General features: G+C 36.2%; 2 protein-coding genes across 4 annotated transcripts; one reads left to right on the forward strand and one right to left on the reverse strand.

The window, feature by feature from the left end:
- The first annotated feature begins 4,594 nt into the window (after positions 1–4,594).
- On the forward strand, positions 4,595–14,007 carry LOC131157598 (protein LAZ1 homolog 2). Of its 2 annotated transcripts, none has more exons than XM_058111882.1 (9): positions 4,595–4,816; positions 7,888–8,120; positions 8,282–8,338; positions 9,277–9,385; positions 9,963–10,147; positions 10,224–10,312; positions 12,347–12,596; positions 12,954–13,184; positions 13,583–14,007. In XM_058111882.1, exons 2-9 carry the CDS (start codon positions 7,971–7,973, stop codon positions 13,739–13,741), a joined length of 1,230 nt encoding a protein of 409 aa, XP_057967865.1. In that variant the 5' UTR covers positions 4,595–4,816; positions 7,888–7,970; the 3' UTR covers positions 13,742–14,007. The 2 variants fall into 2 exon arrangements, with proteins under 2 accessions (XP_057967865.1, XP_057967866.1); XM_058111883.1 differs by having other exon boundaries at positions 4,697–4,816; positions 12,380–12,596.
- Positions 13,919–49,956, reverse strand: LOC131157597 (uncharacterized). Of its 2 annotated transcripts, none has more exons than XM_058111880.1 (13): positions 49,401–49,956; positions 43,964–44,116; positions 43,657–43,869; positions 43,484–43,573; positions 43,195–43,311; positions 27,728–27,997; positions 26,919–27,075; positions 23,775–23,852; positions 23,120–23,220; positions 22,221–22,391; positions 15,530–15,604; positions 14,968–15,075; positions 13,919–14,395 (listed from the first exon to the last, which is right to left on the reverse strand). In XM_058111880.1, exons 1-13 carry the CDS (start codon positions 49,785–49,787, stop codon positions 14,057–14,059), a joined length of 2,259 nt encoding a protein of 752 aa, XP_057967863.1. In that variant the 5' UTR covers positions 49,788–49,956; the 3' UTR covers positions 13,919–14,056. The 2 variants fall into 2 exon arrangements, with proteins under 2 accessions (XP_057967863.1, XP_057967864.1); XM_058111881.1 differs by having other exon boundaries at positions 43,964–44,103; positions 49,369–49,956.
- Between the last annotated feature and the right edge of the window lie 22,133 nt (positions 49,957–72,089).

Consider the following 72,089-nt stretch of genomic DNA (forward strand, 5'->3'; position numbering starts at 1 on the left):
GAACAGTTTACTAAGCTTTGCAAAAGAATTCAAAATGAAAAAAGTTATAAGATAACTCATATAAGAAGTGATAGAGGCACTGAATTTAAAAATGATGGGATAGAAAATTATTGCAACCAAGAGGGCATATCACATAACTTTTCTGCACCTAAGAGCCCTCAACAAAATAGTGTGGTAGAAAGAAAGAATATGTCATTACAAGAAATGGGTAGGACTATGTTAAATGAGCATAAGCTACCTAAATATTTTTGGGCTAAGGCCATAAATGCTGCATGTTATGTCATGAATAGGGTGTTGATTAGATCGTCACTTAATAAAATCCCTTATGAATTAGGGAACAACCATAGACCTAATATTTCCTATTTTCATGTTTTTGGTTGTAAATGCTTCGTGCTTAGGGATAATGAACATTTAGGGAAATGTGATTCTAAATCTAATGAAGGCATTTTCCTAGGCTATGCTCTTAATAGTAAAGCATATAAAGTTTTCAATAAAAGAACATTAACTGTCATTGAATCTATCCATATAGTATTTGATGAATCTAATCCATTTTCTAAGAAAGATTATCAAAACGATATTGACATTAAAAAATACTTAGACAAGTTATTTATTGAAAACAATGCTAGTGAAAATTCAGAAATAAATTATAAATCATCTGAATATAATGAAAATGAAAATGAAGTTTAGAAGTTTCTTAGAGATTGGAAACTTATTAGAAGTCATCCTACAGATCAAATCATAGGTGAACCATCTCGTGGTGTAGCCACAAGATCTTCCTTGAAGAACCTAGTAAGTCATTCTTCTTTCTTGTCCCAAGAAGAACCTAAAAATATTAAAGAAGTAATAGAGGATGAGTCTTGGGTAATGTCTATGCAAGAAGAACTTAATCAATTTGAAAGAAGTAAAGTGTGGATCCTAGTTCCTAGGCCTAGTGATCATACAATTATAGGAACCAAATGGGTATATAGAAATAAGAAAGATGAGAATGGGGTAGTAACTAGGCATAAGGTTAGATTAGTTGCCTATGGTTATAATCAGGAAGAGGGAATTGATTTTGATGAAACATATGCTCCAGTTGCTAGAATGGAAACCATACGTATGCTGCTTGCTTATGCCACGTTTAAAAACTTTAAATTTTTCAAATGGATGTTAAAAGCATTTTTCTAAATGACTATATTAATGAAGAAGTGTATGTAGAACAGCCACCTAGTTTTGAAAATCATAAATATACAAATCATGTATATCGGTTGTCCAAAGCCTTGTATGGATTGAAGCAAGCTCCTAAAGCTTGGTATGAGAGGCGTAGTGGGTTTCTACTAGAAAATGAGTTTACCCGTGGCAAAATTGACACTAAACTTTTCATCAAATCCAAAAATGACAATATGCTTATCGCTCAAATTTATGTTGATGATATCATTTTTGGAGCCACTAATGATGAGTTGTGTAATGAGTTTGCCAAATGCATGCAAAGTGAATTTAAAATGAGCATGATGAGTGAACTTAGTTTCTTTTCAGGGCTGCAAATTAAACAAGTTGAATATGGAACTTTTATATGTCAATCTAAATATGTCAGGGACTTGCTAAAGAAATTTAATATGGAAGATAGTGAAATTCTTGGTACTCCTATGAGTTCTTCCATCAAACTTGACAAAGATGAGCAATAAATCCATGTTGATGTGAAATTATATCGTGGCATGATTGGAAGTCTTCTATATCTCACTGCTAGTCAGCCTAATATTATGTTTAGTGTGTGCATGTGTGCTAGGCCGCTCCTAAGGAATCTCATCTACTAGCCGTTAAACGAATCTTTAGGTATCTAGTTGGAACCATAGAGTTAGGCTTATGGTATCCTAAGCATACTACCTTTGAAACTGTGAGTTATACTGATGGTGACTTTGCTGGTAGTAAGGTTGATAGGAAAAGTACTAGCGGTACTTGTCACCATTTAGGACAATCTCTTGTTTATTGGTTCTCCAAGAAACAAAACTCAATTGTCTTATCTACAACCGAAGCAGAACATATCGCGACTAGAAGTTGTTGTGCTCAAACTCTTTATATGAAACAACTTATGAATTTTGGGTTGCACTACGATACAGTACCAATTAAATGTGATAATACTAGTGCAATTAATATTTCAAATAATCCTATCTTACATTCATGAACTAAATACATTGAGATTAGACATCATTTCCTTCGTGATCATGTACATAAAGGGGATGTGGCACTTGAGTTTGTATACACAAATGAACAATGGGTTGACATTTTCACTAAATCACTTTCAGAAGATAAGTTCATACAAATTAGACGTGAATTAGGTCTCATGCATAGTAAAGATGCTTCCTAGATATCTCATAGTTTGTATAAACTTAGGGGGAGCTTTCTAATAATTTTAAGGTCTAACAATTAATATAACAATTGATTGGTATCTTTCATTAGCTTAGACTTTATGGAATTGGTTATGTTTTATCTACTACATGATGATGATTGTATTTATGTTTTATCTATTGATCATACTGGAACTGTTTGAGTTGAGTAGTTGTAGATAAACTGTTAGATCTTAAAAACTCAAATCAGGTCATTTTTATATAGCTTTTTTTGGGAAATGTCCTATTTTCAAATGGCTTGCTACCAAAATTTTTAAAAATTCTCAAACTTAACTTGTATACTAATGATTTATACCCATTGCCTAAGGCTATTAATTTCTTAACCCTTTTTACTATTGCCAAAAGGGGAAGATGAATAAGGAGGGGGAAATTTGGGTTTAGCAAAGACTGGGTTGACTTGAAAATTGAGTTGAATTGAACTTAAATTGAAAATTATTTAAAATTTTTACATTATGCATATTGTTAGGAGAAGCCTTCCAAGGCTATACCCATTTTTTGCACAATATATTTGTCATCATCAAAAAGGGGAAGAATGTTGACCTTATTGGTCACACTCGGTTTTGATAATGACAAATACTCTAGTATTTGATGACTTTTAAGTGTATGTGCAGGTTCATCTTAACAGATCAAGTAATGACACATGAAAGCATGAAGATGAAATTTATAGGCTTTTTAATCTCGCCTATATTTTGGGGAGGAAGGAGGGTTATAACTGGTTTACTATTTCCTTTAGATGCTTCTAATTTCATTCAATTGATAATATCAAGTCCTAATTACACCTACTAAATTTGGGTTGGTTTTATATCTTATCAAAATCTAAGGTTACGTTTGGTTTGCGAAATGTCTTTTCTCAAGAATATATTAGTTTTAGGAAGTTAGTTACAATTAGTTATATGAAAAAATTATGTTACTGTTATAAAATAAATTACAATGTAAAACATTTTATAAGTCCATAATAAGGAATAGAAATTCTCAAATGTCATCATGGAGATATTTCTTTAGTACATGTTGAATGAAATAATTTAAAATATGCAAGGAATAACTATTCTCCTTTTTACATAATTTAAACTATTCCATTAAATCGAACAAGTTGTAAGGAAGTTTTTAAAAGTTCTCAAAATCTTAGGGCAGAATGTCATATTGTGAAAGTTCAGGACATGTTGTATAGTTTTACCCATGACTCTTCCTAAGGTCCTCAATAATATTAAATTATTTTAAAAATATTTTAGTAAAATTTCATCATTATACTTGCATTTTAATTCATTATGAAAATAGAATGTATGTTTTGTAAATTAAATGAAGGGTAAAAATATCACTTTAGTAACGGTGTGAACCATTTAACTAATGAATGATTATGCTATACATAAAATATAGTCTTATAAGTTTTTGATTATCTTCAAAACCTGAAATTGTAGTGTTATGTTTAGAAAATTGAAACTATGTCTTTAAATTTTATCCTCAGAAAATATTTCGTGAATGATAAATTTAGAGATATAAGAGAAATTAATTAATAAATTAGTTTCTTAAAATATAATATATTAAACTTTTTATTCTATAATAATATAGAATATTTTGATATAAATAATACCTTCGTATTTCACTCAAATACTCAAAAAAAAAAAGTATAGATTACTTTATTATTTTATTAAGAAATTTTTTTGTTTGGTGTTATTTTTTAAAAATGTCAAATTTATCCCTATAATTGCAAATAATTATTCCAAAATACTTCTTTAACTGCCCACAACTTTTCTAAAATATCCTTATAATTATGTCAAATTTATCCCTATTACTACTCATAATCACTTCAAAAAGATCTCTATAACTATTTACAGCTATCCCAAAATGCCCTTTTATTATTTAATTTTATTATTATTCTTTATAAATTTTTAAAAGCTTTACATAATGGATTCCCATGACTAGTTATTATAAAGGGGATTCCTCTATTTGGTGTCATCTTTCAAAAATATCAAATTTATCCCTATAACTACTAATAATTATTCTAAAATACTCATTTAACTATCCACAAACTTTTCTAAAATTTTTTTATAATTACATCAAATTTATTCCTATAACTATTCATAATTATTTTAAAAGATGTCTATAACTATTTAATAATTTATTATCTTTTTAAAAAAAATTTAAATATTTTAAAAATTAAAAAACCGTAGAGCACACATATAATGCGTGCCCTAGTATATTATTATTTATTTATTATTTGTGATATTATCGACGCGCCGTCCTTCCCGCCACCCTACGTGTCCCACTCATAACTGCCAAGTTCCAATACACGAAACGTGTAAGCCTCACAAGCAAACACGTGTACATAGTTCGTATGCAGTTACCTCCCAATGTCTCTACCAGAACAGATTATCAGCGACTCAGTTAGGGTTCACCTCAACCTCAGCAGCTCTAATGGCCAGCCCACTTCCGAGGTCAGCACACCATCTTCTATTTTTTTTTTTCTTTTCTGTTTTTATTTTTTCGAAATCTTTCTTCTGTGTTTGCAAAGAAACTTTATGGTGTTGTTTGATTTTCTTTTTCATTTCTCTTTGCCTCTAAATTTAAGAATTGGATCATTCCTTGTGGACCTAAATTGTCTCAAATATTAGTTCATCCCAAGTCCCAAATGTAAAGACATGGGCATGTGAGCATTGCATGATGGGTACCGTTGAAGAAGATTGATGTGTTCAAAAGAAATTATACCTTTACAGATGAATTTATTGTGTGAAACTTGCAATGAATTTAGATTTTTTTCCCTGTGTTTTTACTTTTGTGTGTGTGGGGGGTGTTTAGGTTGCTGATGGGTATGATGGGAGACATAAATCCAACTACAGCTGTGTTTTTGTGCCGACTTACTGGCTACTGCACTGATCAATGGCATCAATCACTCAGTTTTGGACTAAATCATCACTGAACCAATGTGCAGACTCAGAACGACTGGCATTCCCAACTAGGAACAAGAACTCCACAAAGATGTTAAGATTCCTAAATCAATTGGGATTTCTAATTAATGTGTCATGATTCCCAAATCAATTGGGATTCTATTTAATGTTAGGATTATTTAATGTTAAGATTCCCAAATCAATTAGGATTCAAGGAGATATTTTACATTCCTACTAGGAGTAAGTTTCTCTACCCTATATGTATGTGTAACCCCTACGGGGCTTTGGAAGGAAGGAGATCAAGCAATAACATAATTCATAGCCTTTGGCTAATTTGGAGGCAAATCCCCTCAAAGTGATCAAACCCTATTTTCTCTAACTGTTTTCTAAATTTCCCCAATTTCTCCACGATAAAACCCTAGGATCTTATCAAAAGATCATAAAAACCAAATATAAACACAAGGGAAACTGCCAAGCACTTATATAATGAGAAACCCAATCTCCATGTTCTCTAGATGCATGGAACTGGATGATGCATGTCAAGTGAAAACATAGTCAATCTCACATTTAAAATTGAATCAAGATATAGACTATCAATGCAGAAAAAGTTGCATCTTGGATGGTTCTCAAGCACTCAGGGGGTGGGTGGGTGGATGAGAAGTTAGAGTCAGCCTTACGCCCTCAACTATTCTTATCCTAACCTCGAAGGCTTCCATCTGCTTCTCAAACTGTCTTTTCTGTTATCCTTTCCAAGACTTATGTAGAACATTTAACGGTTCATTTGTTTTGCAGAATAGAATCACTATTGGAATGGACTGAATCTAAGAATGGAGTCGCTACATCAATGGAATTGCATGTGTGATTCCATTCCATTATTTAGTTTTAACGTCGAATCAAGACCACAATGGAATACCAATTCCAAGAATGTAATTTAAACTTGTTAAGTCAAACAATTTAAAAATAATATGCAGTGTCCATATAGTTTAAAAAAAAAATGCAATAAACAAACATAAAACCCCTAATGAATTATTCTTAAATCATCTATGCCAGTCTTCAACCATTCAATCATATTAAAGAAGAGAGGAGTAGATAGGTGGAGAAATTTCATCCAAACCAAATAAATAAGGCCGATGCACAAGCACAAATTCTGTTGAAAATAAAGCACAATTTCGAGGAAAAAAAGAACTAGTAGAATTTCTTTTCTTTCTTTTCCCCCCCTTTGGGTTCCTTGGCAACCAAGCAGAAAAAATAATACATGCAGCACCAAAGTTCCCCTATTCACAGCCTCCAATCCTTCTTCTTCTCAATCAATTCCTACCTCCTAAACAACCCACCCCACCACACCCCCCCCCCCCCCCCCAAGGGGGGCACCTAAACTCTTCAATCTCCCTCTTCACTTCTCCTATTGTCCATAGTCATGTCCATGGATCTCCAATGGCACCTTGAACTCCCCACTCTCCTGATGCCAGTGATTCAAGTCTGCACACCAATGCCACCAGTTACAGCAGCCCATGATTGATATCAATGGCCACTCTGCAGATTCCGATGCCACCGGCAACAACGGTGGCATGATTGATAAAAATCATCAATCTGTATATGGTTGTGACAGGCCGAACACCAGCGTGCAAGGAACACAAGATTCCAGCGATCCTCAGCTTCTTGGCAGAACTGCAAAAGTGCAGAGTGGTGCTCTTGTGCAAGAGGTGATTGTTGCGGACCTGGAAATCAAGAAAGTAACAGAGGATTATTTCTTTTGAAAACATCAAATGAAGTAAGTCTGTAGAAAGATAATCAAGTGAAAGAGAGAGATTGAGCCTAAAGGAAATGCACACCTGACAAGGGAGCTGTGAAGATTCAAAAACACAACTATGGAGTTCTGAGGAGAGAGTGGATCATATGATTTCATCTCTCTTTGGGCAAGAAGGGACCGATCCCTGGAATAAAATGTTTTCTGGAGAGGCTTTTTGGAATGTTCATTCCTTAATAAAAAGAATGTCCATTCCAAAGGAATCACCATGCCCATTCCAAAGGAATCACGATTCCCATAATCTAACCAGTAATCAAACTATGGAAAGGAATCAGGGCTGGAATAACAATTCCATTCCAGCATTGATTTATTCCAACCAGATAAGCCCTTAATGTAGATGGAACTAAAGAATCTGATGGTAAAATTATTCCTAATTGCCCTCTTGGATGTGGAAGTCTTGGGATATTAAGATGGCCTGTTCACCTAGCTGAAAAGGGAAGGGGGGGGGGGGGGGGGAGGACCACCGCACAAGGCCAAAGAAAATAAAAAATGAGTATAAAAAATAAAAATATAAAAAGTTTGTCCCAAAAAAAACACTATAATAGTATGATGCTCTGATGGAATTTGGAATTGCAGACACTGCACAATTAGTTATGCAGGGTGGTAAATATTGCTTTACGAAAGCTTTTGTACTTGAATAAGCTAGTGATTGGGGGAAAAATGCCATTTGTAAAACACTCTAAAAAGAGTTTATTTTTTTATTTGAATTTTCACCATCTAACTGGGTGGTATGCTCTTTGTTTTTGTTGTATTGATCCAGTTGAGTTGCGAATTGTGCTTTAATGTGAGGGGTGTTTGTGGCCATATATTTCAGGTTTAATCAACAGTCACGGTAAATAACATCATTAAGCTTCTTTACAAATAGTTGAGTATTGGCTGTTTGAAGATGCTGGGCGAATGGCATCAGTTTACATCTCATTCTATCAAGACCCATATCTGGATCTCCATCTACCAGCTCTTATCATTGCTGGATGCTGCATAAGCATAGCATTGGTCCTCTCCCTTCTTCTCATTCTCCAACATCTCAAATCATACACCAATCCTGCAGTGAGTTCTTATTCCATAAGTAAATGTTAACTATCCAGTTGCACATGCTGTTGTCTCAGATTTTTCTTTTCAAAAAAAAAAAAAATTCAGCATGTTATACAGATCTTTTTTGTTCAATTACCACAGCAGTGTGATATTGAAGTCTCTGGTGTTTGATCCAGGAACAAAAATGGATTATTGCGGTTCTATTCATGGTTCCCGTCTATGCTAGCGATTCAGTAAGTTTTCCTAGCTTGCATGACATTTTGAGCATTATCGAGAAAGTTGGTGCCAAGCAGTATATTTTTACGACCAACCATGCTTGTTTAAAAAAACAGAAAAAGATAATTTTTTAGATCATTTTCCTTTTCTTAAGAGCCAAATGTTATTTCTTTATAGAAACTTCATTTACATTCGACATTGTTCTTACCAATATGATTGATTTGTTGTACATAAAATGTATTTTCACTTAAGATATCAATATGGAGAGAGTGAGTTTGGTGAAAATTCTATTGTACTAAACTCCTTGCTTCAAAATTTTAGATTATTGCATTCTGCTGTTTGACTGTTCATTGCTATTTAGTGCTGCATTCCTGCAGCTAAGGAATTAGCAGATCCAGTCCCTTCCTTCCCTTAGCATGTAAAAGCTTAAAAGATGTTGGATAACTACTAAACCTAAAAGCTCAAGCTTTTATGTTGTGGACCAACCATGTACCAAGCCTTTAAAAAACTCCTCTCATTAAAATCCTCATGTAACCCATTCCCACTTATATGAGCTCCACGTAAGATGAACGTTAATCAGGGCCTTCCTCTTGTTGTCTTTAAATTCTTTGAGCTCATCTTTTCCTGCTACCTTGAACCTATTTCGGCCTTCCTTTTTTGGTGCCTTCAACTTGAATTTTTAGTATGCAACCACATACCATCTCTCATGCATGCTCACACACATGTATGTAATTATGTATGTATGTGTGTGATTTACGCACACATATAAGCCCTATTTCTTTTAGTTGTCCAAGTGGCAGCCGATCCTGCCTCAAAAAGGTGATGTTCTTGCATGCTGCTTGTCCCTCAGCAGCTTCATGTGGGGCAAGCACTAGTAAATCCAGCACAGCATATGTTTGAAATCTAGTATAATTTTGATTTCAAATGGGTTTAATGATTTTGTTATCTTTTGCAGTTCATAGCCCTGTACAGCTCAAAATTATCGCTAGCATGTGATATTTTGAGGGACTGCTATGAGGCATTTGCATTATATTCCTTTGGGAGCTTCTTGGTTGCATGTCTAGGTAAGCTGTTTTGAGGAATGCACCAATGTGATTGTGCAACTGATCCCTGTTTCTATAATGGTTCCTTTGTAGCTAGCTATGGTTTCAAGCCCCATAAATTATGCTGCTCTTGTGATGGTCTTTGGATTTGTGATAACTGTGGAAAGTACTCTCCCATTTGGCACATACACCTGATTTTACTTTTTATTTTAGTATATTATATTTTTGTCTTAAGAAGTGGAGCTTAGGCGTAATGGTAAGGTTGTCGCCGTTTGACCTAGAGGTCACGGGTTTGAGGCGTGGAAACAGTCTCTTGCAAAAATGCAAGGTAAGGCTGCGTACTATAGATCCATTGTGGTCCGCCCCTTCTCCAGACCCTGCATACACAGGAGCTTTGTGGCTGCCCTTTTTTTTATATATATATATATTTTTGTCTTCAGCCATCTATGTTAAACATTCCATTCAAAATTTATTTTGTAATTTGGTTCATTTCTCTCTGATTTCTTATTGAGATTAGTGCTGCAGTTCTAGGAAATTGTGTTTCTCAAAATTGTATTAGTAAAATACATTTCTTAGAACTGCTATGTTACTTTGTTAGGCGGTGAAAGACGAGTCATAGAACTACTTGAAGATGAATCCAAAAAACTGCTCAGCCAACCATTACTAGAAGGTGAAGAGAAGAAACAGGGGTCACAACAAAAATCACGTTGCAACTTCTTCACGCAACCATGTTTGCTTGGAAAAGACTTGCTCGATATAGAAAAATTCGGTCTTGTACAATATGTAAGTGGCAAAAAAATTTATTTATATCATCTGCTTTGATTTTGTTCCAACTCTAATATTTTGTGGATAAACCCAGATGATTCTGAAGACACTCTGTGCATTTTTAGCATTTTTGCTGGAGCTTTTTGGTGTCTATGGTGATGGAGAATTCAAGTGGTACTATGGGTATGTAGTATTCGCAAGAGCAAAAATATATTCTTCAAAGACAGCTTCCCATTTTAAAATGACAAATTGGTTTTTTTTCCACAATAATGATTAAATCCTATATTCTTCATGGTTGCTCTTAGAGGCTTCTGTAAATCAAATTGAATGGAGGTATGTATCTATATTTACACTATATACATAAGTAAGAATGGTGTAAACCATATTTAGACCCAAATATCCTTAATTTTATCCCAAATGACTTTGTCTTCTTTTAATAAGTACACTTAATGGCCTTTAATTTTTCTCTAAATCACATTCAACCTAGAGAAAATGAAAGTAACTTGATTGCAAACAAAATTTTACCACATTCTAAAGCTTGCTAATTTGACTCTTAAACTAAAAAAAAATTCTTATCAACAAATTTTCACATAAATTAATATAAAATCTTTTTTCCAGATAGAATATCGACTTCTCCTAAATGATGTAACACATTTATCATATACATGGGCTTGATGACCGTAAAGACTATCTAATCTGCAAAGTTAGTTAATTCAAAATAGACTCATAATATTCCTAATTTTCAATTAATTTGATTATATATACTAAAGAAACACATGCATTATATTTTTCTTTTAGATTAAAATTAAGAAATTTGAATTGTATAAAAAAAAATGATTGAATCTTATCTATATTAATATTAAATGTTAAATTTTCATTTGTTCCACTTCCAACATATAGGCATAATAAAAATAATTGAATCCCAAACACTCTTATAATCATGTACCAAAATATCTTTTGAGTTTAATTATTCCTAATTTAATCAATTCATTTTCTATTGAAGTGTTAATTTATTTCCTCACGTAGAAAGGATTTTTGTATATCGATGTCCTTATTTTATTTTTGTTTTCAGTCGGGTACCTTCACAAGGATCTCTAGCAGCATCCATCCAAAATTCTTCAAGCCCCTTCTTCTCAAAAAGATTTGAACTCCCATATCTCATGTACAGAGTGAGGACAGTAGAACCAATAACCCATTAAATCAAATGCTTAGTCTTTTTCTAAGCCCTACCAAACACATTCAACATATTGCCTGATTTTCTTATGCACCAAAACTTGCACATATGTGCATGTTGGCCAACACCCACTGCACAAGGCTAAAAATGATATCCCAAACTTTAAACCCTAGGGTATGCTTCACAAATCTGCTCACTTTAAGTACATATACGTGTGTGCTTGTGCAACACCAGTGCACAGCTCCCTAATATGTTTAGAAAATGACTCCCCAAACTCCGTAACAAGCATAGCTCTTGGCATAACTCGTGCTTGGTTGATGGATTTTCTTTTTCTTGCCTTTTTTTAGCCATGAATATTCACCTAATGGAACCTCATGCGTCTTGGGATAGATTGGAAATGCGGCAGTCCAAGATTGGCATTTGGCGCTACTGGGAAAGCCAAAATAACAATTTAAGGAAAATGCTGCTATTTGTGTTCTTTTTGATGCATTCATTTTGTATATTTGAATAATTTTTAAGTTCATAGTCATCACAGTTGCACCCTTATTGTTTTTATTCTTATGGTAAAAAATAAGGCTTTATTGAGTCCACTCAAGTCATTCCAGTTGACCTTTTTGGACCATTTAATGAGTTTTAAATGAACTTATCTTCTTTAATTTTGCTATTGAGTTTGGTATCAGTCTTTTGTTAATTACAATTATTATTACCATTAGTTTGTTCCTAAGCTGTGCAACAGTACAAGTCTAATTCGCTCAAACCACATAGGATATGGTTTTGGAAGTGTAAATTGGCACGGTGCAGTATCTTACATTCCAATGAAGATTTGGCAGCCCTCCAACTGAGACAAATGAAAATAACATGGGCAGAGAGCTGCAGTGGCTGAACAAAAATCTGCAAGACCCAATTTTAGAAGAAAATTCCACCCCCCACCCCTCAAGACTGTTTCTTCTTTTTTGCTCATTTCCTTGTGGATTCAAGATCACCGTAATTAGGGACGAGAATGTTACTTTGTCTTTGCCTGACTATGCCTCTATCTCTTACAGATACCCTTACATGGCTGTGGTGTTTAACTTCAGCCAGATGTGGGCACTGTTTTGTCTAGTGCAGTTTTACAATGTAACTCATCAAAGGCTTAAACCAATTAAACCACTGGGGAAGTTCATCAGTTTTAAAGCTATTGTGTTTGCAACTTGGTGGCAAGGAGTCGGAATCGCAATCTTGTGTGCACTCAGAGTTTTACCCAAGGAGGGAAAATTCAAAAATGGATTGCAGAACTTCCTCATTTGTATAGAAGTAAGTTTCTTTTTTTATTAGGGAAACATTTCTCTTTCTTTTTGGATGCCTTAGCTCTTCTTGATGAATATTTGGGCCCTACTTATTCCAGAGGCAATGTTTTGTACTACGAAAACTATAAGTTCTAAGGAAATAGAAATTGACAATAATTCAGACAAATGATGCTCATAAATGCTCATTGCTGGTTTGATCACCTAAATTTTTTGAACTAGAGAAGCAAGACTTTCAGCAAGCTTCATTAGGGTCCAACCAGATATATTTGCACATATTTGGTTGCCCATCTAGCAATGACATTGATACTGCATTTCTTCATAATTCTCACCACAATATTACTCCATGTTTATTATTGTTTGACAGATGGCCATTGCAGCTGTTGCTCACATTTTTGTCTTCTCGGCAAAACCTTATCAGTTCCTCCCAGCTTCACACTATGGGAAGGTGACCGCTGAAACAACCAAGGCTGTGCTGAACTTGGAGGGTGATAAGGAGAAACCAGCTGTGCTTGAGAAGACAGAAACCCAGATTGAAGCTCCTGGAACAAGCGTCACTGAAAGTGTCCGAGACATTGTTCTTGAGGGTGGTCAACATGTAAGCATATTTTACGAACCAGATTTTGCTTTACAAAGGTATTTGGTTCAGGAAGTCCTATGCATTGAATTCTATGTGAAGGGGATGCCATTTCATGGGAATATGGATTATTAAAAAAAAAAAATAGAATGTTTTGTGATTATGATTCTTAAGAATCCAAATACCCACTGCATTAGATTATCTAGACAATGAATCATGCACATCAAGGATTCTCAACTCACATTCATGAGAATCCTTCTTAGTTGCAAGCATGGCTTTGGATTTGAATTTATGTAATTTGGACCAAAAGAAATAACTTGTACTGGATTCTAATGTTTTATTGAATTTCACAAAATTTCAAATTCAAGGCTTAAACTCCCTACTGACAAACATAGGTTGATGTTTTTTGCCCGTAATAGGTTGTCAGGGATGTTGCATTGACCATAAGCCAAGCAATAGAACCTGTGGAGAAGGGTGTGACAAAGATCCAGGAGACTTTCCACCACGTCACAGTGAGCCCAGATGACAAGGAAGAAAAATCAACTTTGGAAGTTGAGGAAAAATTTGAAGAAAATTAATTCCCTTTGGGCAGAAGAGACCGCCTGTGCAAGCTGAGGAAAGTCTGAAGCCCAACTACTCTGCAAAGGGCAAGCCATTGGGTTTTATGGGTTTATCGAGAGGGTGGTGTGGGGTAGTGATTTTAATAGGTAAATTGCACTATATTTAAAGAAGAAATAAGTGCACAACAACCAAGAGAAAGCAAATGAAATTCTTTTATTAGAAGCTTTTTCATTTATATTGTAAACAATATATATGAACAGATAATGCTATTGAAATTTTAACATCTGTATTGTAGAACAACATACAACAGAAAAACCTAATTATAACCCTTATCATCGATCATGGCCACAGCAGCACAGATCTGAACAACACTCAAAGCAGCCAAAACATGCAAGAGCAGTGCAGAGCTGAGTTAGTGCAATTGCACATTGATTATTTATCTTTGAACAAGCCTCGATGCAACACATGCAGCAGCAGTAACTACACATCTTCCCACAGAAATTGGAGGTTGCCTTAACAAAAATCTCTGCAGCCTCGGGCAATTTTTCTTTTTGGCTCCCTGGACGAATGTTTTCGGCAGTTGCAATCAAATTGCCAAAGCCGATGCCGAGACTTGGAAGCAGTATCAGTTTCTGGCCTTTGGAGTCGACCAACTTTTTATTTTTGGGTACCTGATTGTGTTTATATTAATTAAAATATCAATCAAAACATTGATTTGGAGTAATGTTTTAAGGGGATGGCCATTAAGAGGTATAACTTAAAAGTTTTAGACCACCAAATAATTATGGATCCAGCCTATTATTCGTAGAACGCATGGTACACAAGGCTCTGGAATTCATGGCATGCTAGAACCTTAGTTTGGGTGTAAAACCATGCAAATGCTTTAAAGTAATTACAAAGTTAACACACGAAAAAAAAAAAATTAAAGCTAACATATGCATCATTTTTATTCTAAATTGTCTATTATAAGCAATCCCATGACTAAACATATTTCATAAAATTTTTATAGATTGTGCTCTTCATGAGCAATACGTTATTTTACTATGACAGATGGCCTTTTTGGCCCAATGATTACCGAGAAATCGTCATATTGGCCATTCGGTTTTAGAAGTTTGAAAATGGCAATGGGAATGGCAGTATAAAATATGGCATATTAAGCTTAGTAAGTGAGGGAGAAGGTTTTAGGTGTAGGTGCTCTTTTGGGGGATTCCAAAAAAAAAAAACACATTACGTAAATGCGTACCTCCCGCACTCCAGCTACTTCTGTGGCTTTCTTCCCTCTTTCAGCTTGGAGCAAGATCATGCGGGTATACTCGGATACAATACCAGTCTCTATGCTAATTTTTGCAACCTGCCAATAAAAGGAATTAACAGAATTGACAACCATATGGTTTTTTTCCCCTCTATTGTTGGGGGAAAAACTTCGCTGTAATTCTAACCACTAAACCACCTGAAAAGATCGTTTAGATAAACAAAGAGAGAATATAGCAGTAAATCATAAAAAGCATATTTAGATGGAACGGCTGCAATCATCTCTCAAAGGATGATTATGGGCTGGTCCATCAAATCAGATGCTCTTCCAATGAAACAAAAGGAGAACAATGCTCTCCCTTTTGTTGACATACTGATTCATGTGGTTGATAATTCTCTGACAATATCTGAATTCCCAAAATAAGTACTGCCTTTTTTTTTCTTATTACAAGTAAAGCGCTTTTAGAACCAAGGGAAAAACTTTCATGGATTTGTTTCTACGATTCCTTGAGACATGAAACAGGTGATGGTTGTAAAAACACAAGGTAACAAACCTTCTCCTCCAGCTGTCTATTTTCTGAAAACCACGCCTGAGTAGTGAGTAGATTAATCTGTTGCTTGGCAAACACCTGTTATAGGATATAAAAATTAGCACCAAATGCAGATACCTATATGTGAAAATTATCAAACAGGCTTTGCTTGAGGAATAAAAGAAAAGGCAAGCAAGAGAGTCCAGTTTAAAGAAGCGAAACTTAATTCTATGAGGAAAGAAAAAAAAAAAAAATTTTGAGATGAGGCACACAACCCTGACAAGCCCTGGCAGAGAAAAATTAAACGTCAATAAACGTTATAGCTGAAGAACATCACTGGCGGTAATTACTAATTTCTGGAGCACCAACTAATAAAGCAGCACAACTTGTGTCCAAAGGAATCGTATCAGCTCCATAGAGGAAACTGAGAGGAGTATACCCAAAGAAGAGCCAAATAAGATTCATTTAAAAATCCACGACTTATTATAACCATGACTGTCAATGTTTATGTTAGTTATTTAGCACGATTAGTGTGTTAATATTATGTTAATAAGTGTGATTTAGTAAGAGGATTATGGTCACTGGTATGTACTTGACATATATTATAAATTAAGGGAGAGATGAATTATTGCAATTAGGTCATCCCGTTTTACCAAAAATCTTAGTAAGATCCAACCTAAACCCTACCACCAAACCAAACCCTAATCTTAATCATCATCCTATGCAAATCAGCTAGTATAGGAGGGTCAACCACACCCCTACAACCTAGAAACCAGTCCAGAGATTGCCAGAAAACTCAGCAGTCCCCGGAAAACACCTTGGCCACGCTGCCCTTCTCAAAACCATTAGAATCCTTCCATATTTCACAAAAACAACCACATAGTTAGTCACAGAACCCTCCAATCAATAACCCTATGAAATACCATCGCTGGAACCTTCCCAGGCACCCCTACACAGTGGCCAATTGCTACCAGTTCCAATGCCATGCACCAGAGCATGAGACATCTTCCTGGACTGTTTTTGCTACAATTGCTTCCAAAATGCTTTGATTTACACACCAACTTGTTCAAAATTCAACCTTTCCAAATCGTGCACTCGTGGCAATCCATTAGTTGCTGTTCAGTGTAAGTAAAGGTAGTCCGTAAGTCTAATGGAACAATGGCAGTGTTCAAATGTTGGTTTTGTGAGAGACTGGCAGTGTTATATCAGTTTGTTGGTGACTTGTTTGTGGTTGTTTCAATGGTCCACCTTGTTCACGGTTGTTCTGGTTAGTCCAATCATTCATCTTGTTTGTCAGTCTAGTTTGTGAGTGTTGTGATAGAGTCCATGAATCCAAAAAGTATTTTTCCTTCATCATTGCCACAGATAATGACCAAAAAGTTGGATGGAAAGAATTATGTTCAGTGGTCTAAGGCTGTTAAGGTCTATTTAACAAGATTAGGTAAATCTAACCACTTGCTCCAATACAAGAACTCTAATGAGATGACAAAATAAGTGTGGATTCAAGAAGATGCATTGATTGTTTCTCTCTTGCGGAACTCGATGGAATCCTGGATTGCACGGATGAGCATGTATTTGGAAGCATGCAAGGAGATTTGGGATTATGGCAAGCCTTTATATTTTAGTAGCATAACATGTAGATACGATCTATCCCTAGAGTACTTTCAGTTACAATAGAGAGATAAGAGTGTTATAAAGTACTTTGTAGAAATGAAGCATATTCATGAGAAGCTTAACATGAGTAATCTATAATCATCGATGTTTACGAGATGCAAAATCAGAGGGAACAACTGACAGTTCTTCGGGTTCTAGCAGGTTTAAAACTCGAGCTTGACGCAGTCTGGTCCCAGATACTTGGTATTGCAGAGTTCCATCCTTTGCCGATGTTTATTCTCGCGTCATTCATGCTTCCTCTAGTGCAAATTTCCCTGCCCTTGCATCTACTGTTTCAAGTCCTAGCTCTAAGAGGATTGCTTGTCACACAAAGTGAATCCTGTTTTCAACCAAACAACCACAAAAGTTCTCAAGGGGGTTCAAGTGGTCTTGGTGGAAGAAATGGACAAGGTAGAGGCCCTCCTCGCAAGTGCACTGATTGTGGACAAATAAGTCATACTATTGAGCAATGTTGGGATCTCCATGCTAAACCTCCTCGTGTCTCCAATGCAGCAACCAAAAATTCTATACTTTCAAGGAAGTGGGGAGCATCACGCTATATCCATCTCAGAGGAAGAGTATTCCAAATTCTAGTAGTATCAAGCATCCTAGCAAGCTTCCCCTCACATTGCATCTCTTGCTCAAAAAGGTAACCCCATAGCTTGTCTATCATTTAGTACTTCTCATCCTAGTCCTTTGGTCAAATATACCTAATTTCTTATCTACTCTCCAATATCCTAAAAACTTACCTCATGTTATTCTTGATGACGGATCCCATAGTAGTCAAATTGAGATTCAAATCATGAATCAAACTTCTTATTTTGGGAATCAAGAATTGAGAATCGAATTGAAATGTAAGATTCGGTACAAATTTCCAAAATCAATTCTAAATGAAATGCATATATTGATATAATAAATCATATTTCATGTGTATGCTTTCCCTGAACAAATGAGAAGTAACAGAATAAGTCAGGAAACAGTAATAAAATATGAACTTTATGTCGTTTAAAAGAAGGAATCAAGTAAAAACAATAAAAAAAATGAACTTTTGGTATTTATCAACAATTAAAAAAAATGATAACATTTTAGGAATATTCTTTCTTGGATTAAAAATTTTTTTTAAAAAAAAAACGTAAAAAAATAATTGATCAAACTGCCAAAAAAATCAACTTCTGAACCTCAACAACTCAACAAAACAAGAGTACTACCTTAGCTGGTGAGTGTTTTGTTGCGTCTTCTAAATGGCAAGACACAATACTCCTTGAGTGAAGAGGATTTTGTGAAGACAACATAAAACCTAAAGTTCTATTTTCTCTCTTTTTTTTTAGCACAAAATTGACATAGACAAGGAATGGAAGGCAATCGTGTAAAAAAAAAATGTTGTTTTAGGGGTTTCAAACTAGTCAAGTTTGTCAGGATATGATAGGTCTAGAATGTGTGAATCAGTAGATTTGGATCGAATCATTACATTCACGATGGTGAATCGATAGATGCGCAATGATTCAATTGTTTTCAAATTCGCTAGTAAGATTCGAATCCATTTGGTGCAAAAGTGATACTAACCATCTGAATCAAATCATGAATTGTAAGATTCTAACAACTATGACAGGGCCATCACTCTTGTTAAAGGAACTGTGAACTATAAATCCCACTTCCCCTATTTCTCTTCCTTTAGTTTCATATATTCTCAACTTCCCTTTCAATCTTATATCAGTTAGCAAGATTACCAAATCCATGAATTTTTCAATTACATTCTTCCTTGACTTTGTGGTCATTTAGGATTTAAAGACGAAGAAGACAATTGTGGAGAGCATGAGGCTGGTAGTTTTTACCACTTTGAGCCTCTATCTCCTTCTACCTCCTGCACTATTGCTACACCACTCCAAATCCACTGTCACCTCAATCATCCTTTGTCGGAAAAGTTAAAACTACTATTTCCTACTTTAAGTGAAGTGTCTAGTCTTGAGTGCGAGTCTTGTATGATGGGAAAGCATCATTGTGTCTCTTTTGCTTCCCAAGTCAATAAACAAGCAACAAGTCCTTTCATCTTAGTCCATTATGATGTTTGGGGTCCTAGTTGAGTTGCATCCAAGTTGGGTTTCTAATACTTTGTAACCTTTGTTGATGATTATTCAAGGATAACTTAGCTCTATTTAATAAAAGATCATTTTGAGTTATTTCATATATTTTGTGCCTTTTGTTTTTAAATAAAAACTCAATTTAGTATGCATGTTCAGACACTTTGGAGCAATTCTAAAAAGCACTTCAGTTTCAATATTCATTTTGGTATTATTCATCAATTAACTTGTGCCCACACTCCTCAACAAAATGGGGTTGCAAGGAAAAATAGAAATGTCTTAAAGTATTTCACACCTTACTTTGTCGAATGCATGTTTTTAAAATATTTGATGTTGTACTCATTGCTAGCTACCTTATGCTATACTTTGTTCTTGGTGGTAAAATTCCTTACTATGTTACCTTTCCTAATTCTCCTCTATTCTCTTTACTTCCTCGTGTATTCGACAGTGTCCTTTGTTCATCAACTAATCCCCGAGTAAATAAGTTGGATCCTCGTTCTATAAAATGTCTCTTTTTGAACTACTTGTGAACTCAAAAGAGATATTGTTGTTATAGTCCTACTCTAAATCATTTTTTTTTTTTTTTTTTTTTTGCCAATGTTACCTTCTTTGAGTTTACACCATACTACTCTTAGTTTTTGAGTGCTTCTAATCTCAATGAGTCTCTTTCTCTGCATAATCTTCCAAATTCTAGTTTGTTGTCCTTCCTTGTGTCTCCATGTAGTTTGAGTCCTTTCCATCTTCTCGATTGTTCTAATTTGAAAGTGTATTCACTACGACAGTTCCAAGGAAGAGAGTTCCCTCCAACATCTACTGCTACACCTTCAGTTTATTAGTTTGATGATTATACTTCCCACAACGTTGATCCTTCCATTGCTGTCCAGAAAGGTAAATGCATGTGTACTGATGCACACAATATCCCATCCCTAACTTTGTTTGCTATGGCTTCTTGTCACCCTCCTATTATTGTTTGTTGCCTTAGCCTTCTCCAGGTGGAGGAATGTAATGGTTGAAGAGATGAGTGCATTACAGAAAAAGGATACAAGGGAATTGGTATCTCCTCCTGATAAATTTGTGGTTGGTTATCATTGGGTATATACTATGAAAGTCAACACTAATAGTTTTGTGGCTTGTCTAAGGCACATCTTGTTGCTAAGGGATATACTCAAGTGTATGATTTGAATTATTCAAACACATTCTCCTCAATTGCCAAACTTATTTTAGCATCTTTGACTCCTTGGCCACCACTTGTCACTAGTCTTTGCATCAATTAAATGTGAAGAATGCCTTCTTGCATGGTGATCTTGAGAAGGAGGTTTACGCAAAGCAACCACCTAGGAGGGGGACTTAGGCTTAGTGTAGCAAATCAACAAGTCACTATATGGTTTTAAAAAATCTCCCAAAGGAGGTTTGGTCAATTCAACGTTGTAGCACTTGAGTTTGGTCTTCAACAGTGTGTAGTGGATCACTTTGTGTTTAACTGTCATACTCCACCAAGTAGGATTACGCTTATTGTATATGTGGATGATATATTGATTACAGGTGATGATGATTGAGGTATTTAGGGCCTAAAACATTTTTTTACAAACTAAGATTCAGACCATAGATTTGGGACCATTAAAGTACTTATTAGGTATAGTATCTAGATCTAGTATAGGAAGTGTTTTGTCACAAAGGAAGTATGTTCTTGACCTTTTGGATGAGACTGAATGTTGGGATCCAAACCTATTGATACAGCCATGGATCCTAATAGGAGGTTCGTGTTGGATATGGATGATTTGTTGTCTAACCTTAGGACGACACAGGAGATTTGTTAGAAAGTTGAAATATCTCAGTCACTCAAATTGCCAACAAGTGTTGTGAGTCAGATCTGGATTCTCCAAGGACAAGCTATTGGGAAGTGGTAATTCCCATCTTAAGATGCCTCAAAGGTGCACATAAGGTCTCTTATATAGAGATCAAGGTCATGCTTATATTTTAGGATATGCATAGCCAATCGGACCAAATCACCTTCAAACAAACCACAACCAAATAATGTATCTTTGTTGGTGGTAATTTGGTTTCCTAGAAAAATAAGAAACAAACTACAGTGGTCAAGTCAAGTGTTGAGTCAAAGTATAGGGTCATGACTTATCCTATAGTGAGCATATTTAGCTGAAAAACACTTTGGAAGAACTGGGGTTTTCACATTCTTAGTCTATGAAGTTGATGTGTGATAATCAAGTTGCTATTCATATTGCCTCCAACCTAGTCTTCCATGAGTGGACAAAACACATTGAAGTTGATTTCCACTTTACTCAAGAGAAACTTGCACAGAAGCTCATAACAAACACTTATGTAAAGTTTGATAAACAGCTTGCTGACTAGTTACTAAAGCTTTGGGGGGGGTGCACATGCTAAATTCATTTGTAACAACCTAAGCGCATATGATATCTATGCTCCAGCCTGAGGGGGAGTGTTAATGGTTAGCCATTTAGCATTATCAGTGTGCTAGTGGTTATTTTAATACATGTGAGTTAGTAAGAGTGTTATGATCATTGGCGTGTACTTGACATATATCAGAAATAGACAGGGAGAGAGAGAGAGAGAGAGAGAGACCTATCATTGCGAATAAGGTCTACTGTTTTACCTAAAATCTTAACAGTGATGTCGAATAAAATAAAGGTAAAACTAGAATCCATTAGATGGGGGCTTTTGCAGTGACTATCATTCAGCTAGACAATAATACAAAGCAAGTGAAGGTTCAGGTTAGGGAACATCAAATATAAACAACATGAAATGCATGTTACTATCTATAATAAGACAAGATTTGATAGTTAACCATTCTGAAATTTAACTGCATCAAGGAGCAATCAGGGTTCTTAACCAGAGCAGTAAATTTCATATATTCATGGTATGTTCTAGATAAGCACATCAAAATAACATAATTTCAATCCTATGTGAACAGCAAGTCTCCCTACAAAATATAGCTTTTGGAAACTGACCCTGTCAAGAGGTACATCCTTCGCCTTGTCTACCTTCAAGTCTATGACCAAACTGTTCAAATCTGCAGTGATACCTCTAGCTTTAAGGCTGGAAGGAAAATTTCCACGATATCTGCCTAACAGTGTCAATGGGCTTTCAGATAAAAGGTCTGGAATACAGGAAGGATACACCTATCATCAGATTGCAAAGTACTTTGGTGAGGCAATGAAAGAGAGCAGGAGAATCCAGTAAAATAAATAAATAATTTTAATGCCACATTGGTACACATGAAACAATTATCAGAAAAGATGGGTATTTTTTGGTTAGTTCAACACCAAAATGCCTAAAAACAGATGAACATGACAGAAAAATTATAGCTGTAATTCCAGGTGCAATATATAAAATACCAGTGCAAAAGGCCGTACCCAGTGCACAAGGCTCCCACTTTGAGTGGGGTCTGGGAGAGGTGGATGTCGGCAAGCCTTACCCCCATTTTTGGAGAGGCCGCTCCCAAGTCTCAAACCCGAGATCACCCGTACCAAGGCAAAGCATAACATAAATAATGGATCTCAGAACAGAAAATAAGGATACATGATTGACTCCTTTCAAACAATCCAGGGGGGATGATGGACTACTCAAAGGTCCAACATATGGAACAATTAGAACAAATAATACACATAAACATTGTCATCCCACAAAATATTTGGTCAATGCATTGAAGGATGGGAGAGCAAGAAAACTAATATTCAAAATGTCAGCATGCAATGCAATGACATCATTACAATGTCTAATAAAGCAGTAATTATAACAAAGCAGTAGTCAGGACGCTTTTCTAATAGAAACAGAGGAAACTATTTACTCTTTTAACAATGTTAATCAAAACTTAAAGGAAGCGAAAAGTAAGAATACTATGCTGTACCTCAAGTTCATCAAGATCATCTAGATTATCAATCGTTATATTTGCAAGAATGGAAGATGAAGCCTTGGTGATTAGACTTCTCATCCGAACCTCGACTGAATCTGGCCATATACAGGAAAGAAATTTAGTTCTCATGCCCATTCTTTGTTATCTAGGAATATTTCTGGGGGAAATTGATGACAGCCTTTTTCCCACATTAGAAGTCATAATTGTCAGCAGCCATAGAAGACCCAAGCAATAGGCATGGCAGCTAAACTAGGTACAGGGATAAATCTTTGTCCTCACAAGCAGTTTGTATGATAGAAGGATTTACTGTACATGCTACATACACAATATATCATGTCATAGTGTTATACTATGGATCAGCATCTTTATAACATTTTTCGAACCTGTTATAAGTTATTTTGTACAGATGGGTTAAAGCCTGTTTCAGGTCAGTGTCTGAATCAGCAGATTGGAGAAGTTCATCCAAAAACATACACTGATCTAAGGTTCAAGGAGGGGTTGGGGGTACCTTTTATAGGTAAACAAAATAAGTATGCATTCATTAAATCAGTTTAATTAACAAAGCACACCGCTCAAGTTCTGATTCACAACAAACACCAATTTGGAAAAGGCATAACTATTTTCACTGGTTTAAAAATAGAAAACTGACCTTCGTCATAAGCAGCATCAAATTGGCCTTTGCCCATTGTGGCAAGCATTCGCAGGAAATAATGATTACAAAATGAACCTAGAATGTGATATACATCAACTGGCTAATTGAAAAATGAAACAACAATTCAGAGATAAGAAATAAATAGCATGCATTTACGTCATCAAATTATTAGATATCACTTGAAGAAATTATAAACATAAAAAACAGCAGTCATATATGCTTCAACAACTATAGAATTATTCATCCAAAAAAAAATCCACAACATTACAATGCTAATCCCTTATGCTACTTAGGTTAAATAATGGGGTAGCAATCATGTTCAGTGCAATGCAAGGGAGTTGAGTTGGGCTATGGGTTAACTCAGGCTTGTTCAAAGGCTATCAAAATCTGTCCATAGGTCAACCCAACCTGGCCTATCTAAAGCTCAAACCATTTTCTGAGGTGAAGTTTAGCTTATAGGTTGTCCAACCCAATAAACCCACCCAGGCTATACACCATAAGTGTTCAGAAAGATCAAGGGCTTCTCAGACCTCTAAAAATATATGATGGTATATCATATTCTAGAACAAGTCTGGTAGGTCAAGTCAAGTTCAATCGCTTCATGTTACTTCACCAAACACCCAAGCCTAAGCTCAACCTCAAAATAGCCCAAGCCTTGGTAAAGCTTGCCCAACCATGCCCAAATTTGGTGACTTGAGCTTAGCATGACACAATTGGCCAGAGTTGTAGCCCAACTGCACAAGCCATCCCCATAATAATAGCACCTCCCTCCCACCAAACCCCCAAAAAAAAATAATGACATGACTCCATCCCAAGTCTTAAATAAGGCACATCATTAAGCGTGAACAATGAGCAATTTGAACATAAGAAAGAAATGTATCAGCAATGAATGCCCCAAGTTACAATATGCACAACATTATAAGGCCAGAATTTCATATTTCACATTAAAGTTTGATCACTTGGGAAGTGCAATCAGTAGCGTAGGTTAGAACCAATAACAGTTCAACTTAAATCATAGTTTTGAAATTTTAACTTCAAATGAATTTCGTGCATCTAAAAAAGTAAAACAGCCTTGGAAATGTCCATATGTTTGCAAAACTTCAAAACCATAGGCATTACACACACTAAAAACAATGCATCACCCTGAAACCTCAATTCCTACAAGATTTTGTCACAACAGTTTAATGGTAGAACAAGTTTCTCCAAAATCCTGATGGGAGGCTACATAGGTCACACCCTTATCAAAACCCCAGCATGGCATGGGAGCCTTGTGCACGAAGAAAGATGTTTGGTGGGCTAGCATTGGGCTGGTGGTGAGGACATCACACCTGGACCTCTTTCACAGAAATAGCAGCAAGGTTAATGTCACATTGTACCTCCTCCAGACCCATTGATGTAAGGTGGAAGCTTTCTCTACATTCAATTGGGAAAATGGCAAAGCTCCTAAGAAAAAATTAAAATTTGATGTGTCGCCAAATCCTTATACTGCAACAAAATACCACACAAGCTACATTGAGGAGGGTGAAGATTAATAAGGATATTAGACAGGAGCCATTAAGTTTTGCCATCATAATCTTCTCCAAATAGTTCTGCGTGCATCCAACTACCATTAAAAATGAACACTACCAGGTGACAAATTGAAAAAGGGCATTCTGCAGCAAGTTAATTTCTATATGGCAAGAGGAAATTTGGAGCTTGTATATCGTAAGTGCATAAAATTATTATCTTTTCCTAGATTATAAAATTGGCCATTCTGAACCTGCATGCACACAAATATATAATGAAATAATTGTTAACTCTTAGTGCGAGATCAGACTGCAGTGCGCGTGCCTTGGAGCCAAAATTGGTTGTCGAGACACATGGCAGGATATCCATTCTCAGATCTTCCGGAGAGCCTAGACTCAGTACTCTTGAATTAGGTTCATTAAGGGTCCCTTAGACTTCTCTTAGGCTGCTCTAACAACTGCCACATGTCATGTGTGACATGTGTCCCTCTTTCTTCTCTCTCATCCAGACAACACATTGCCATCCCATTCAACCAACAATTTCTCTCTCATTAGTTGAGACATGAAATGGTTGTCTCCATCGAGGGATGAAAACCCATGCATAATTGCCTATCCCCTAGTTATACCCCAACCATGCTTTAAAAAGGGGGGGGGGTTGTTTCTTTTGGCACTTGAGCAATAGAGCACTCTTTCTCTCTCACTCTGTTTCTCAGAAATACTCTAGATTTCAGCATCCCTCCAGTTCAGGCACTCCCTCCAACCATTGGAATCATTTCACCTGCCAGCTCTTATGTTTTAGCTTCCGGAGATTGCTCAGTTCTCCTCTCTTGAAAGTACTAAGTACAACACAGGCTCTCCTCCCCTTTTTCAAAAACCCCATCAAAATCAAGCATCCAAGGAAATCCCTCGGAAGCACACTTAAAAAGTGGAATATAAAGTGTATAAACAAGTATTGTATACATGTGTTTAAAAAAAAATTAATAATTAATATAATATACTTGTTCAGACAAAAGTGTTTACCATACAACAATAAAATCTATGTTAGATGAGAAATATCTAGGTAGCATTGGCATGTACTACCAACAGGGTAAATCAAAAGGCTTACATAAGACATGAAAGTGGGGAAACAAACATTTATATATGAACCAGTCACAACGCGCATGTGCCTAGAAAGCTATAGAAAATATGAAAGAGAAATTTAGGCTCCAGTTTTCTCAAACAAAATTATCTACTGGAGAACATCTTGACAGTTTCCATTATTTGGAATTTTGGACCTTCCAAAACACACTGATCAACGAACATGAATTCTTTGGTCAACAAATAAAGCCCTTGTACAGTGGAAAGGCCATAAGCATATTTCCACTGGAAAAAACAAAAATAGAAAGGAATCTCCAATGCTTTTTGTAAACACTGGAAAACTGAGCCCTTTCCAGGAAATTTTTGTCAAAAGAGTGCTTTCTTCTGCACGGAACCTTAGATAGCAAAATTAATTTTCTCAAGCATTTGTCTTATATACATAAGTCAATGGATTCTAAAACTAGTTCAATGATCCCAAAAGCAGTTAATCATATCAAATAGACCAGCAGCGTAGAATCATCAAGCAAAGACAAGAAATTCAACAATACAAAATCATTACCTATGCCAAAAGTGTATATACGTGGAGAGATTGATCCTTGATCTTTTAGACAACTTCTGATCACATGACAAATCTGTCTCTCATTTTCAACAGACCCATCAGTAACAAGGAAAACGATAGGAATTGAACCAGGGGTATTAGATAACATCTCCATTGCCTGAGAGAGAGAGAGACGGAGAGTGGATAGGAAAAACAGCAGCAGGAGCAGAAGCAGCAGCAGCAGAAGGAGAAGAAGAAGAAGAAGAAGAAGAAGAAGACAAATAAAATGAGTACATTTAGCAATAGTTGATATCAAGAGATTACAGAAAACAGGGAAATACAAAGATAAAAACAGGTATAACATGATAAAATTATTAAAGAAGCTGTAGATTATGGGAAAAGGTGCTCCTCAGAAAAATAATTTGATGGCCTTTCTGGATAAGCTCCAAAAAGTTTTTTTTTTTTTCATTTTTTAAAATGTCTTTCAACTGACCTTCAAAAAAAAAACATTTGAAAGCTAGTGAATAGAGAGTTACTGCTCACTGTAATAGTGCTCCACATGTTTTTGTCTTTCTCTTCAGCAACATGAGCTTGTAGCAGTTTGCCATAATAGTAATCTTTTTCACTTCTTTTTTTAACAAACCACTGACTTATTTATCCTCTTAAGTGAAGCACATGCATTTTTCATTGGATTTTTTATTGTCTTAAGCACTAAGTAAAATAATTATAAAAAAGGTAAATAAAGGTAATATGAACAATAAGGTAAAAAAAATACAGTGAACTCCAGATGATTATTGATAAGTTGATAAGTAATGGAGAATGAAATGGACCTTGTTTAGAGGAAGTAAAATGTCAGTACCACCCCCTGCAACAAAATTTACGTTAATCCAATTTGTGGCATTTTCAATCACTTCATCGTTTGCCAACTCCATTGATGATGAAAATAGATAAGCCTCTTCATTAAAAGCAATTATGCTGAATGAATCTTTTGGATCAAGTTTAGAGAGGGCTGTAGAAAGTGCACTCTTTGCATCCTCAAGGGGCCTGCCCCGCATGCTTTCACTAATATCAACAATAAATACTACTTCCTTCCTGAAAACCTATAATTATAATTGAATTAGAAGAAAGAAAAACACAATTCCAAGGAAGAATGCAGGAAATTAAATTAAATTTTGCAAGCAAAGAACCTACAATCATCATGGACCAGAAGAAGCCTACAGTTTTGGCAGGCATGACAGTGGATAGTACTAGAAGATCTCTCTCTCTCTCTCTCTCTCATGCATACACACACAATGTGGTTCATACATCCACCTATACAAAGATATTGTGTAAATGAATCGTATGCATCAGTTTCTCACCCATAAGCATCAGTAAACCAACCCATCTTCAAATGTTTCGCCAAATTCTTCATTTTCCTTGGGATACATGTCTCATAAACCGAAGTCCTTACATTTGTGGCACCACTTAGCACTTGGTTTGGTTGTTAAATAAGAACATAATCTCAATAACCCAGTTTCAGGAAGCCATAAACAGCTTATTAAAGATAAACAGACAAAAGATAAACAAATAAATGAAGAAGTAATAAATAAACACACATACTACACACATACATATAATCCAATGCACATGGCACCAATGCCATGTTGGAGGCTTGGGGAGAGCATGATTCTTACAATGCTCAGATTTATGCCTGGTAACAGCAGGAACCAAAACCCTTTCATGCTCAACTGGAATTCTAGCTTTAATCCCTTTATTTTTCATCAATAGAACCTATTTTTCTCAGACAAAAAAAAAAAAGTGCATCAAAAACTAAACCAAAGTACAGTAAATGAAGATAATACGTCCTCCATGAATCAGCTTATTACAATAACACTGCCAGCCAATCCCTTTGAAGATCAGACAGAAACACCCCCCCAAGGAAAATCCAAATGAATGTGAGCAAAAGGAAGCAAGGAAGTTAACTTGATCCCAAAGCAGAAAATAAGTCAATTGAGCCTTGAATATCCTCACATTTATCTCAAGCCACGGCATCCAAAAGATTGCAAACACAGCACAGATCAATAAAGCCACTCCTCTTCTACTCTTTCCAAAACCCTGATATCTCATTGGTTAGAACTTACACAAACCAGACCCACCCATGTTTCACCAAACTAGGAGAAAAGAGTATTCCAAATCCATCTTGCCATCCCCTCCTAAACATGATGTTCTGTCTGCCAAACCTTGACATTATCTCCAAAGTACAGGTGCATCAACCACATATTCTCAAAACTAAACAGTGTAGGACCCCACTGAACAGAGTTTAAGAGCACACATAATGTGATCAGACTTCAGAGATAGGCCTGACCAGAACCTCTAGCATAACATTCAAAAAATATCTTCCCATACCTTCGTAAATAGAAATCAAACTACCTCCTGGTCACCCTTGATCCCCTAACTTATCCTTAGAGCTCCTAACAACATTGAAATCACCACCTACCACCCAGAAAGAACTACAAAAGACTAAAAAAGCCAGCTAACTCATTGAAGAAAGCATTGCTGGTATTACCATAATAATGTTGGATGTTTCAAATTTAAAAAAAAAAAAATCTGTTTAATAGTCGTCGATTATATTTTAATTAAATATACATTAAATTTAATATATTAGTTTTAATGTTTTTAGAATATTAATTACTATTTTAACGGTTACATATTTATGATGCTAGAATTTATACTTAATTTTACCTATATAACTGTGATCCAACTTCATATCAAGATACAATTTTTCTTCTTCGAAACAACTTTATCTTCTACTCTTTCTTAAGATTTATATTTTGTAAGGTAACTAAAAGACGCTACATCTTCTATCGCCTTGGTGTTTGTGAGTGCACACAAAATCGAGCCAGCTGAGTAATTCTAGAGATCGTGCGCGCAGTGACTATATGCACCGAGAAATGTCCTCCGCGGGCGTGAAATCAACTTTAAGGACAATGGTCCTTCCACACCCCAGCTTCTCACAAGTATTTTTATTTTTATTTAATATTTATTTTATTAGTAAATATTTTTCCTTCTATTATATTTCCAACAATCTTAAATTGAACACTATTATCTATTTTTAAAAAAATAAAAATAAAAAAAATAAATTGATTCCATTAAGGTTGATTTGAATTGTTGGTATTACTTTATATTTTGCAATAGGCACGAGCATGTTTCCATTTATTTATTCAATTGTTTAAAGATTTGAATTTTGAATACTTCAATTTGAGGCTATTATATTATCTTATTTGTAGATCATGAATCGAATGAAAAATGATTTTCTAAATGTAATTTTCACATTAAATTATTTTTTTTAAGAAAAAAAAAACCAAATTCAATGGCATCATTTTTTTTGTGAAATAAAAATCTTAGTTTTTGTTTTAAAAAAATATTGATTATGTCTATTTTCTAATTTTTTTGAGCTATACAAATTTTGACGTTCTTCTTACTTTCTTGCATGATGAGTGCATGCTTGAGTATTGTGTATTTTAGATTACTTTATTTATTTCTCAAATTTCTTGTTACGCTATAACCGTGTTATAGATAAGTTATTTGCATAGAAATATTTTATTGAACTTATTTAAATATTGCCAGATATGAAAATATATTGAAGTGTGGGATTTACAATGTTATAATAATTATAATATTGTTTGAGATTTATTATATTTGAGACAAGTATAAAAAAAAATTGTGGCTTGAACAATTGAATTAGATCGAATTTTTTTTTTCTTTTTTTTTATTTGCTTCCTATTGTTGGTCTTAACTTGCTGTATATGTGCATAAATGAGACAATACTATTATTTTCTATAGTTTTCCAGTACATAACATTTTAATATTTTATTCTATTTTCGCTGTGTATGGAAAAAAAATTTATTATCCTTTTTCCCTCAATTGTACGATTACGTGATTTTTGTAAGGCACATATATTTATTATCTTTAATTATGGGAATTAAAGTGTTTTGATATTCTATTTATATGTGAGATAGACGGTGGTGCATAAATATGCAACTAAATTAATATGTTCAATAATAATTATTAATATTTTTGAAAAGCAAGATATGTGCAAATGAGGCAATATTTGCATGGGAGCAATAGTGTGGTGATGGAATCACCTAATTGGAACGTGTCATAAATGGCATATGGAAATAAATTGGAACATGGTAATCAATACACATATATGTGTAATTTTGTGGTGCATTATCCAAGTAGCTAATAGACATATAGTTATAGTATTGGCATTGATTAGTGTATTTGTGGACTAGCCTGAACTAATTGAATAGTCAAATTGGGCTATTATTAGTGTGATCACAAAAATGTGTTGGGGCGAGGGGGGGGGGGGACCTAGTACCAATATGTTCAAAATATGAGAATTGAGAAACAATTATTGACCAATAAATTCCTTAATTAAAGGATTAGTAAAAAAACTAATAGAAAATTAACATCGAGGGGGATGTTCCTTGAGCCCTTAATAAAACTACTAATGATGGCAACCCCACCTATGTGATTGGAGATTTCATGAATTAGGTTCAATGAGTAAAAACAAGTCATTGAGTAGTTTGGTGAGCACTATTATTTGTTTTGATCATCCTTATGGTGTTTGAATGGTGCAACTGTAACGATTGTGAGATTGATTTTCTCTTAATAAATCCATATCCTTTGTTAGGTGGTGTGTTAAGTTACAGTTACACACTTGATGGATTTACCTATGTGAGTGTGGATAGAAGTTTACTAGGCTAAAACTTTCTAGAGCATTCATGAATATCCAGGTATGGCGCATGACCTCTTCGCACCAACCCGCAAGAGTTTTGTGTCTAGAGATATTATGTGAGTGATATGTTTGTAGTGTTATGCTAAAAGAATTTGGTTCAAAAATTTTAATATTCACCAAGTTTTGTAACTCATAACATATTTTCTCAAAGTGCAATTCAAACTGAAAGGTATAGTCACCCAATGAATTACATCTCGTGGTTACCCAACACTGGTTTTCTTTTTATCTTTCTTCAATTTTTTTAATTTGAACCATGTGGAGGATTGTTGGCATTACCGTAATAATGCTTAATGTTCCAAATTAAATAAATAAATGTTTACTAGTCGTCGGTTATATTTTAACTAAATATACGTTAAATTTAATATATTAGTTTTAACGTTTTTAGAATGTTAACTATTATTTTAAAGGTTGCGTATTTATGATGCTGGAAGTTATCCTTAATTTTACCTATATAATTGTGATCCAACTTCATTTCAAGATATGGTTTTTCTTCTTCGAAATAACTTTATTTTCTCTGCTTTCTTGAGATTTATATTTTGTAGAGTAACTAAATGACACTACAACTCCCATCACTCTAGTGTTCTTGAGTGTGCACAAAACCGAGCCAGCTGAGTAATCCTGGAGGTGATGCGCGTAATGACTATATGCATCAAGAAATATTCTCCATAGGTGCGAAATCTGTTTTAAGGACAATGGTGCTTCCACGTCTCAACTTCTGATAAATATTTATGTTTTTATTTAATATTAATTTTATTAATAAATATTTTTCCTTCTATTATATTTGCAACTAGCATTACACAGAAAAAACTGCATGGGACCACAAACTGAGGTAAGCCACCACTCCCCAAAACCCTTAATCTTCTAACTAGATCAACACAAGCTACTAGCTGACCCTAAGACACGTCAACAGAAGGAAGAGATCCCACTCTTTAAATCTAGAATCCCAGATGCTCCTCTTTAAACCTATATTACTTTAAAATCCTGCAAGAATAAGATATCTAAACTAAATTAACAACCTGCTTAACCATTCTCCTCTTATCACCACTTCCTAACCCCTAGCACATTCCAGGAAATAAGCCTCATTTTATCCCATTATTAATACCCAATGACCTACTTCCTTTGCCATAGTTAACTGAAAAATCAAGCTGAACCAACCACCTAAACTTATTCATCTTTTTCCTTTCCTTGAGACCCTCCAATTAACCTTAGCTTTTTCCCTATTAGGAATCACCAAGTAAGACCCAAGTCATCGAGAAGGTTGTCCCTCTCATCTCCAAATAGGTCAATCATTTTGAAATTATCCTTGGCTTTCAACTCCCTATGGCACTTTGGTGACTCAAAGTTTGTATGAGATAACAGGGAAATAGGAAGAGTACCATTAGAATTTCCAATTTTTACCTGTTGAGTCTCTGGCTGGTAATTTCCAATGTCCTTGCTCTCCAAGTTTGATAGGGAAATAAGAATTGTGGCATATTTAGGGTCCAGGACAACAACTAGACCCCAACGGTTCAGGACAAACCAATTAGACCCCAACACTGATTTACTGATTCCTTTCAAATTCTAAATCTCACCTGTGCCCGTGCCTTTCTCTTCATGACTAACCCGCTTGTTAGACATCAGAGCCCTTGAGCTAAGACTGCAGCTGCTACACCATTGCCAACATCCCTCAACATACCAGAACCTCCATTTCAATGCATTGTTTCTGCTTGACCTTATCATCATCCATCTTCTGCCAATGTTCAATGAGAAGCTCGCCATCCTCAAAGGTGTAAGAGGATATTGAATCATCCTCTTCACCATCAAAATCTGAAGGTAGCTTCTCAAAGCCATCCAAAGCCATCACCTCCTTTCCCTTTATTTTTATTTTTGTTTTCCAATCTCCCAGCAGTCATCTTATTTCCACTCACTCGTAGGCTCCTGATAACCTTCATAGGTTCAATTTCTAAATCCCTAAACCCGATGCGTCCTTGTCATGTTGCCGTTGCTTTGGTGAAATTCCTGGTTTTTCAAGGCCTATTGAATCGCCAGGAACTCTCACTCCAGCTGCCAGGTTTGCCATTACTGCCTGCTCTTTGCCATCATGTACATCTGTGCTAAGCATGAATGCCTCCAAGCCGCCCCCAGCCCCTTTCAGGCCCAAATGAAGTGCTCTCTCAAGAAAGAGGGCTTATTCATTGTATTCTTTGGCCCACCACTTGAACTGCTTTTTGGGCCCTACAGCCACTTACTAAAACAAGCCTCACTCTGGGTTCTTTCAAACAGTCCACTTATTAAAGCTTGGCTACACAAATCCCACTAGCCTAAAACCCCAAGTCTTCCCATATTGGGCCCAAAAAATGCGCTGTTGGGCATTGAAGAAGAGACTAAAGGAGAGGAGAACAAGATGTCCCCCCAAGAAACAAAACAAAAGTTATAAACACTTAACAAAAACCTGCCATTAAATCTCTTTGCAGGTTGGGCAGCAACATTCCCCAGAAAACCAGAAAGAATGAGCCCAAGAGGAGGGAACAAGCACAACTCTATCCCATAACGAATGAAGGCAGGTTGTATGGTCCTTGAAGGTTCTCAAACTCCTCTCAACCCAAAGGGTTCGCAAGGCAGCAAAAACTGCACTTCTCCACAGAGCTCTTTCCCTTTCTAGTTTTACCAAAACCCCAATAGCTCACTTGCACGAAATCCCCCACAACCCATAGAGCCATCCGAGCTTCACCAAAACACGAGAATAGAGCACTCCAAAGATAGTTAGCCAGCCAGCAATAAAGGAAGAGGTGTGCATTTGTTTCATTGGATTTGTGGCACATCGAGCACACATCAAGAGGGCCTCATAGGGTTTTCTAGACCATAGTAGGCTTGTCTATTAATCCTATTGAGGATACAGTCCAAATGAACATCAGAATATTAAAAGGAACCTTAGCCTTCCAAAGGATGTGGCTCCAAGGAAAATGGCAAGCACAAGACAAAATAAAAATAAGCACGCAGAGAGGAATAATTATAATGGTTTGATTCCAATTTGAAACCCATGTCCAGTCCTCATGGAGATCTCTCGAGGCTCCATTATGCCAATATTCTTCATGCGACATCAAGCCTCTTAAAGAACTCTGCCGAGGGGTCTCCATCAACCAGGTCCTTGACTTACACAAGACGAGGACTACCCATCCTCAACCATTCTCTCACCTGAGAACAATACTAATACTTGTCACAATAATATCAAGCAAATACAAAGATTATGGTCTTCGCCCATTTTCTCACAGAGAACAAAAAATCTCACCCAATATATCTTTGCAAATTTCAGTACAGTACTTCAGCAGAAAAGCCTCAAAACTTATAAACTAAAAAAAAAAAAAAATGGAAAATCTCAAAAGGTGGATTGTTCACTCTTGTAGTAAAATTTTCACTAAAGTGAATTTGGTTAAGTTAAAAAATGAGCATAGATTGTGTCTTTTTCCTTTCCCCACTAACTCGGCTGCCTCATGCTTGATATATATAGCTTGAGCCCCCAGATACTTTGTCTCAAGAGGAATTTAAGTTTCAAAATATTTCAATTTAATTTCAAACATGAAAATTTTGAAATATGAGTAGTAATTAAAATGACTTGTAATCAGCTACTACTAAATAGTTTGAATTAATTTAAATAAATTTGAATCCTTTCACTTCATTTCAATGGTAACAATTAGCAAGAGAAAGTAAGATATTCAGACAAAATCAAATAATGATGGATTCAACCATTTTCCATAGCACCTAGTTGTGTATTAGCTTTGAACTCAATCATAAAACAATGAATTCAATCAACTCCATAACACTTTTAAGATTATGAGTAATGTCATACCAAACTACAAAATAATGAATTCAACAAATTTTCAAATCTAAAGAATTAATTCGACAACAATAGGCCGACTTGAATTTTTAGATTTATTCAGACAAAGGAAATTCAAATTTGATCATAATCACTTCTTCATGAATTAAGCTAATTTTCCTAGTCTTCAAATTTGAGCAATTTAACTATCGGTCAAATAATTAGATTTACAAGGAAGATAATCACATGTTATACAATATATAATGCAGTAATTTCAAACTCAACTCAAATCAAGAAATTCAAAGATATTAACTTTAAAATATTATGGTAGGATATTAAAATATTACATCTAGAATTCAACTATATCACATGTTTGAGTTCCAATTTAAATTCCAAGAGCACACAAACCACATTTAAATTCCAACTTAGGCATAAATATATGTGACATACAAAGCTTTAATAATTCAAAGTTACATCTATTTTTCATGCCCATGGCAAATTCAAAATTATTAAGAAATTTTTGTAGTCATCAAAAATTTAATCCAAACTACAAGAAACACATCATTTATGTAAAACATTTCAAATATATAATTAATCAACTTAGTATTACCGAGTCCATCACAAGTTAAAGAAGAAATACTATAACATTGTTATGATACCTTGGGGCTAAACTTTCTTTTGTTCTAAAATAATTGTGTCATTCAGAATGTTTCTCAAGGAATCATGGAATCTCCAATCAAAACCCTAATTTCTGCCTTGATCAAAATTACCTAATACGATTTCTTTCCTTCCTTGGCCTTCCTCACCAAAATTCCACATCAACAACATAGAGGATTACAAGTCGCAAGAAGACATTCAGTCAATGACCAATGGACGAATGTTCCAACTTCCTAGCCCCTAGACCCACATTTAGGGAACCTCAATCCAGACATTGCAGCATTGGTGCATGTGTACGTGCATCTCAAATAGGGTAACCTCTCTCCCCTCCACCACCCCCCCCCCCAAAAAATATATATATATAAATAATAAAATAAACAATTCTTCCAACCCCTTGCATATTTGCCATCCGAAACGCATCTTTAATATTGCTTTCTTATATGGGATCTTCTCCGAAGAGAAGAAACACCCATAGCCATTCACCCTCTATTGCATCATGATGAAGCGATTAGATGCCTTCAAAATTCTTGCCTTTGAATTCACTGTTTTTTAAAAAATAGAATAGAATAAAATAAATGATTGTAATTCTGCCCTTAACCATTGTCATTCCTAGGTTGATAGCATGACACAAAAAAACAATGATCATTTTTATCTACTACCACAAAAAACTTTGCCTCCATTGTCAAGTAAAAATTGATTTTTTTTATTGATGGTAATGCAAGTCCCCCCACCCCACCCCCGCGCGCGGAGAATCCAAAGGAAGAGGGTCATGCGAGAAATCATGAATACTTTGTCAGCCCAACATTGTTCGCCCTTTAATATCAAGGTTGATGGAATCTCACTCAAGCACCAAAGCAATTCATTTACAATTTTCTTGTTAACAAGCCAACTCTTTCTCTTGCTCAATTGAAACCTGAAACACTTCGTAGTCCAACTGGACTTGTTTGACTAGCCTATTGATGTTGCTCATCGCCACTCACCAAGATTAAGAAGGTTATTAAAATGGAGTCAAGGATGCATAGTCAAGAGAAAGCATGAGCAACAATGGGGGTTGGGCAAGCACTACATTTGGTTCATAGAACCTCTTTCAGGAACTCCAAATTCAGCATAACTTCAATGCACGCCCTTCGGTGGGTTCTCCTAACCAAGCCACTCTCTCACTACTCAATAGATTGCAAATTTCACTTTCATGTTATATCTCACTCCGCCATGGCAACGAAGCTCTCGTCAACCTTCACAATACCACGTCTAGGAGTAATTAGCCTTACAAGGTGGTCTTCGTTAATTAGGATTCCATGCACCTCAGGCTCATGCCATGATGAAGCAGAAACAGCTATAGTCAAGAATAGTCCTTGCTGGAAAGAAGATGTCTCTTTTACTAGTTTGGGAGAAGATTCAACATTTGGCTTCTTTTTGGTGTGTGGGTAATGGGAACTTCAGGGGGATGCATTTTCAGATGTTCAGCGTAATTGGCTTTCCTTGCTGAATTGATAGGGCCTGCTGATTTTTTTGGGTTGTTTCTAATGTTCCTCTTGTTTTGTCTTTCTTTTCTTTTTTCTTTTTGCTGGGGTTAACCAGAATTTTGAGAGGAGATGCTTTACTCTCTCCTTCTTGCACATGCCTATTCTATCAACGAAATTCATTTGTTATCAAAAAAAAAAAAAAAAAAGAATAGTCCTTTCCCTCGTACATTTAATGTGCAAGGCTGTCATGTATATATGTCAGTCCAGATCATGAGGAAACAGTACAGAACTTGCCCTTTGCATTTTGGTTATTAATTCTGATCTGCTCATAATTTCCCTGAGAACTTGGAAGTGTAAGTTGAGGATTAATCCCATAGCCTCCACGCATTTCTGCACGAGAGGATCACTCTTTGCTGCTGTATCTCCCAGCACTTATCCCTAATCTGTCGGATTTTTTAATCTAACAGATCCTACAGTCTATTTCCAGCTGCATGCTGCATCTAGGGCTTCAAACGAACCAAGCCGCTCGTGAAAGCTCGGCTCGGAAAGGGCTTGTTTGGGCTCATTTATTATCTAAATGAGTGAGTTCCACGCCCAATTTTTAGGCTCAATTTGTAAACGAGTCGAGTGTGAGCACAGCTGGGCTCATTTTGGCTCGTGAGCGACTCGATAAATAGCTCAAATGGGCTCATTTATTAGACTAGTTAAGGACTTCAGTAACGAACTCGTTAATAGGCTTGTTAAGTTGGCCCAATCCCAAGAGTTCAATACTAGCCCAATTGCCCAAGGAGAAAGACACAAATTTTGGTCCAAACAAAATAGGTGGATGGAACTATTATTATCAAGTTATTTATAAATTTCAGCCCGAGCCCGAGCTCAAGCCCCAGCTGAGATTTTTAGTCTCGAGCCAAGCTCGAACTTTCTAAGCTCAAGTCAAGCCAAGCCCGAGCCCGAGCAAACTCTGACTCTACCAAGCCGAGCCTGAGCATACTGAAGCTTGGCTTGGCTCATTTGCAGCCCCAGCTGCATCATCTGCTAAACTTAACACCATATTATCCAAATGTTCCTATTTTTCAATCTCATTGACTAACTTCAAATTCTGGACATAAGGGGGTTGGCAAAATACCATCTCCTTTAAACTCCGCCACCTATTCCTCATCCCGACTGTTCTATGCTTCTTTATATAATGCTCTATCCCAAATAGGAATCCCTTCCAGTCTCATCATAGAAGTCTCATACACATGAGAATGACTAGCAGAATCCAAAAGAATTAGAGGCACTAAACTCAAAAAATTCGAACAATAAAAAGCGACTGTCACACTCAAACTTGCAATCAAAACGCTAATCTCTTCAGATTCATCCCTCATCACTTTCCCACTGAAGTTGGTCATCCCTTACACCCCTTCTCCACAACACCACTCCATGAAAATACTAGGTTTTCCACAAGAGAAAAACAGCCATCACTATTTCCTTAAAACTTTCTTAATGCGCAATACCGAACAAGGTCATCGTTCAAATTGTTTTTCAAGCATTTTTTTCAAGCCTGTACCAGACCAGCTGGTACAACTGGGTTCAACCGGAATCAATTACCAGTCTGATCAGGTCAGCCTCCTAAAAATGGATTTGATACAAACTGGTGTTGACCCGGTTGACCTGGACCGAACCGAACGAAACTAGTCTGAACCGGGTTGCAAGCGGATCAATCACATCTTGCTCTTAAAGAGAAAAAAAGAAAAAATTACGCTGAAATGTAAGGTTCCTGGGGGTTGAACCCAGGGCCTACTGTTTGCATAACTCAAAGCACGTACCACCATGCCCACTTTAGTTTGTGTTTGCATATGCAAAACTTTTACATATAACAACAACAACACCCACAAGATCACTGCAATTTTCAAATATTATTGTGTTTTTGACTAAATAATATAACAGTAAATTTTAAATAATATTTTCTTATAAAAATATGAAAAATAGTTGAAAGTTAAAAATTTTTAGAGATGGCTGTTAGAATTTATTTATGTCATTTTTTCATTAATTTGTTTATATATGTATATTTTATATGAAATTAGTTTACTTTAATTTTTATAATAATATTATACATATAATATTTGTACATTTGCACAAAAGATACGTTAATATACATTTATATCATGCTGACGTCACCATTTTGACCATTGGGTTGACCTGCGGTCCAACCTATCTAGGGGCTTTACTGAGCTAGTCACTAGTCCGGATTTTAAAACCATTTTTTCAAGTTCCATACATCACCTTAGCACAAGAATAATCCATGCTAGACCCATCTGAAACATGTTAGGCAGTATTGCACTCCTTCCAGTCTTTACATCTAAGATCCTACACCTTTTCAACACAGATTACCTCTGCAATTGGATTGCTGCTTGAGCATCACCTTCGCCAGTTTTCTTTTCTCCTATATCTGATTTTGCTTCATCCCAATTGAATGATCTTTCTCGCCAAGTAGAGCTCCATTGTCTTGAACCAAATCTGGTACTTACACTCTATTCCCTCCCTAATCTTAACTTGTTCGCCAACATGGTGCTTTTTATAATGAACCACAACAGACCCTCCACGATTGTTTTTGGTCTGACTCTTCATTACCTAGCATCCACCTGACATTTTACTATCCAACTGGTCTGGCGCTCGTCTACAACTACCATGAAGAAGATAATGATCATCTGTAAATTTTAATCCAAACCCAGCTTTACCATTTGACTTTAAAGTGGTTTTGATTTAGTCATTCAAAGCACCACGATGGGCCTCAACAAATTTAGCTTCACTAACATTTTCTCTTTAAACCCTTGATATTGAGCCTCAAGACCTCTCAAATGGGCAAAACCCTAGGCAATTCAGAATTGCAGAGCAAGTTAACTCGGATTAGTCAATTTAACATGTGGCCTAAATCCAACACAATCATGAAAAGACACATGCCTAGTCCAACCCATCATCTAACCCTCATGTCACGGTGCTACAATTCTTGTAACTATGACACGTGGCTTTGGCTCGTTTTCCCATGAAGGTAACTTTAATAAACATGGATTCGATTATGGATATAGTTTTAGAACGTTATAGTAACCTTGTGGTTGATCCAAACAATTACCATGGTAGCATTCACAAGCTAATATGTATAATCATTAGATCCATAATTGATTACTCATATGTGATCAGGAATGCTTCGGAGATGTTACTCTTGGGGGAACACCAGGTGAGCAACCAACCTCCCCTGGTATCCTATTGGGTATTAACTGAGCACCCTGAGGAGAGCTCAGGGGCAAGCTCTTGACGTCCTCAAGGGGTGTCTTGAACTTCCTCATGGGATTGGGAGCCACATAAATGACTCATTTGAGAATAAAGTCGCTCATCGCTCATTGCTTTCAACTCAGAAGTTACAATGTTTGCCCTTGTTGACCTTCAACTATACTCCTAGGCGATATCATCGGAGACCTAATTAGATTATCAAGGGATGCTGATCCTTTGTATATCTTACTCGAGTAGCGTATGGTGTCACTTCCCTTAGCTCTGGCTAGTGGGTGGTAAGTGATAGATACTCTAAAATGAGAATTGTACTAAGGGGATGAGAGTTATCCTTAGTGTTGGTGGAATGTGAACTTAACTCCCTATTGTTTGAATCACGATTCCTTAGTGACGACCTCAATTGGGACAAGGGATTCCAAGTCGTGAGACCTAACTACTATGTTTGGTATTAGAGTGTTTCCATGGATGAGGATGAGTACGGCTGGGCTAGGCAGGACCTGGTGTAGTCTTGTCGCCGCAAAGGCATGACTCCGTCGCTCTTTAGGCAAGTGTGATTCCTTGTGGCCTTGGAATTATGCATGTCCGTGATAGCTTAACCCTCACAACCTCCACCAGCTGCCAATTGCCTTTCTCTGCAGATCTTCTTCGTTTTTCATCTTCTCCTACTCGTGTACTCTTTAACACTTTGCCACACTTCGCACATAGACATTTGTCATCTTTATCCACAACTTCCTTCCAACATCAATATCCACATATGCAGTGCAAAGCAATTGCCATTCACCTTTATTGCTTGTTACTTCCACCATTAATGAAAGTCCTTGCACAAAAGTCCTCCATGGAATAAATACAAATAACAAACCCTAATTCCAACCTAACCCTAATTTCAAAAATTTACACTCATTTGTCAACCTAATCCCCCATCTAGTAATCAACCCTCCAAAATCGTGTTTACCAAAAAAATCTACCCCCAAGTTCCAATCGAACATTGAAGATAGAACATCTGAGAACCATTTTGCTGCCGCAAGAGGGAAAAATAAAAAATAAAATAAAATAAAATACCACCCTTCTCCACTTTCTCGGGTCACAAATTGAAGGATTTACTCCCAACCTGGATAATTTACTAGAGGCATCCTTGTCTCAAAGCAATCGATAGCCATGATCAAGCAAAATCAAGGAGGAAGAGAGAACCTTCAAGAGGAGAGAAGAGAGAGAATGTGCAAACATGTTCTGGTTGACACCATATGTCATACAATCAACCATATTCATGTAGATCTTCTTATTCTCATCTCAACAGTCTGTCCATTCATTTTCACTTGATAATCAATGTGGAAGGCTAAAATTGCTTAAAAGGTGAGGGCTTTTGAGCGGACCAATGGAGTTAACACCAACAATATGCTGCAGATTTTAAGACAATATGTAACTTGCTTTCCTAATGTTTGAGTTATGTGTTATGCTAGTAATGCAGATCATGCTCATTCATTGCCCAGTCACCTAGTGCTAATGTAACAAACTTTTTGGTTTATTGCGAGTGTAGGGTATGGGTTTATCCTCATTCTTTGAAGGTTCTTCGGTTTACTGATTTTAGAGGCTTTGGAAGGCAAAGGAATGTGATTTCATTGTGTCAGTGTGCAGCTTTTGCAGTTATATGGGTACTTTGGCCCGAGACAAATGCCTGGATTTTCAAGCTCATGGTTCATTTGTACATTTGATTTAGGACAGGATTGTTTTTTTTAATTCACTTCCATATTGGTGTTCTCTAGAGGGTGTTTTGGCAGTACACCTTTCTCCAATATCCAGCAAGATTGGTTGGCTCTATTAGCTTAATTTTGTTTTTCTTTTTGTAATAGTTTCCTTTCATCTTTGTTCCTTCATTTTTTGAAGATATTTCATCCTCTTTGAACATTATTCTATCCTAATGAACTTCTTTTTATATCTGAATAATAATAAAGAAGGCATTTACTTCCTAGGAAAAGAACATATTCATAAAATACATATCCTTATTTACAAAAATTTCTTTCTATCCTAACTAATTAAGCTTGACCACAAAAATGCAATCTCCAAACTCCACAATCAACACGAGACCATCATCCACCTTTCTCACAACATCAACCTAAAGTCTGATGTCCTTGCCTCTATCCCCTCACATATTCTTGACAATTAGCACATGCTCTGCACATGCTGCACACGCACCATCTAAGCTATGCATCAATATAATTAGACATTGATTTTTATACACATTTCATAATAAGATAAAAACAGAATATAAAAAACAAATAAATAGGCACACAAGCTAAGGGAACCATAAGAGCAAAGAAACTAACACAGTACTAGATCAACCTTTATATCTCGCTGATTTCCTGGAAAAAGATACAAGCAAAATATCTCTCTTTGATCAAAATCATGCATGGATGGTGACTGCAAGAGGACACCACCAAATATATGACTTGATGATACCTAGAAAAACACACAATACAAGCAAGAAGCACATTTAACAAATAAGATCGGAAATAGTCTCCACAGTGTGTGTGTGTGTGTGTGTGTGTGTGTAGCCTAGAATCTTTCATAGAATGAGGGCATGTAAATGCCATAAATGCAAAACAACGGTAGATGTGAATCTGAGCATTACATTATATGAGAAAGTGAAGTCTGTACTGGACCATGTAAGAACTTCCGATTCATACAAATAACCTAATTTTCCTGCTTGGCGTTTGATTTCCTGCAATATCAAAAAATTGTTTTTTCAGTTCATCCATCAAACATCAATCCAGAAGTTCAGCAGAACTTTAATTGAAAATGCACCTTCAGAGGATGACTAGTTGCTCTGCACAAAACTTCTGTTCCAATACCAGAATTTACATTCAACTGGATCTTCTCTTTTTTGGAAATTCTCTTTCCAGCTGGGGTGACATACTCAGGGAAACTAAATGGTATTTCTAGAGAGAACTGCTGATTGCAATATAATAGTTTTTGAGACCAACTAGCTTTAATTGAAAGATTGGAACCCCCGTCAACCTTGAATTGTAAGCAAATACACATATTTTAGTAGAAAAGAGAATAAAATATATAAACAGTGATAGTGATCAGGAACAATTCAATAGGTAGTTACCTGCGGTATAGTTAAAGTAAAAACATGACATTTTAGAAAGCCTCCATTTTCCAGTTGGGCCACCTTTTCAATATTTTCTTTGTCTTCCATGGCGATCAGTTGAGTAGAATATGATTTTCTAGGAATGTCAACCTCAACACCTAGAATTGAACCCTGTTAGCCAAAATAATGTATTACTTGAGAACCCCCCAAAAAAATCCAGCAAAGCTCAAAGCCTTACAACAAAGAAAACATAACAAATAAACATAAGTTGGAGCATAACCAAACCATCAACAACAAGAATAAATAAGAGATTGTGCTTGCATGTATTTAAATGTGTATTAACTCTAGAAGGAACAAGCAAAATATTAACCCACAGTACAAAGATGTTGGCCTTGTGAGTCCGATCTCTGTTTTGATGCTAGCAAACCACCAGTATCTTATGTGTGCATTTAGTGTGTGAACAGGTTATCATTTCAGCACAAACATAAGATACCGCAAAATGGAAGCCAACAGGGACATAAAGCTCACACACTCCTAGCGAATTTCATGGAAAATGAAGAGCAAAAGAAGAAGACATTCTGATTTTAATTTGTACTGCATTTATTTTTATTATTTGGCTTATAATAATGCATGCATCTACATAATATGGTTATTTGCTCAGACAGGACCATAGATTGACCATAAGGAGCTACAGGACCGTAAACTAACCTTAGGGTTCATCTTCGGTCAACCTTACCGATGTCGGATTTTTGAGGTTAACTCTCAAAGACCATAGATTAACTTTAGGTCCCTAAACATCACATGAAAAGTCTCCTATAACTTAGAAATTATAATTATGTGAACAGAGGTGACTTTAAATGTCAATCAGGACTGAAATGCACACTTTTAATGTGTTTGGTCGACCGAAACCAAACCTTCATAGAAGCTTCAGTCGACCGAACCTCCCAGGGTCAACTGTTGACCATTCAGTCGACCATTTTTAAATGAGCTTGCACTGCTCGGTCGACCAAACTGGCACGTGAGTGATTCCCAATGCCTTGGTTGACCGAACCTCTAGTTGTTTGACCTGGTCGACCGAACCTCAAAATTTGGTCAACCGAACTTGCCCTGGTCGACCGAACCTCGGAGGGTTCAAAATCGCCTTAATATGGTCGACCAAAACCTTAGTTCAAAAATGCCCCAATCGACCAAACTTAGTGATATGGTTGACCGAATTTCAAATATGATTGACCAAAACTCTTGGGTTAGAATTTTTTAAAAGCGCTAAAACGTCATTAACTTTTAAGTAAACTTTTCCAAAATACCGAACGTGTCCCCAACGGTCATAATTTTTAGAAAATCTATAAATACCCTCTCATTACTCCAGATTAGCCACTTTGATTAACTCTAAAATTTTCTCTAAACCTTTGTTAATCAAAGTTCCCCCAAACCATTTTTTATTGAAAAAATCATTTCTTTGGGGTATATTTTTATCAAATCTCTTTCACTCTCTTTCCATTTATTTATTTCAAAATTTATTTTGAAGGAGAGCATATTTATTTTGGGCATTTATTCTATATTCATTTACATTTACTCTCATTTGCATCTTCATTTATTAAAATCATTTTTTAGAGTAGCCTTAAGATTTCTTCAGGTTAATTTTCTTGATAAACATTTTTTGGAAGAAATCCTTTATTGCACAAATATTTTTCTTGAGCTTAAACTTCAACTTCTTTAAACATTTTTATTAGCGAAAATCTTTGTTGGAGAACATAATAATCATTTTGATATTTTCATATGTTTTATTTGTGCATTAATTATTTAGATAAACACCCTTCACTCTACTGAACTTAACTCATATCATATTAGAGTGCATGTATTGAGCTATACTGTTGTACATCATCTGCTTAGTATAGAAGTGTTGTCTTTGTACACAAATTTGATTGAATATCAGTTGTATTACAGACGTGTGGTCGAAAGAGGGAGACTCGCCCTATGAATAGTCCTAGATTTGCTTAGACCCGGTTAGGAAAGCACCGGATTGGTTCAGACCCGGTTAGGAGAACTAGGAGATGCACCCTCCTGGGAAAGTGTGCAAGGTGTTGGCTCCACCCGGTAAGTGAGCTAGGGAATGTCCGCCCCAAAAGGACATTGTAAACAGTTTCTGCTCCACCCGTAAGTGAGCAGAGTTAGTAGAATCCTTAGAGGGTATGTCCAAGGCAAGGACGTAGGCTGATTTGGCCGAACCTCGATAACAAATATCGTGTATCTCTCTCTTCCTATATCATTTTAATTTCCGCACTTAAATTTCTATACGTGTATGCTTGTTCATTTACTGTTACAATTATTTGCACACAGTTAAATTAAATGAGATATACTGCACATGTATATGCCTGCACTCATGGTTTAATTATTTTACACACGTTTGTATTATGAATGGGATATGATTTGTGATGAATCGGAGAAATGTTTAAATTAGCCAAGAGGTTTTTAAAACCCAATATACCCCCCTTTGGGATCATACCAATTCCAACAAAAGAAATTTTAGATTTTAATCACCAGTATATAGAAGAACGAATGAAGGAAGAAAGCAAATATTGCGACAAGAAAAAGTTATGACTAGGAAATATTGCCTCATAAAGAAACTGCAAAAACATATATAAACATATATTTTAAATAAGTAATGGATGCATTGTCGGAAAAAACAAGATGATGGAGGGCCACCAATAGAGAGTTTTAGGTCTTATATTGTAGCTATAGCTTTAGAAATTAAGATTTACATTTTAGCTTGGAAAATTTTGGTTATTTTAGAAGTTAAGTTAATTTAGGGTTATGTTGTGTCTTTTGACTATTTTGGAGTTATTTTGTAAATGTTTTCTTTAGTTGTATTTTGAGTGTATAAGTACTTTGTTTGTGTATTGTCATAGACAGTAATCACATTTGAATCCAAAATTCAAACTTGTTTTGCTCTCTTTCATGAATCCCTCTCCCTCCCCTCCTCCTTCCACCATCTCCCTTCTTCTTTTTTCTTCTCTTTCTCCGTCTCCTCTATTTCTCTCCTTATTTCCCTCTAGGAGTACCCCCCTTGCTACTGTTTCTGCTTCATCCTTACCACTGTTTCTTATTCTTCCTTCTTCCTCCTCCCATCTTTCTTCTTCTTCCCTACTCTCTATATTTCTATCCCTTAATTATGTATTGTCTGTTTCTAAATCTGTTCACAAATTCACATCACAGGATCTCTGTTTCTTATTTTTTGAAACAATGGTGTCCGAGGCCCCTTGGACATTCGATTAATCCACTAGGATAATAGGTCCGCCCTTTATCCTTCTCTAGTTAAATATCAAGGTATTATCTTAAATGGAAAGTTATAACCCATAAGACTTGAACCCTGATATTTTAACCAAGAGAGCCTTGAGTTTACCAACTGAGCCACCCTTAGGGAGCATAACAGGATCTCATGTTAAAAGCCACATCTTGAACAAAACTAGACCTAGAAACCAAATAGGAGAATTTTTTTTTCTCATAACCCTTAAGAGTGGATTAACAAAATGAAGCAACTTAACCATTTAAAGGCATGGCAGTACTCATGGATGCATAATAAAAAATGTGTTGCATGGACTACCAAACGCATTACATGGATTTCAGGTTCATTTAACACATTCACACACAATATATTTTAGTTAAGTGTGATCACAAGTCATTAGATATGTATGGTCAACACAAGTCAAATTTTATGCAATTTAACCCAAAAAGTCACAGTGCATATTAGATAAATAAGTTTCAATAGAGGCACTGTGCAGACACATGAATAATAGTGCCTTAAAACAATAGAACTAATCAGCAACCAAATGATCTTTTTCTGATCATAGAATTGCAAATACTGAACTGCGCTGCCAAGCACGGAGCCTACTGCATAAACAGGACTATCCAACAGTGACAAAAGAACATATCAAATATCAAACACCAAACATCAAACATCATTAATATTATTTCCCTTCATTAAGATATTATCTAGTGCTGTCATGAAACACAGTTAAACATGAAAGTGCATTGGAGGGATTTAGAAGTTGGATTAATTCAAATTTTAGTGCCTATGGTGCTCATCTTACAACTGATCTGTCATGGGAGCGACTTATCAGGCAAGAGTTCTCCAAGTTGATTTCACTGTGGCCATATTTTTGTTCATTTTTCTCTTAAGCTTTTCACCTTTCAAGATCAAATCATATCAGCCATTGGGCACACATGACATGTGCAATAAAAGACTAAACGATACTAGCCATTGGGCACATACATTAGATAAATATTATATAGTTTTATTTAAATTTTAAAAAAACTAATTAATTCTTTAGATTTTAATCTACTTCTATAAACTAATTAAATTCTTTCCTAAGTCTGCAACAGTTTCTCTCTAACCCAAATGAATAATTGTAAGTTCCTAGGCAATTATGGCCAGACAATAGCAAATTTTTAAAACAAAATTTAAAATGAATAGAGATTTTAGGATGTGATACAATGGCTACCAAAGAAAGACTTACAGTAGTTATGAATTAGCTATGAATTAATAGAACAATTATATATTATTTATAAGCAGTTATCGGTTAGTCATATGAGAAGTAATATTTTTGAACATGTTACAAGCTTTATTACTCAATCAATATTTATACAAGAATATTTTAAGAAATAAAGAGTGGGAATATTGCAGGAAAATCCCTTTTTATATGTAGAAAGTAGATAGGTTGTCTAATACTTCCAAGCTATCATTTTCAACTCCAGATTAGTACGAACCTTTCTCCTATGATGGAAGAACAAAACTCATTTATCCTCTAGAACTGTATCCCCATGGACACCGGACCAGAAGAAAACTTTACAAGAACCAGCCAATATCACACATAGCTTAAGCAACAAGCATGTGTTGAAAACACCCAGATGCATCCCCCACTATTTTGGACTACCAATTTTAATTCCCACAATATAGCATAGTTCTAGTGTAAGAAGCAGCTATCAACAGAGGCCTATTTGCCCTCTCAGCTGAAGCGCTGAACTACGTCACACTGATTCACAAGTGGAATAGGGTTGAAATAAAATAGCTATTATACAAAAATGAATTATTTCTATTAAAAAAAAAATTGTACTATTTTAAGATATATAGACACCCAAAAAACGGTGATAAAATCATAAAATTCTAACCAATATTTTGCTTTTGAAAGTATATTCGTGAAAAAAATATTAAATAATTATGTTTATTTTTGATTTTTTGTGGAATAACGATAACTTTTTATAAACTGCATTCATTTATGAACAAAACAAACAGGAAAAGAAAAACAGAGCGACGAGACTAATAGAATTCAAAAACGACGACTTCAACTAATCCAAATTATAACTTTATCCAATAATTAACTTTATCATGAATGACGACTCCAACTAATGCAAAATTCCAATTTTACCCGAAAATTTCAACTTTTTTTGACGAACACACCTGCTCGCCCATAGGAATTGCAATGCGACAATCGCACTCCCGGCTTCCCATCACGCAATGGACTCGCCAGGAACCAGTCATCCTCACAAACGCCGTGTCCAAATAACAATCCACTTCCAAAGCAATCTCGTTCATCTGGAGCGGAATCAGAGCAGGCGGATCGCACCGCCCGTGCACGTGAGGCTGGTAGCTCGGAATGTCCGGGTTGTCGACTATCGCCGGATCGAATACCACCGCATATACCATTGGCGCGGCCGGCAGATACGACTCCGACGATTTCTCCATCGTCCGCCGCTTCGGCGGTGACACCGACCTGTCCTTCCCGAAGTATATCCGCTTCGACAGCTTCAGGCCGTCCTCGACGCCCTTCGAGAAGTCGTCGTCCATTAGCGAAACGTCGGCCGCGGGAACGAGTCCGGCGAATGAAACGACGGGAGCTCGCCTGTGGAGATTGAGGTTGGTATTTTCAGAGGGAGAGGGAGAGAGCCCGTTCAGGAGAATGGCTTCGGAGCGGGGTTTGGTTCACGTGGGTATGCTTTTCTGTTTTTGAAATTTAGGTTTGTAAGAAAGGGTAGGGCTGGATAATAATAATAATAATATTATTATTATTATTATTACATTTTTAAATGCCAGCGAATAATTAATTCAACGAGTAACGATTGTTCCGCACGTTGGCAATTGGCTTTTTTATTTGTATTTATTTTTTAAAAAATTTATTATATAAAAATAAGCAATATTTCAAAAAATCCAGATGGTATTCTAATTGAACCGCCCGTCGGTTATCCATGGGAGTAGGAGCAAAACTTTCTAAATATTAAATTCAGTCCTCATTTAATTTTCTAATACGTTGATAATTAAGAAAGTTAGTGCATAAGACTAAATTTTAAAATTAGTCAAAGTATCCTCTTGTTTTAATTATTTAAAGATAATGTGATTGAATAGTTTAATTAATAATTTTATTTATTATATAACGTGCATTTTTTAGCTTATCATGTGATTGTCATGCTTATATTTTTAACATAACATATCTTACATACCCAACAAAGGCTCAAGTCCTTTTATGGTTTGGATTCCTATTCTTTCACGTTGAAATATTTTGAATTGGATTTTTTTTTTTAATTGTTTTCTTGTGATAACATAGTTAAGGGTCCTATACCCAGGTAATGTGAAGTTTTAGGGTTATATAAAGAAAAAAGCCCTTTGGCAGGCTCAAAGGGATATATGAGTGTTGTAGGGTAAAATTAGCAGGGTTGCTTCTTCGACTTCCGCTGACTTGAAAGGGGAAGAGAAGAAAGGCTTGGAGGACCCGGGGTAAACTTCGATGGATCACTCCGATGCCTAAGTAAGAAAAATGTTTTTAGAGAAACTGAATGCAACAGTAGAATGAGTTGAATGACTTACCTTAACCTTTTCCTTGCCCCCCTTCTTATAGGAGTTAAGAGTTGACCCTTTGGGTGATTTGCCTTTATTGCGAGGGGCTTTAATTACTCACGAGTCATAAAGTGTTCACGCACATCACTCAAACATTTAAGTCATTGGCGTAGATCTCTCCTCCTCTTTATTAAGCTGGAGTTGATTGCTCTCGTCAGATTGTTTGACTTCTAGTGGGGACCACGGGTCAGGTATTGTCTTGCTCTTATTGGCTAGTTTATTTTGGGCATATCAATGAGGAAAACTAGTTGGCCAAGATGATGGTCACCTCTCACTAGTTATAATCTCAAAACATAGTATAATCAAAGTTTGTTCTGGAAAGGTCTTGCAACTATTGATGATCAAAATGTGATCAGTGTTTTTAGATGAATGCTTGTTATGATTAGTGCTAAAATGACTTTCGTGTGACTTGGGTTTGATGAAGCATCCAATCTTATATGAACCTTTTGACAATCAGTATACTTACCTCAATGTGAGGTTGATCCCATTCTAGGTTTTTGAAAATAAAATAGATAGGTTCAACTTCGGACAACGATGGTTTTTTTTTTAAGGATAGTAAGACGGTGGTCATTCGTAATCTCAAAAATCCAACTGCTCATTTTGTGGAGTGTCATGGTCCCATTTGTGCTAAGTAGTGTTCAAAATGACGGATAAAATGAATGTTTATGGGATGTGCAGAGAATGTGGTTTGGATATGAGATGAATAAAAATGTGACTTTTTATGCAAGTTATTTGTCATCCCTTTAGCTCACATTTAACTTGAAATTACACTATAATGAATGGAAATATTTCAAGAAACAAATTACCATTAATTTCAAAAAGGTTGGTATATAAAGTTGTCATTATAGTCCAACACATAGACCTTAAAATGGAATACTGAAGGGTAAAAAGCAAAAATATTTTATGGACCTTAGCAAGTTTGAAGCCTTCAAGACTAGTTATGGAAGAAGGTTGCTTTCCATATGGAGCTTATCGCTTGATTTCTGATTTACTCCTTCAAACTTGAGCAACCCTCCATCTCTAAGCTTGAGAATTTGAAATTTCAGCCTCCAACAATTCTTAATGAAATAACTAGGAGCCCCCATACGAAATTTGCATGACTTACGCAGATTGAATCCTCTCCAAGAGTTGGCAATACAACTAAGCGTATGGAATGGGAACAAGGTTAATGTTCACTTACTCCTTTTCTGGTGGAGGGTTGGTGGGAGCAACATTGGTAGAGGCAGAATTTGCAAACACATTCGGTTGATTTAACAGGACTTGATGGGATATCACATTTGAGGGATAGGGCATTTGTAGTCGATAACAAGGTGCATTATATGGGGGATATTAAAGAGAATATGTTGAAGGGGTATTAATTGATTGCCTAGAAGATTGGCTAGAAAAACCTTGAGCAATCATTTTAACATCACCTTCTTTCTTCTTTTTTCTTCCTTTTTCTTCTTTTTTTGAAAGAATGACTTTTTCTTTTGTGTTCTTTTGAGATCCACTTAGTGATGGGGATCCGCATGCCTTATCCCTTTCTTTTGCATATATGGTAACACGTGGACGACCTCTCGATGTCCACTCCTTTGTCGGCATGGTAACACATGGACGACCTCCCAATGTCCACTTTAGTTCATGATTATTTTGTAGGTACACATGGGATTTGAAGACTATTGATGGATGACTTTTATGATGAAAGACTTTAACTATTATTTTTCTTGGATTTGTATTGCTTGGGCATTTCATTTCAAGATTAGTAAGTCCTTGAAGACTCAAAGTGAAGTGTTGAAGCAAGAAGATCCATGTGGGCCCCACACAGTCTTGTGGGCCTCACACGGCTCCAATGGGTCCCACGCAAAATTGACTTTCTTTTGACTTATGTCTTTGTGTTTAATTTGAATGTTGCAAGTGTGTGTTAGTGAGTTGTGTTAGTATTTAGTGTGTCTAGTAAGTTGAAGTCATTAATGTGTTAGTAAGTTATGTGTATTTATTTTCTTGTCTCCCATGCTTATGGAATTGTTAGTTGTTTATTGTCTTGTCCCCTATCCTAACTTAGTAAGTTGATGTCTTGTCTCCCCCACCCCCTTGCTAAGTATATATATGTTTTGTATCATTGTAAGAAAAAAACTAAGGTTTGATTATTGAATATTTAAAGGAATTTCCTTTGTTGAGCTTGAAAAACTTGTCCAATCATTTTGATTGTGTAGTGTGAGGCTACGCGTTCTCTCCGGATATCAAGTGGTGAGAAACCACTCTATCCAGCGATACCATCACCCCCCCTCCCTCTCACCCTCACGGCCACCCATCAAAACACCCACACAGCCACTTCTCCCTACACTCCATAGTTGCGTTTATATTGGTGTTTCAAAGCTTGTTCGAAGGACTTACAGCGTGGTCTAAACTCATGTTGAATAGCGTCAAGTCATCCAAAAAATCTCTTGGTAAATTCAGTACTTGTTTGAATCCTTGCTTTATATTGTGTAAGCCTTTGCTTGAAGCATGAAATTTCATATTTGATAAGCCATTTGAATCCTTAGAATTCAAAATTGTCACTTGCTAGTTAATATCAATTGTATGAATATTAGTTTGTTAATTTAGAACTTGCAATCTTGACTTTGAAATTAACATCTTTGCACATAAAGCTTGATTCCTTGATAAGTAACCAGACTTATTTTCTGGACAAAATCGTACACCTTTTCAAAAATTTGATAACATGTGAAATGTCACATAATTTATGGTATTTATGTTTGGTTAATTAAATTCTTAAATTAAAGTGTTTGAGTGTGTGTGCTTGTGTGAGAGTTAAACCGTAGGACTAGGCCAACTATCCCCGTCCTACATGTAATGACTTGAAAATTCATACCATATATATACATTACTGTGATACCCCTATATTATCTATTACAACATCTCAGGCCCCAGGTGGGCACAGAGGAAATTCTTGTTCACAAGATAGTATTCCTATGCAACAGAAAACATAAAGTTATACACTTATATTTACAATACCAGAATTCAGTAATTTCTCAAACATTAATACATACATATCTACCCAAAAGTCCTCCACCAGATCCCCTATATGCTACTGATAAATAGATCTCCCCAAAACCACCTACCCTTCTGATAGGGCAGTATAACTATCCCCTCTACCTCCGAGTCTGATCTGCTCATCTAATTGGATCACCTGAAATATGTTAAATTATTAGGGTGAGACAACTCTTAGTAAGAAGAAATATGTTATTACCAATGTGTGAAACCTGAGTTTACATGAATAATATACTGATATATAATTGAAACTAAGATAGCATGTAAAATAATATATAGTATAACTCACACCTATGTGACTTAAAATACAATTGTAATATCTGAGCTATTTATTTGTTTATACTTCTAGTTTTATAATATATTTGTCATTATTCTATAAATCTGTATACATATAAATAACTATTAAAACTTCCCTGGAAAATCGTATGTCAGGATTTACCCCATATGACTGGTTGTGCGGCCCGTAGGTGGGACTAAACACTCGTTAGCCTACCAGTGCTAGTCTAACTATATGCATAAACATGTCTGTAGCACGAAATGCCCACTCCACCTGGTCCGGATGCTAGGGAGCACTCTACACTACTGTGGCATAATCGGTTGTTCTATACTTTATCTGAGATGTATGGTTGCACTCTGAACTGAAATAGCTACGGTACCGTGCTCTAATATTGATTTGATTCATCAAGGTCTAATATTGTATAATACTATTCTCTGTATATATCTTACTGTTTCTTCATGATTCCAAAATAACCATAACAATGTAAAATTGATCTGAATATACTGTACTATTTGAGGTGAAATATATGTAACATCAGATATGTATGATCTAGAATATATGAACTGAATAAATTGTAATATCTGAGTGTTATGGTTTTGTCATTTTGGAAATCATGGTATTATGTGAATACTGTAAAATATAGTATTTTTCATGATATACATATAAACAGGTAATATTCCATAACTGGTAAAAATAGTTGTATCATATTTGAATAAAACATGATTTATCTTAACATAGCTTAACATACTAAATTTCTCTACTGTAAAAATCATCTTATATAACCATATCATACTTGAATTATTATCCAGGATAAATGTTTAGTTAGCTGTCGTCATGTCTTACCCCCCACATGATAGGGTTGTGCGGCCCGAAGGTGGGACCTAGCAATGGCTAGTCGACCATGCTAAGTCAAACATAGGTCTGTAAGTACGATGGGCCTATTCAACCTATGCCAGAATACCAAGGGAACTACGACACTCCCATAAAACCACATCGATTGCCATCTCCCACACTCTACATAAAATTGTGTGGTAGCACTAACATATTTATAATCATAAACATATAGCTACGGTACCGTGCTTCATAAAACTGAACTAAACTATCCAGGTTCTGATAACATATAATACATTCCATAATAAACATAGTTGTATCGTATTTCAGAGTAATATCTGACGTGAATGTATTTCATGATTTCTTACATATCATACATAATCTTGCATCAACGCCGACAAATTCCATAACATAAAAATCACGGCATTTACATCGGCATATTTCATAACATGTAATCACGGCATCTGCGCTAATATATCATATCATATATATCACGACATCTGCGCCAACATAAAACATAATATATTGAATCTTGATATTTCTGTACTGTTTAACATAATGTTTCAAAACCATAGTTCCTGTGCAATTTTATGGTTTTTATGAAAACTGCCATTACTTGCTTATCTTGGAGAAATCATAATATTTCAAATTAACATAATTTTCATGAAAATAACATACTCATGCCACACAAATGTACATAGTCTTATAAACTTATAATTTATTCTAAAGTCATATTTCCATATAAAATGTGTTAAAATCATTTCCCTATTCGACAGCAATATTACCAAACATAATTCTATATCATACATATTTTCCTAGAAATAAATGCTATTTAATTCATAATAATTTCATGAAAAGTACTGACTTAATTTATCCTCTTACCTGACTCACTGAAAAACCCACAAAATACTCCAAACTTGCACCTGTGTGTTCCCCAGCTCAACACCCTAAAATTGCATTTTTCCCAAACAATAATACAGTATTATTCTACCTAAAGCATTCTCCTTAGTCCAGAAACACCAAATAACTTATAAAGCCTAAAATAACCAACTTACCCAGATTTTGGAATGGTGCCCAATTTAGCCTAACCAACAATCCACTCCGGCAGACTTGAAGAAATATTCCTAAGAGTAGTGTGGTGGCTTCTAGTCGTCGAATCGGCAAAAATCGAAGTCAGAAATCTAGAGAGAAGGTAGAGGGAATGAAAACTTAGAGAGAGAAAATCCTTTTGCATAAAAATCTCACTGAAACCCTAAGCTTAGGATATTTATAAAACACAAATTTGTCGATGAGACACGTCACCTCGTCGACGAATCCATGAAGAGAGTTTGTCGACGAGCACTTACTCCTCGTCGATGAATTTCATGCCCTGAAAACAGCCCTCTCAGTAATTTCTCGTCGACGATACATGCGTCCCCGTCGACGAGTCCAAAAGGCCTACTCGTCGACGAGCACTCTGCACTCGTCGACGAGACCTTGATGAAACCCTTTTTAAAATTCTTTTTCTCTCCTTTCCTTTATTATTTAATTACTATAATTCTTCAAGTCTCTACATTCTCCTCTCCTTATAAAATTTCATCCTCGAAATTAACTATCTATATTGAACACCGTCCTTTGAGGTAAAATGGGCAACTTATTTTATTACTTACCCTCACTTATGACAGCGGAATACCGCGATTATATTCAGGGTTATGGGAGATTACAAATACATAAAATAAAATTTTTTCCAAAACCAAAACACTACCTACCAATAGAAAATTATTACATGTACTTAACTAACCTGCATAAAATAAACTTAAATTACTTACCTATATCCTCCCTGATTACCGCTGGTACTCACTAAATAAGTGCGAATATTTCTGTCGTATTTTTTCCTCAAGCTCCCATGAAACTTTTTCCACCGCATGATTCCTCCACAGGAATTTTACTAATGGAATTTTCTTATTACGCAATTCCTATTCTTCTCTGTCTAAGATCTGCACTAGTATCTCTTCATAGACCAGTGATTCTATGAGTTCTATCCCTACATAACTGACTATGCAAGAGGGATTTGGGATGTATTTTTTCAGCATAGAAACATGAAATATGTCATGTATTGTGGATAGAACTAGTGGTAAGACTAGCTGGTAGGCAACTGACCCCACTCTCTCAAGTATCTCGAAAGGGCCAATAAACTTAAGACTCAGCTTACCCTTCCTCCTAAACCTCATAGTACCTTTTAGTGGCGCTATTTTCAAAAATACATGGTCTCCTACTTCAAATTCCAATTTTCGGCGGTGATTATCTGCATAGATTTTCTGTCGATTTTGCGCTGCACTGATTCTTTCTCTAATAAGCCGGACTTTATTGTATGCTTGCTGCACTATTTCTGGTCCCAAAACTTGCCTCTTACCTACCTCATCTTAGTATAAAGGAGAGCGACATCTCCTACCATACAACACCTTATAAGGTGTCATGTCGATGCTGGTCTGATAGCTGTTATTGTATGCAAATTCTATCAATGGCAGATACTGGGTCCAACTACCCCCAAAATTTAGCACACATGCCTGTAACATATCCTCTAATATCTAAATCATCCTCTCTGTCTGCCCATTTGTTTGAGGATGAAATGTCGTATTGAATAACAAATGAGACCCCAGAGCCTTCTACAAGCTCCTCCAAAGCCGTGACGTTAAACGTGGCTCCCGGTCTGATACTATAGACACTGGCACATCATGTGATCGTACTATCTCTTGAATATATATATTTGGCCAGTCTGTCCATGGAGTAGTTGATCTTGATAGGGATAAAGTGAGCGGTCTTTGTCAGTCGATCAACGACCACCCAAATAGCATTATGCCCCTCTCGTACCAGTGGTAAAACCGTCACAAAGTTCATAGAAATGTGATCCCATTTCCACTCCGGGATATAAAGTGGCTGTAGCTGGCTTGCCGACCTTTAGTGCTCAACCTTAACCTTTTGGCACGTTAAACACTACTGCATAAACTCAGCAATTTCTCTCTTCATACTGCTCCACCAAAAATACTCTCGCAGATCCCTATACATTTTAGTGCTACCTGGATATACCATGTACAAGGACCTGTGAGCCTCCTCAAGGATCATCTTTCTGATATCCTCATTTGTAGGCACACACAATTTGGTATGAAACCTCAGAGTTCCATCATCTAAAATACTGAACTCCTCTCCCTGTCCGTCCTGCATCATCTATAATAACTCCATCAACTCTACATCATTCTTCTGGGCCTCTTTAATCTTTTCCCGTAGTGTAGGCTACACCACCAGGTTGGCAATAAATGCCTGGTAGTCACTTTCTATTAACTCCACACCAAGCCTCTCCAAGTCCATTTAGATCGGGCACTGAATAACTGTTGCTAATTGTACTGTTTCCCTTGATTTTCGGCTCAAAGCATTAGCCACCATATTAGCTTTACCTGGATGGTAACTGATGGTACAGACATAATCCTTGATGAGCTCAAACCATTTTCTTTGCACATATTCAACTCCTTCTATGTAAAGAACTACTTTAAACTTTTATTATCTGAAAATATTTCACATCTCTCTTCGTACAGATAATTCCTCCAAATCTTCAGTGCATTGACTACTGCAGCCAATTCTAGATCATGAGTGGGATAATTCTTTTCATATTCTTTCAATTGTCTAGAGGCATATTGTAACGACCTCAAAAATAATATCATATTTTTTTATAAACTGATTTGATACTCCTTACTATAATACTCGGGCCCCAGAAGGCACTGGGGTAATCTTGTGTACAATAATCATACCTAAGTAGTGGAAACATAAATCATATAGTCATATATACCATACAATACCATAATTCAATACATTCAGACCATAGTCATATAAAACAACTCCCTCCAGTATCACCTATCTCAAAAATACAAAACTCAGTCACAAACTCACCCTAAAACCAAGGTTATCAAGAAATCACTCTATCTACGAACCGGATCTACTCGCTTAGCTGGCTCACCTGAAAAATGGTAAAGTACTGGGGTGAGATGACACTCAGTAAGTAGCAATATGTTATTACTAGTGTGTGGCGACCGAGTCGTAAAACCATAATAATAGTATGTAAAACTGCATAATTTGGCAAATCTATAAAACACATGTATAGTAGCTTAAAACATTTGTATTATCTGAACTTTCTATCATTCATACTGCTATATCATACTATATACAACAAAATCTGTAAAACTATATACATATACATATAAATAACTATGCTCTTTCCCTATGACTCTATATGTCATGATTTGACCCCTCATGATAGGGTTATGCGGCCTGTAGGCGAGACTTAACCTAGTCGGCCCTCTAGGAAAGTCACTATACTCTACACTACCTCATCCCAACCAAACTACATACTCTCCTAGGTGCGGGACTAGTTGCTACCTCGTCAAAATGGCACCCCTCAACCCAGTGAACTGGGGAGCTGCATACTCTCCGAGCACAGTTGACAGTATCCATACTATATCTGAGATATGTGGTTGCACTCTATCTGTATTAGCAATGGTACCGTGCTCTGTATTCTGTATCTATTTGTAATCTTTCCACAAGGATCTGATACTATATATATACATACTACTTTTTATACTATTTTCATTATGTTTCAGAAATAACCATAACACTATATTTCTGTACTGTAAATACTGTAATATCCGTAGCATCTTGATGTTATAACTGTATAAGCTGTCTGTACTTTCTTTTTGTATAATCTGAGTGTTATGGCATTTAGGAAAACATAGCTTTTCATATACACTGTATATACTATTCTGAATAAATATCTATATATTGTTATATATATTTTGTCTATGTAATCATTTGAATAAAACTATATATGTATACATATTCTGTCTGTATAAAATTTGCAAATATCTAACTATATCTGTATAACTTGAAATACTAAAAAACTATATAAAACTCCATATCAATATCATGTACTCTGGCCACACATACTTTAGAAATTCATATTATGTCTAATATCTGGTATACATGCACACACACACATATATATATATATATATATATATATATAAAATTTATGATAACGTAAGTAAATCTCCTAGCATAGCATATTTCCCTTACCTTAAATCTGAAAAGCCTCTCACTGAACTCTAGGCCTACACCCACAGGGTTTTCCATACAACACCCTGAAAGCGACATCACCTAGAATAAAACATCAGTATTTTCTTACCTACAACATTTCTTATAACTATAAGGAAGGCATATTTTGAATAAAATACCTTACCCTGGATTTGGGATGAATTCCAAACCGCTTCCACCAATGATCAGCTCCAGCAGTTTGGTAAAGAACTTTGTTAGGAGCGTCGTCGTGACCTTAAATCTTCAATTTGGCGAGACATGGGGCCAAGATCGAAGAGAGAAGGTGAGAGGTGCATTTTAGAGAGAGAGAGAGTTTGCACTGAATTTTCAACAAAAAATTCGGGTTTCAACTATTTATAGGGTCAGATTCGTCGATGAGACACGTCTTCTCGTCAACGAGTCCTTAAATAATTTCATCAACGAACCCTACCTCCTTGTTGACGAAATTTAGACTATCCAAAAGTCCCTCTCGATATCTTCTCATCAACGAGGAGTGGCTTCGTCGACGAGGCTTGTTTATGCGCTCATCGATGAACTCCCTGTGTTCGTCGACAAGGCCCTATGTAAAAATCTTTTAGGTTATTACATTCAAAGTGCAACGTCATTGACGAATGTGAAGCATTCGTTGACGAAGCTTGCTGCCTCCTTCTATTTTTGTTTCCATTTTCCTCCCTCTTTATAATTTAAATACCATTATTTCTTCAGGTTGCTACATTCTCCCCTCCTTATACAATTTCGTCCTCAAAATTTACTATTCATATAACTCATCATTCTTTAAAGGCAAAACGGTCTACTTATTTTATTACCTGCCCTTACTTATGGCGGAGGAATACCGTGGTTACATTTTATGTTTTGGGAGATTACACAAATATATAAAAAAACAATACTCACTAACTAAATAGTACATGTACCTCCAAAAGAAACATTACCTAACTATTTACATTATCTGATTACTCTTGGAACAAATGTGGGTATTTCTTTTTAATTTCATCCTCGAGTTCCCATGAGGCTTCTTCCATAGCATGGTTCCTCCATAAAATCTTCACTAGCTAAATTTCTTTAGTATGCAGTTCTTGTGTCTTTCTGTTTAAAATATGTACTGGCGTTTCTTCATAAACTAGTGAATCCTTGAGTTCTATCTCTGCATTGCTGATTATGTGGGATGGTTCTGGGACGTATTTCCTTAACATAGCAACATGAAACATGTCATAAATTCGAGCCAAAGCTGGCGGCAAAGCTAGCCTATAGGCAGCTGACCCTATTCTCTTTAGTATCTCAAAAGGGCCAATATACCTAGGGCTCAATTTGCCCTTCTTTCCAAACCTCATAACTCCTTTCAAAGGAGTTATCTTCAAAAATACTCGATCTTCCGCATCAAACTATAGCTCTCGACTGCGAGTGTCTGCATAGCTTTTCTACCAATTCTGCACGGTGCTGATTCTTTCTTTAATTAGTCAGACCTTATCACAAGCTTGCTGTACTATCTCTAGACCCAAAACTCACCTTTCACCTACCTCGTCCTAAAAGAGAGGAAAACGACATCTTCTACTATATAATGCCTCATACAGAGCCATGCCGATACTAGACTGGTAGCTGTTATTGTAGGCAAATTCAACTAGTGGTAAAAACTGAGTCTAACTACCCCCAAAATCTAGCATGCATGCACGAAGCATATCTTCTAAGATCTAAATTGTCCTCTCAGTCTGACCATCTATTTGGGGGTGGAAAGCAGTGCTAAATGCTGGCTGTGTACCCATAGCCACCTGAAAACTTTTCTAGAATCGTGAAGTAAACCGAGGATCACGGTCCGAGACTATGGATAGTGGTACACCATGGACACGAACTATCTCTCGAACATATATCTCTGTCAATCTATCCATGGAGTAACTAAATTTAATCAAAATGAAATAAGCAGTTTTCGTCAGACGATTAACAACCACCCAAATAACATTCAACCCGTGACGTACTGGTGGTAACCCCGTAACGAAATCCATCGAAACGTGATCCCACTTCCATTCTGGAATGAACAATGACTACAACTATCCTGACGGTCTCTGGTGCTCAGCTTTAACTTGCTGACATGTCAAACATTGCTGACAAACTCGATTATCTCCCTTTTCATTCCACTCCATCAAAAGTACTTTTGCAGATCCCTATACATTTTATTACTGCTGTGTTGAACCGTGCATAGAGATCTGTGAGCCTCCTCCAAAATAGTTCTCCTAATCTCAGTATCTGTAGGAACACATAGCCTAGTACGGCATCACAAGGCTTTGTCATCTGATATACTGAACTCCTTTCCTTGACCATCCCGCACTCTAGCCATCACCTCTGCCAACTCCGCATCATCACCATGAGCTGCTTTAATCTTATTGTATAACGTAGGCTGAACCACTAGACCGACAATAACTGCCCGAGGACACTCCTCTGTCAATTCTATGCTAAGCCTCTCTAAATCCATCAGAATTGAGTGTTGAATCTCCATAGCTGCTAGTACAGGTCCTCCTAATTTCCTGCTCAGAGCATCTGCCACTACATTCGCTTTTCCTGGGTGGTAACTAATGGTGCAATCATAGTTTTTAATAAGCTCTAGCCACCTTCTTTGCCTCATATTCAACTCTTTCTGGGTGAAGAAATATTTCAGGCTTTTGCAATTCGTGAAAATCTCGCACTTTGCACCATATAGGTAATGCCTCTAGATCTTAAGAGCATATACCATCGCAGCAAGCTCAAAATCATGGACATGATAATTCTTCTCATATTCTTTAAGCTGTCTAGATGCATACGCAATAACCCTGCTATAACATCCTCAAAATTTCTCAATTATTTTTTTTTATATATCTATATATCCATACCTAAGCAGCGGAAACACAAATCATATAACCATACATATATACTATACAATAACAGAATTTTGTACATACAGACCATACCTATATACAATAACTCCCTCCAGCATCGTCTACCCAAAAAAAAAAAAAAAAATACAAAACCCTGTCAAAACTCACGCTACAACCAGGGTAATCAAATAAACTCCTTATTCGCGAGCCTGATCTGCTCGCTTAGCTGGCTCACTTGAAAAATGATAAAGTAATGGGGTGAGTCAATGCTCAGTAATTGGAAATATGTTATTACTAGTGTGTGGCGACTAAGTTGCTTGCTACTAAAATAACAACTGAACTGTAATAAAATAGTAAATCTCTAACGCATGTATTTTATTTTCATAATTTAAAATATAATTGTATCATCTATATTTTCTACTTTTCATACTGCTAATATTATACTATACTCATCAAATACTATAAAACTATATACATATACATAACTGTGCTTTATCCCTGGAACTCTGTCATGATTTGACCCCTCATGACAGGGTTGTGCGGCCCGTAGGCAGAACTTAACCTGGTCGGCCCTTCAGGTAAGTCATCATACTCTACATTATCTCAGCCTGGCCAAACTGCATCCACTCCTAAACTCGATACTGGCTGCTACCTTGTCAAACCGCCCCCCTCAGCTCAGCAAACTAGGGAGTTGCATACTCTCCAAGCACAGTTGACGGTACCCAGACACTATCTGAGATATGTGGTTCCACTCTATATGTATCTAGCAACGGTACCGTGCTCTGTATTCTTTATCTTTTACTGTTTTCATCATGTTTCCAAAATTACCATAATGTTATCATTCTGTATTGTAAATACTATAATCTCTGTATCATATATCTGTAGCATCTTAATGCTATCTTTGTATATCTATCTGTATAACATGTCTATATACTCTATCTGTATACTTTGAATGTTATGGTAATAGGAAACATGGCATACTGTAAATGCTGAATATACCGTTCTGAATAAAGCTGTAGTATACTGATCTGAGTAAAACTATAATATACTGTTCTGAATAAATATATGTAATATACTGATCTGTATAAAACTATAACATACTAATCTGAGTAAAACTGTAATATACTGTTCTAAATAAATATCTGTAATATACTGATCTGTATAAAACTATAACATACTGATCTAAGTAAAACTGTAATATACTTTCTGAATAAACATCTGTAATATGCTGTCTATATCTGTGTATTCTGTACAGTATGATATACTATAGAAACTATATAAGTTCTTTATCAAATACATATCTACTCAGGCCACACATGCATTTAAAACTCATTCTATAAAAACTGAGTAATAAGATGGTATATACATATATGTAGAATCTCTGATAATATTGTAAAACTCTTAGCATAACATATTTCCCTTACCTAGTTTCTGAAGAGCCCTCACTGAACTCTGGCCCTACACCCGCATGGTTCTTCACTCAACACCCTGAAAATGACATCCCCCACAACAAAACATCAATATTTTCTTACCTACAACATTTCTTATAACTACAAGGAATGCATAATCTGAATAAAATACCTTACCCTGGATTTGGGATGAATTCCAAACCAACTTCTCCCACGATCAGCTCCGGCAGACTTGCAGAGAACTTCGCCAGGAGCGTCGTGGTGACCTCAGATCTTCAATCCGGTGAGAAATGGGGCCATAATTTTAGAGAGAAGGGGAAAGGGGCATAGAGAGAGAAAAAGGAGGTTTCTTGCGCCAATTTTTCATCAAAAATATGGGTTTTCACTATTTATAGAGTTGGGTTCGTCGACGAGACACGTCACTTTGTTGACAAGTCCTTTAATAATTTCATCGACGAACTTCCTTCCCTGTCGACGAATTTCAGACTGTCCCAAAAACCCTTCTCGGTATCTTCTCGTTGACGAAGCGTGGCTTCGTCGACAAGGTCCCCTTATGCACTCATCAACAAACTCCCTGTGTTCGTCGACGAGGCCTTGTGTGTTACTTCCAGGTTATTCCATCCAAAGTGCAATGTCATCGACGAAGCCTACTGCCTCCTTCTGTTTCTATTTCCATTCCCCCTCTTTATTATTTAAAAAAAGTCATTATTTTTTTTCGGGTCGTTACACTTGTCGTGCTACATCAACACTCATCCAAGACCCTTCAAAGAGGCATCACTGTATATTACAAACCCGTCCTCCCCTGATGGAATAGCTAATACTGGAGCTGAAACTAACTGCCGCTTTAACTCTTGAAAACTCTTCTCATAGTTGTCAGTTTAAACAAACTTCACATTTTTCCTCGTGAGTTACGTCAATGGTCCTGATAAACTGGAGAATCCATCTACGAAGCACCGATAGTAGCCTACTAATCCCAGAAAACTCCTGACTTCTTGAACATTTCCTGGTCTTTCCCAATTCAGTACTCCTTCTATTTTACTCGGATCAATTAAAACTCTGGCTTCAGAGATCACATGGCAGAGAAAAGTAACATGCCTTAACCAGAACTCACATTTCTTGAATTTTGCATACAATTTTCTTTCCCTTAGTATGTGCAACACCAGTCTTAAATGATGCTCGTGCTCCTCAAAACTTCTCGAATAGACCAGTATATTATCGATGAACACAACCACAAACTGATCTAAGTATTGATGGAACACCTGATTCATCAAATCTATGAATACTACTGGTGCATTCGTCAACCCAAATGGAATCACCAAGAACTCGTAATGCCCATATCAGGTTCGAAATATGGTCTTCGAAATATCCTCTACTCTAACCTTCACCTGATGGTAACCTGACCGTAGGTCAATTTTAGAGTAAACCTGGGTCCCTTGAAGCTAATCAAACAAGTCATCGATCTTAGGGAGAGGATATTTTTTCTTGATCATCAGTTCATTGATCTCCTTACAATCAATACACAGTCTCATGGTCCCATCCTTCTTTTTCATGAATAGAACTAAAGCTCCCTAGGGCGACTCACTGGGCCTGATAAACCCCTTGTTCAGCACTTCCTGTAGTTGATCTTTCAATTCGATAGGAGCCATCTGATATGGTGCTTTAGATACTGGTGTAGATCTCGTTAATAGATCTACGATAAACTCAATCTCACGGTCAGGCGGCAAACCAGGCAATTCTTCTAGAAAGACATCTGGAAACTCCCTCACTACTGGTATGTCAGCTTGTTTCAATTCTTCTTTTGGCAATTCTTTTATGTATGCGACATACCCCTGGCAACCAACCTGTAGCAACCTCCTCACCTGAATAGCCGACACCAACTATGGTGAGGCATGTATATTTGAACCCACGAATCTGTATTCTTGCTCATCTAGGGGTCTGAAAATTACTCCTTTCTAGTGGCAATCTATACTAGCGTGATGAGTAGCTAGTTAGTCAATGCCCAGTATCACATCAAACACTTGCATATCCAGGACCACAAGATCGGCTGACAGCACTCTCTCCTGAAATACTTATTAGAAAATTCCAAAGTATCCTCGTGCATCTCACCACAGACCCCATCGGTGTACCCACAAACAGTTCTATATTTAATGGCTGTGTCTCTATTCCAGCTATTTTCACATATCCTGTCGATATAAAGGAATGAGTGGCACCTATATATATAAAACAATAATTATATATGGCAAAGCAGTAACGATACCTGCAACCACGTCTCCAGTTGTCTCGGCATTTCCCAACATCAACGCATATACCCTTATCGGCGCAGTATTCCTCTAGTGGTCTCTGTCGGGTGCCTAACATCCACCTCGAAATGGCCTACGAGCCGGTGCGTAATTCGATCGAATTTGATACAATCGAGTCATATGGTCAGGCTTCCCACAATGATTACAGACATTCTCTTCTAGCCAACACTTACCAAGGTGCCTCCGTTCGCATCTAGGAAAAATGGCAGGAAGTTGTCTACCCTGAAATCCCCCGTGCTCTACCATATGCCTTTGGCCTCCGCTAGATCTACCTCCTCTCCAAGGGCCTCGACTAGGACCCACCTAAAAACTCGAGGGTGTGGTACTCTTCTTCTGACTCTACATCTCAGTCTCTCTCAGCAAACTTTCCTCTGCTATAATAGCCTTGACAACCAACTCCGAGAAATCCTGGATCCTTAGTACTTCCACCTACCTGTAAATATCTCGCCTCAGGTTCCTCTCAAACATTCTCGCCTTCTTCACTTCATCAGGGACAATATATGGGCAGAAATGCGAGAGCTCAATAAATCTCACAACATACTACTGGACACTCATCGACCCCTGGGACAGACTTAGAAACTCCTATACTTGAGCCTCTCTAACAAAGGTAGGATAATATCTATTGAAGAACACGTCCTTGAATTGTGCCCAAGTCATCGGCACTGGAATCATCCTCTGCTCCTCCAATAGTCTGGTGGTTGACCACCATCTCTTGGCCTCCCCCGCTAGCCTATATGTAGCATATAAGACTCTCTGCTCATCCGTACAATGAAGTACTGTCAAGATCTACTCCATTTCCTGCGTCCAATTCTCTGCAACTGCAGGGTCAGCTACTCCAAAAAACACTGGCGAATTCATCTTCATAAATTTCTCTATGGTGCATCCCGGAGCTGGAGATGGACCTCTTTGCTCTCTAGGGGTCCGTGCTTTCAGCCTTAACTTGCTGAGCCACACCACGTAACACAGCATCTGAATCCGCACCTCCTACGTAAAAAGGACCCGCTCCATAATCACCACTGGCGTGAGCGCTACTGCCTCCTGGGTCCATCCTGCAAATATATAAAACACCATTTCAGAATCCTATTTCCCATACAGACCCAACTTATTCCATTTAACTAAAACTTCAAATCCTCTATTAATCATCCCTCTTGATCCTAATCCCAAAAATTCAATCCTAGAACCCAAACACATGAATCGTTGATAATTTACTATGGCTTTCTTGAAATTGTTACCCTAGGAAAAAAATAGAAGCCACCATGAAAATCCTGTATCTAGATCATAGAACGAAACCTTAAATATTTTTCCTATATTCTAGTATTGTTTTTCACTGCACTCTAGAGTCTGCAGAACCTAACAACCTAGGCTTTTATACCAAAATGTAACTGTTGAATCAGGTGTAATCCCGAGAGGGGGGTGAATTGGGTATTTAAAAAAAAATTGGCACTTATTTACCTCTTAAACCCTTCTTATATATTTATCAATTATGTATGTGTAAGGCTCCAACCTATACATGCAATATACACAATTTAAATGTAGTGCTGAAACATAGAGAGTAAAGGGAAGAGAGAAGACAAGCACAGTTTTACGAGGTTCAGCCGACTTGGCCTATGTCCTTGCCTTGAGCAATCACTCAAGGATTCACTAAATCCCTGCTCCTTAAATTGGAACGTAGCTTCCCTTACAATCCGCTGCTTACAAGAGGCACAACTCCCTTCTACTCCGCTGCTTACAAGAGATACAACTCTCTCCTCACACACTAGTTCACACACCGAACTGTGTATACAATAGAATCTGAAAAATAACACTCAAAAATGCTTCTAACAAAAGCGTGTGAGTACAAATCAATTTCCTAACACATTAACATATGATATAACTTGAAGCTCATAAATGTATGAAAACGATTCAATCGTTTTAATGTATGATATGCTTCAACACACAAATCTCTATTTAACCAAAACTCTCAAGTAAAGATATATTTAAAATGTTTTGGAGTATACTAGGGTTCTTGGTTCACTTTGCAAAAATGCGCAAATATATTTGAAGTGAACTTGTTAACAAAAATTTTGTCTTGAATATTAAATCAATCAAAATCACAAAGTTTTTCTTTCAAGTATTCAATCACAAAGTGAGTATATTGCTTTTCAGAAATTATCCCTCAAAAATATATAATTATAAGTACCAAGGATATTTAATCAAGCATTAAAATATATTTAAAATATAGATCCTTTAGAAAACACACACTTAAAACAAACCTTTCAATCAATCACACAACTTAAATCAAGTAATGATCTTGTTTAGAATAACTATGTATATGTATAGGCACTTTCAAGATCAACCTTTTAATCAAAATAGGTTTTTCAATAAAAAGCTCAATGAATGATATATATATATATATATATATATGTATATTTATATACTCTTAAATCAAAAATCAATCAACCAAGTTAAATAAACTTTCTCAAGTAATGATCTTTTCAAAAATCAATTTTTATTCGAATATGCTCACTCAAGATCAAAACTTTTCTAATGATAGTCAAGAGCACGTAATGGGATGAGATGAGAAGTTCTTAAGAATCGTAACTTGAAAGATCAAACCTCAATACTAGATTGAAGTACAGCTGAGTAAACAAGTTCCCTTTGAGAATCTGAGTTGATTTGCCCAAGCTCGAAGATTAGAGATTGAAGTGTAGGCAATCGTATAGCAATAAGAGCAAATTTTCAGTGTTCTTTCAACAAGGTGTGTTCTTCTCTTTCTTGTGTGTCTAACTTCCTTTCTAGGGTTTAGATATTCAGTATATATAGTGTCTTACCCTTAGAATTGATCTCAACCATTGGATCAAATAAAAAACTCGCGAGTCCTTTTAATAAAAATATGATTTTTTAAACTTTCCCGCGACTTTAGGCAACCGAAGTGGGGTTGAGGCTCCTGAAGTGGAAAGTTCAGGCACCTAAGGTCCTCAGTTCAGGCGACCAAAGTGCCTCTGCCAGGTTATATGTTTCCCATTAATTCTTCAGGCTACCGAACTTAATCTTCAGGCAACCAAAGAAATTCTTCAGGCGACTGAAGTTGAGTTCAGGCTACCGAAGTCCCCTTTTTCTCAATTATTCATTTCCAGTTTAAAATTCTGCTTTGCTCCTTTTCTTGGGTCTTTTATAAAAATTTTTTTTCATGATTTTAAAAACATTTCTAAGTCCATGGAAGTTCCCTAATGATGTACATGAAATGCATGAATCCTAAAATCATTCTAAGTTATCTTGAGCCTCAAATTAAATCATATGACAATGTAGGTACATGAGTTCTAAATACCCATTCCCAAGATGTTCTTGAACTTTGCCTATTGCATCTTGATTCTCATACTTTTTGAGTTCCATGGATCTTGCCAAGATTTGTTAGCTTTACTTGAAGGCTTCCATAACTCGTTGTTTTTCCATGCATGCTTAATATAGTTCCTGTAGTTCCTGTTCACAAACTCCATGCACAGATCAAATACCAAGTGATTTGTTATTATCAAAAACGGATTGGACTCGTAGAGTCAACAATCTCCCCCTTTTTAATGATGACAAATGCACGAGCAAAAATATGTAATGAGTTACACCTAACAAGGCTCCTCCTCAATTAATGCATCAAATAATCAATGAATGACAATATGCTCATGTTCATTCACAAAGTGTTTAGCATAAATCCAAATGAATTATGAAATATGCTCATAATAAATATGCTCATGATGTTTCAACCATGACATCAACCAATTTTTTTCCCCCTTTGGTTCCATTGTATTATTTTTGCTTCCAAATTTTCTCCCCCTTTTGACATCAACAAAAGATGTAAACAAATAAAAAACATGAGTAGACGCACCCTTATGTTCTTCTCCCCTTAGAGAGCTTAAGGTTTTGAATGTGTCCAATTGTCGATTAATGCAATACCAAGTGATTATATCGTAAATGATGTTGCTCCCCTTGAATTATATCATCTAACATGATTCTAAGCAACCTCTCGACTATGCATGAGACCTAATTCATGCCTAATTTGGATAAACCTGTCCTCCGCAAGTGGTTTCATGAATATATTTGTCCATTGTTCATCCGTGCATACAAACTCTAGTGTTACATCCCCCTTTTGCACATGGTCACGAAGAAAGTGATGTCATATTTCTATGTGCTTAGTTCGTGAATGTAATATAGGATTCTTTGAGATATTTATTGCACTCGTATTATCGCATCTTATAGGGATTGTTTCATAACTTAATCCAAAATCCTTCAGTCGTTGCTTCATATAAAGCGTTTAAGCACAACAACTGCCTACTGCTATGTATTCAGTCTCAACTGTGGAAAGAGCAATTGAATTTTGTTTCTTGGAAAACCAAGAGACCAAGGAGTGTCCTAAGAAATGACAAGTACCACTAGTGCTCTTCCTATCCACTTTGCTACCCGCAAAAACAGCATCTGAATAACTAAGAATTTCAAAGGATGTGTACTTAGGATGCCATAACCCAATGTCCATGGTTCCTATCGGATATCTAAGTATCCGTTTAACAGCTAGCAAATGAGACTCTTTTGGAGCAGACTGAAATCTTGCGCACAAACATATGCTAAATATTATATCTGGTCTACTGGCAGTCAGGTATAACAAGCTACCTATCATTTTACGACATAGCTTGACGTCTACTAGTATACCTTGTTCATCTTTGTCTAATTTCAATGAAGCGCTCATAGGTGTACCTAGTATTTTTCCGTCTTCCATGTTAAACTTTTTGAGTAAGTCTCTAATATACTTTGATTGATTTATAAATATTCCATGATTTGCTTGTTTGATTTGAAGTCCTAGGAAGAAATTTAGTTCATTCATCATGCTCATCTCAAATTCATTTTGCATGGTATTGAAAAATTCATTACACAATTCTTTATCCGTAGCGCCAAATATGATAACATCTACATATACTTGCATTAGGAGAATATCATCTTTCTTAGACTTTATGAATAATGTTGTATCTATCTTTCCTCTTATAAATCCATTTTCTAATAGAAAGCCGCTTAGCCTTTCATACCAAGCTCTAGGAGCTTGCTTTAAACCGTACAAGGCTTTCGTCAGTTTATACACGTGATCTGTATTCTTATGGTTTTCAAAGCCTGGGGGTTGTTCTACATACACTTCTTCATTTATGTAGCCATTTAAAAATGCGCTTTTGACGTCGATTTGATATAGTTTGAAATCCTTAAAAGCTACATATGCTAAAAGCATTCAAATGGCTTCCATCCTAGCTACAGGGGCAAATGTTTCTTCAAAATCTATACCTTCTTCTTGATTATATCCCTGAGCTACTAATCTAGCCTTATTTCTCACAACTATTCCATGTTCATCTTTCTTATTCTTATATATCCATTTGGTCCTTATGATTGACTTATCCTCTGGTCCGAGAACTAAAGTCCATACTTTGTTTCTTTCAAATTGATTTAAT

Source organism: Malania oleifera, chromosome 6 (assembly GCF_029873635.1).
Source record: "Malania oleifera isolate guangnan ecotype guangnan chromosome 6, ASM2987363v1, whole genome shotgun sequence".
Classification (NCBI taxonomy): domain Eukaryota; kingdom Viridiplantae; phylum Streptophyta; class Magnoliopsida; order Santalales; family Ximeniaceae; genus Malania; species Malania oleifera.

Bases quoted from the DNA above. Each gene is read 5' to 3' on its own strand.
- LOC131157598 (XM_058111882.1), top strand. From the start codon at position 7,971: ATGGCATCAGTTTACATCTCATTCTATCAAGACCCATATCTGGATCTC. The intron at 8,339-9,276 runs GTAAGTTTTCCT...TATCTTTTGCAG, and splicing joins CCGTCTATGCTAGCGATTCA to TTCATAGCCCTGTACAGCTC. The intron at 9,386-9,962 runs GTAAGCTGTTTT...TTACTTTGTTAG, and splicing joins CTTCTTGGTTGCATGTCTAG to GCGGTGAAAGACGAGTCATA.
- LOC131157597 (XM_058111880.1), bottom strand. From the start codon at position 49,787: ATGGACGACGACTTCTCGAAGGGCGTCGAGGACGGCCTGAAGCTGTCG. The intron at 23,853-26,918 runs GTAATGATTTTG...ATCACATTCTAG, and splicing joins TATATACACTTTTGGCATAG to GTTCATTTTGTAATCATTAT. The intron at 23,221-23,774 runs GTCAGTTTTCTA...GTATATGGCCAG, and splicing joins TGATGCTGCTTATGACGAAG to ATTCAGTCGAGGTTCGGATG.